The sequence below is a fragment of the Parasteatoda tepidariorum genome, chromosome 6, assembly GCF_982258835.1.
Source record: "Parasteatoda tepidariorum strain Cologne lab strain chromosome 6, Ptep-v5.0, whole genome shotgun sequence".
Classification (NCBI taxonomy): domain Eukaryota; kingdom Metazoa; phylum Arthropoda; class Arachnida; order Araneae; family Theridiidae; genus Parasteatoda; species Parasteatoda tepidariorum.
Genome location: NC_141760.1, coordinates 54,795,941 through 54,868,029, shown reverse-complemented (window position 1 = coordinate 54,868,029; position 72,089 = coordinate 54,795,941). Strand labels below are relative to the sequence as shown.

At 30.2% G+C, this 72,089-nt stretch overlaps 1 protein-coding gene across 3 annotated transcripts; it reads left to right on the top strand.

The window, feature by feature from the left end:
• The first annotated feature begins 16,760 nt into the window (after positions 1 to 16,760).
• On the top strand, positions 16,761 to 71,780 carry LOC107437562 (uncharacterized). 3 transcript variants are annotated; one of them, XM_016049617.5, is made up of 6 exons: positions 16,761 to 16,919; positions 52,046 to 52,251; positions 53,796 to 54,576; positions 57,294 to 57,499; positions 59,172 to 59,421; positions 66,595 to 71,780. In XM_016049617.5, the coding sequence occupies exons 1-6, from the start codon at positions 16,875 to 16,877 to the stop codon at positions 67,075 to 67,077; spliced, it is 1,971 nt and encodes a 656-aa protein (XP_015905103.1). In that variant the 5' UTR covers positions 16,761 to 16,874; the 3' UTR covers positions 67,078 to 71,780. The 3 variants fall into 3 exon arrangements, with proteins under 3 accessions (XP_015905103.1, XP_015905104.1, XP_071034751.1); XM_016049618.5 differs by lacking the exon at positions 16,761 to 16,919 and adding an exon at positions 34,672 to 35,172; XM_071178650.2 differs by lacking the exon at positions 16,761 to 16,919 and adding an exon at positions 46,790 to 47,862.
• The last annotated feature ends 309 nt before the right edge of the window (positions 71,781 to 72,089 follow it).

Sequence of the window (72,089 nt, the reverse complement as noted above, 5' to 3'; positions counted from 1 at the left end):
AACAACAGGAAATATACTGATAATTTCTAGATTTATTTTAGATTCATAAATAAGCATTACTTGTTAAGGATTTTCTACCTTCATGTATATGTCATCATAATGTCGATTTGAGGTAGATAATGTTAACTACAGAAAATTTCATATTTTATGAAATAAATTATCTTATACATTTTCTAAACTATTTATATGCAACATTCTATTACGACTTAATATATTTTGCTGGTATACCATAATTTATGAAATAGTGAATCTAAATTTATCATGTGTGGAATTGCTTACCATCCAAGAAATTATGTTAATACTATTAAGATCTAATTATCAATAACTATACATATGTGAAAGATCGTTCCGCGAACCGAATAATTTGATACATTTGAGTAAAATATTTAAAGTTAATTACATATTCTCTTCGTAAAATGTGACATTTTACTTTTCAGGAGAAAACAGCATGTAGAAAACACTATGTTAGCTATAACATGTCCGAAATATTAAATAACCAGAAAAAAAAAGTATTTCTATTGTTGATGTCTCTAAATTTTTTTCGACTTTTTTTTTTAAAAAAAATGCAATTTTTGTTCGATAGTACATTATTTATAAAAAAATATTTTATAATCTTTGGTGACTGCAGCGGTTTTTCTTTGGAAATATTTTATTTAAAGTGCTGATCTAACTGTGCAGGGGTCAGGGAACTGACCCTGCATCAGAAAGACTCTGGGTTCGAATCCCGGTTGAGGCATGGATCTTCTTTCATTCTCGGTACTATCTCTCCTTACTCTGGGAGCAGCTTTGTACCACCTAACATGGTGCCCCTGAAAAAGTGGCTAACAAATTTGCCCAACAGCTGCCGGTGTTGACAAAAGGTCATTCTTCAGATGGGCATTGGAAAAATTTAGGATGTTAGGGATGTTCTTTATTTTTAGTAGTTGTTAGTTTAAAATTATAACAACGATATATCGTTGCTATAATTTTAAACTAAGCTCTAAAAAGAGTCAAATTAGTTCATTTACAGGGTGAACTTGGTCTTTAACATGATTTTTTAAGCTCTTTTGCTAGGGAAAATAGAAAAGTCACAGTTTAAGTGCCTTACTCATGAACACTTGAAGCAAAGTTATAATTTAAAACTATATGTATCCCTTTGCCTTGAAGAATTATCTGGGTTTTAAAACGGACAAATAACTCAAATATATTAAAAGCTACTAAAAATTTTTAAAAACCACAATTTGGTGACATTTTTCCTCCTAAATGAAAATTATCGAAGTCACTGCTTGGTTCTCACTTTCTGCAAATTTTTATGAGCCAAAATAACGCAACATTGGAGTAAACTTCAAGACCACAAACGCTTTTCATTTTCACAATTCAAAAGTTTCTCTTTATTGAGGTTTTTGGCTATTTTTGGAATTAGCATAGAGATCGCTGGCTAAAGACAGGCTAAACTTGACCTAACAGTCATGAGTAACTGTTGCAAACTCATAACTGCATAACTGTTCAAGCATCATTTCATATGACGACGGAGCCGTCCAAAAACAGCCTTAAGTGTTGGAATTATTGAGTTGCCTGACGAAGAAAATGAATCTCTTTCACTATTGTCAAGAGGTCAACTTAACTCATGACCAGTCTATAACATTTTATGTATTAACACTGTAATCAGTACATTACAGTTACAAATCATTCATCCAGAACCTGTACCACCTGTTTGAAAAGCAAAAGCTGTATCACCTAAAGCATGCTGCGCTGCTTTCGCTATTCGAGAACGCCTTGTATTTGGATTAATTACGAGCAAGAAAGGTTTGGTGCAGAATTTGTTGACCACTGACCAAATGCATTTGACTCTAATAATAATTTTTAAAAAAAATCCTCAAAGCTGATGTTACCATCAGCATAAAATGGATTGTTTTAGAGCTTTATGAGAAACTAAGTATGAACATCAGGTAGAGGTTTTGTGAAAAAAATTCAGTTTAATTGATGTTACTTGAAGTCTAACCGCTAGAAGCAATCGAACATTTTATATATTACGATAGGTAATGTTCAACCACTATAATTAAAGAAATAAATAAATAATTTTTCGCATTTAACTGACCACACATTACTTTGCACATTATCAAGCTATTTTATGCTTTTATATAGCGCTATATGCATCTGAACTGATTCTCAAATTAAGTGGTAATACCAATATAACAGATAAAGTTATTGGACATTTATAGTTTGAAGAAAAGGCTGATATAATTATTTTCTTTTTTTAGTGAATAAGATTATTTGCTTTTATACTGGCCTTAGAAAATTTTTTCACTTAAAGTATTGTTTTTCACACAACTGAGACAAAAAAGTAAAACATATTCACTATAATTACCTTTTATTCAATTTCTTTCGAAAGTCTTAATTACTTTTATAAAAAGTATTTCTTAAATGGAACAAAATATGCAGTTTCGATTAGATTCTCTTAAGATTTAACCGATCTTTATGTTCTCCGCAATTTTAGTAGGAAAAACAGGTTTATAAACTATAAAGGAAAAAAAAATTTTTTTAGAAACTCTAACTAAATATGGCACATAAAGATTTCAATGCAGGAATATTTGCTATTCTTTTTTTTCTTATTTGGAAAACATTAACTCTCGTCTTAAGAAAAAAACTTTTTCTTACGAATGGCAAAATTTCCAGTTTCATTGACATCCCGCCAAACCAACAGATAGATATGGACAAAGACTGGGAAAAGTGAATTATTTTTCTTCCGTATACTAACCTAAGAGAAAATCTCATTTTTCTTCGCAGATGCTCCCCCGGAAAACAAGAAAAAGTTGAGTCCGCGTGCGGTCTTTGGCAAACGATCGGCGAGGGCAACTTCCACCGCCCCATCAAGAGTCGCCCTCTTCTCCGCGCCCCATCTACCCTTGGGGCGATGAAGTAGATGGTAAGGGGGGAGGGACGGAGATCGATACCCTTTTTACCCCCTCCCATCACCAGCGGCACATTTTCCTGGTCGGATCGGTCTGCCGGCGAATGGAATATATTAAAGGGGCGCAATAAAAGAGAGGGCGCAAACAAATCCCGGAGAATTCGGGAACCAAGTTGTGGGAGGTTGAGGCGAGGGGGTTTTCGATTATGTGTCGGGAAATACGCCCGCATCGGTGGGATTAAAACCCGTCTTCAAGCTTGTATTGGGGGGTCGTTGAGGTGCAGGGAGGAGGGCTGAATTTTGAAGCGGCGGCTATTAAAGCGACACAGGATGGGTAAAGAGTGCTGGCGGTGGATTAGAGGAGTAGGTTGGACAAGTGTCCGCGAAATTCTATGGAAAGGAATTAGTGCACACTTCAGGGCAACTCCGCAGACGATGCAAATGTGAAAATGTTCTGGCCAAGTTCTCAGTCGTCCGTGCGAAAATTGCTGTCCTTAATTTTTCCTTTAGATCTTAAGGGCTGAGAAGATTTAACTCGTGGAAAGTCAAAATGTATTCCAAAACATTATCCTTCGGCTTAATAGTTTGTTTTATGACGGGGAAACGAAGAGACGTCTTTTGTGGATATACTTATACATTAATGTGTTTCAATTTTGAAATGTATTTTTTAAACTACCTCAAGCGTATATTTTGCTTTAAAACATTTCAACGTTTTTTAATTTTGCTCCATTCGATGCTAATGATTCTAGGTAATTTACTCTCAATATATAAGGATTCCCCATATGTGACACGCTTATAGTGAGGTAAGCGAAGTCCAACTCAGATTATACACGACTTTAATTTCACATTAGTGAATGTAAAGTCGTGCCAAACATGTGCGCAAAACATGATAACGTCCAGTAAGTACGATAGTCAGTACCACAAGATGTGTAACGATGGATATTTATCGTTGTGGTGCAATCAACATACTGGGTTCAAGTACCGAAGTTCATGTCCTGAAGAACCTGTAAACTTCAATGTATCATCAATGTATTTTTGTAATCTTCTTCCTGAATTATAGTATTGGTCCTCGTTAAACTGTTCTACCGTAAAGTGCTCGACTTCGCGTGCAGGTCGTCAGGCTACCGAAGCAGGGGTGCCATCCCCTCTGCAGAGGATCAAAATTGTGATGGCATGTCTTTGGATCATCCTCAGGGATGTTTCCCAGACCGACGCCAATAGCCCATCGTACAGCTCTAGTGCGACGTAAATAAACTACAACTACAACATCTTCCTGAATTATAACGAACTGAACTGAATTTCAAATGAATGAAATGTATATATACCATCGTAAAACTTTGTTCTTTTCTCTCTCACGCTTTTGCTTTACGTCTGTTCTTTGGTTCTACTTGTTTGATTATAATCCTAGATGTTTTTAATTTATTTGTTAAAATGTTATTAAGGTTATGTTCAAATTTCGCATTTCTTAATTTTTATCTTTGTCGATTGACTATTCTAAAATGCAGAATTTAATACACGCAACCTACCTCGCCAAATCGTTATAGAGGTGGTTATTTATTTAAAGCACATTCTATACGACAAATGGCTGCATAAAATAGTGTAAAATTTTTCGTGAAAGACTGATATCGATATCGTATTCACTTAACGATATCTTAGGAATCAATTACCACGGTTAATGAAATGATTATAATAAACTGAAGAGTTACAATTAGAGATGTGTGTAGCACTTTATCCCAGAATCGCACACTGTCACCCAAAATCGCATACTGTTTGATTCAGGAGGTATCAACCTTTAGCGTAACTTTAAGTAATTTTTAACATTCTCAATCGAACATATTAATTCGATGTTATATGTGGTAAACTACCCTACCTTTATTACAGCCCTCAGCCCTCAGGTACTGTGGTACCCTGATGGTACTGTCATCACAAAAGTACTTCTGACATCATCGCACATGTTCACTTCTCATTTAGGCAGCTCTTACAACAACTAGGATAAAATTCTCGCTAGTAATAGAGAGAGTGGAACAAAACGTAAGGTTACAACTGTTCAGTGGTGATAAAGTCTAACAATATTCGTTTTACATTATGGAGTGGGAAAGCATAGGGCGTGCAACGAAATAGTGCTTGCTTGGATGAAATAGAGAATACAATAAAGGACAATGAATTTTTATCATTGAAAAGTTTGCAATGCATACTTAGATGAGCGTCTACCAGCTGTACAAGATTCATATCAGTGACAAAGTGAATCACGCTGAAGTTCGGCATCTCCGCAAAATGGAGTGCTTTCTAATATTGTATTAATATAGTCAAAGCAAAATATATCAATATAACAGTGTGTAGAGCATTCGAAAAATTGAAATGAAAATTAAACACATCAAGCAAAAAATATACTAAATAAAACATATCAAGCAAAAAATATACGAAATGAAACATATCAAGCAAAGAACAGAAAATAAAATGTAAGAAAAATACTGAAAATAACACAAAACGTAATTTATGAAGTGAGCAGTGAATTCAAATGAACTTTAACCTACCAGAATCTTTTAAGAATGATTCAAAACGAAAATATTTTGAATTATTCTTAAAAGAATCCGGTACAGGTAAAGTTCATTTGAATTCGCTGCTCGCTATATAGGTTACGTTTCGTGTTTTGTCCTGTATTTTTCTTACATTTTATTTCCTGTTTTTTGCTTGATTTGTTTTATTTCGTATATTTTTGCTTGATGTGATCCATGTTCGTTTCAATTTTTTGAGTGCTCACACTAGATAGATACAATAGTATAAAGCATTACTTTTGAATACTATTGTATTGATATATTTTGCTCGGGCTATATTAATACAATATAAGAAAGCACTTTTTTCGGATATAATCGTGTGAGCTGATGGCGAGGTTATTTCTTTCCCTTATTTTGTTTTTCCATTTTTTAAAAAAAAAAATTTCTTTAAAGAAAATCTTTACATCTTTTTCCACGTTTTCTGTGTTTTTTTAAAACTTATTTTATTAGTCCTATGTATTTGCAACTTATGCGCAGTAAATAGAACTTATTTTTATTTTTCTTAATTCACTTCGTTAATCTCTCTTCATATGTATAAAGCTCAGTCAATTCTTTTCAACATTTATATTCATTTTTTAAGACACTCGTTATCGTTTTCTTTTGTGAAAGCCCATTGAAAAATACCCTTATTACCTACTGGTCATCGAAAACTAATTTCTTGATAATCGTCATCTAAAAATAGTAACTATCGATATTTTGTTATTGAACAATATAGAATCAAATAACTGCCCCCACACAACAAAAGCGAGACTAGTATGTTTACTCTTGCTGTACGACACTTCAACTTTCAAATATTACTGTTGAACTTATTGACTCAGTTCGTGGAATGTGTGGATTTATACATATATCTCATTAGATAAATTTACCTCAACTTTAGTTTTTATAAAATTTCTCTAATATTTATTTATTGGTATTTATTATGCGCATGTTTGATTACCGCATAATTTCGGTACGGCTATTTCTCTACATATAAGTCTGATTAAAAGAAAATATTTATAGTTATCAAAATGTCATATTTAAGCTATATTAAGCCATCATTAAAATCAAATTTTCTTCATTTAAGAAATTTATTTTACTTGAGCTTTGTACAATATATTAATATTTCTTTAGAAAAGTATATTATATACTTATACTTAATATTTCCAAAATATTTCTTTTTGAAAAAAAAATCATAGTTTAAAAAGATTTAAACTACGAGTTGAAACGGAAAAATTCCGTTTACTTTGCTGGATTACGTATTTTATGAATTATATCAATTTAAAAAAAAAAAGGAGCAATTTTGGAGAAATTTTTTTTTTTAATATCAAACAAGGAATTTAAATAAAAATTTCGTTTTTTAGAGAGAAAGGAAAAAAAAAAAAAAAAAAAAAAAACAGAATTTGAAATCTTTGAAGGTGGAGTTCCAGTTATCGATCTGCGGAAACAATCACAACAAAAACAAAATTGTGAGATCATCGATAAAATTAAAACAGTAAATATGCTACAGTTAAAAAATAGAAATCTACAGATTATTGAGCTTATGTGAAGATAACTAGAATGCTCCGTTAAAGCGCCAACAATGTATTTCATATTACCTAGGTAATCCTATGTAATTAACACTGTATTTATTTACAGCTAAAAAAGGAAGTGAGTTATTTTCTGGATCATCTAGCTCATGTGCAGATTAACTTGAATGATCAGTTAAAATTAAAGGACCAACAAATTATTACATATTACCTAGGTAATCTGATATAATTAACACTGTGCATAGTTTACAGCTAAAAGGAAGAAAACAGTTACTCTACATATTATCTAGCTTATGTGCAGATTATTCTAGAGTGATCCGTAAAAAGGGCCAATAAATTATTCCATGTAACCTAGGTAATCCGATATAATTAACACTGTATATATTTTACAGCTAAAAAGTAGAAATCAACTAATCTACAGATTAATTATCTAGCTTTATGAGCAGATTCACTAGAGTGATCCTTTGAAGAACCAACAAATTATTTCATAGTACTTAGGTAATGTGATATAATTAACATTGTATGTATGTTAGAGCTAAAAAGTAGAAATCAGTTGTTCTACAGAATATCTAGTTTATAAGCAAATTAACTAGAGTGATCCGGCTAAGTGCAAACATAATATTTCGTATCTCATATTACCTAACTAATCTGCAAACTACCTACGTAATATACCATCTTTACCTACTAGTTCAGCTGCTTCCTATTTTTTTCGTCTATGGAACCCTAAATCACAGGCCTATTTTAGGTGGAACCCCGCTTTATTAATGAAGTATATAATGACAATTGAGAAATTATGAACCACTAAAACTTCCTTATTTTAAAAATATTTAATAAGATGAATGACTTTTTTTTTCTTCACTATTTTATCATAAATAGTCTTGAATTAAATCTGATAGTTATATTCGCAGTCCTGGAGATGTGTCTCCAGATATTGTTTAGTTATGAATTTGTTTCTGGTGTATAATCATGTACTGAAATGAATAAAATAAGCTGAATTATGGTTTTCTTTTAAATTAATGCTGCACGCGTTTAAAATGGTTTTTAGGGAAGCGTATTCTTCTATTAACGAATTTAATTATATTATTTTGATTTGAAAAGTACAAATGCAAATTTTTTTTTATAAATTCACGTTCTTTTCATAATTTATACAGTATATTATTGTCATAAATTTAAGAAAATTTTTATTTCCCTTCTTATTGGCATTTAAAGGAAATCAAAATGCTAATTAAATTATAGATTATTGATTAGATCTAAATTTAATTGAAGATTTCAAAAACCAGTTCAGATTTTAAAAAAAGTCCTTACTCTCGGAAGGTTCCGCGGCGCACCAATAAGGTAGCGCTATACTAGGCACGCGTAAAAGGTAAAACGGCAACGTTTCTGTACATTCATATTAACATAATGTTATTTATTTATTTTTTGCTTTTTAGAAAAATCAGAGTCACTACAATCAGACAATCAATACATCATTTGCTGGAATCAATCATCAATCACGTTAAAAATATAATACAAAGAATCAAATTATTTACAATATTATTACAATTAAGGAAATCAACCTAATGTCTATAAATAAGAAAATTATCATAATTTATATCTAAAGGGGGGATCAAAATTTATTTTTTATTATATAAAGTTTGTCAATAAAATCAAACAATAAACAAACTAGTTGATAGAATAAGAAAAACAAACTTTTGAAATTGAACAATTTTCAACATATTCTAAAACACGTTTTTTTTAAATTTATTTATTTTTAATTAAAAAAAAACTTTTTTATAGGTTCTTTTAAGAACTTACATACATTATTAAATATTTCACTCAAAGTTATAGCCCCTATAATTCTCATATACAACTGTATTTAAAAATTTATTATTAGTTATTACAATTGAAAAACTATTAGCCTTTATTATTACATTTAAAATTTCATAGTAAGATCCATGTAATTAGAGGTAAAAAAAAATACTATTTAGTAAAAATACATTTGTAGTATGCCTTTTCTTAATCAACTTTTTACGCCAGCATAAAAGCAAAGTTAATTTTGTTCCAAAAATCTAGAATTAATTGGTCAACTGATGGACAACAGGGACGAGGGGAAAAAAAAGTTTGTTTTTTTCCCCTCACTTATTATTCTGTCCGCAAAATCTTAATTAAAGTGAGCTGTCTAGATATTATGCAAGGACCTTTTTTTTTCTTCGCCTTAAACTTATTTTTTGTAACTCTCTGACCCGTTTATTTTGCTAAAATATTCCTTAGGCTAAAAACTTTCACGGGGGAAACTGCGACTTTATTACTAATTTGATTAATTCGGTTTTCTTTCTGCTTGACAGAATGTTGAGAACAGGATTTTTTTTTTTTCTTCTCCCTTTTCTTTTAACGTTCTCTCTCTTTTACTGTTCACGATTCACCTTTTTTTTGTATTTTCATCTTTTTCATCATCACTCTCTTTGATAAAATTCTTTTCTTGGCCCGCCAACGGCGCCAATTAAGACTGAAGGATTCCAAAGACTGTTAATTAGGTGCTCGGTGAAAAAGGAAAAAAAGGACTTGTCGCAGTAAACAGTAAGAAAGAAGAAACTAATCCTTCTATTCCCGCGCCAAAATATATATCAAACTTTTGTTTCAATGAAAAAGTGGTTCCGTTTATGCTTGTGCTGCCATCTACCTTACGAAACAAACACTTTCAATGTTTCTCTGATTTTTGATTTTTGTACATTGCTTTAATGAGTTCCTTATGTTATGCGATAAAAGATCTTTTCATATTTCATTTCACTCCTTATAAAACATATATATAAGTCTTACATTCATCATATTTTTGGAACTAATAAAGATTACTAGTAGATTCTAATAAGTACTAACTAACTAATAACTTATAAGCAATGAGATTCTTGTGGTTGGCGCAAAATTGTCAAAAGTCTTCTGCAAATTGTCTTCTTCTATTTTTCTTTTTTTTACTTTTAAAGTTGTATTTCATAAAAAGTTATGTACATAAATATGTAAGCTCACGATACCTGTGCTTAGAGAAAACTGGAATATGATAATTGATACATAGAATATGATAAGCGAAATCCTGGAATAAGTAATAATTTAAGTTTTTGCAATCGAGTAGAAATATTTACAATGATGTTTTGAAAAAAAAATAAAAAAAAATCTTACTTTTAGGTACTAAACATAATGAGATTGCCGGTAGGAAGCACTTCTTGTGGTTGATGCAAAATTGTCAAAAACTAGCTTTTAATTTATTTTTTAAAGCAAATTATATTTCTTTAAAATCATGTAATTAAATATCTATGTTCACTATACTTATGCATGGAGAAAACTGAAATATGATAATTGAAACATAGAACACGATATTTCAAATCCAGGAGTACACGATTTTGCAACAAGGTGTTTCAAAAGATGTTTTTCGTTTTTTTAAAAAAAGAAAAACATTTTGTAAAAAATTTAATAATCTATTTTTAAAAAAATAGAGTTTAATTAAATTTTCCTCATCTTTCAAACAAAATTTTAACAATAAAACAATTACTATGTCTAACAAAATATGATCATAGATCTAAAAAAATTATACGATGTCTTTTGTAAATAGCCATTTATAATGATTGAAAAATAGTTTTATCATATTTAAAAATAACGATTTTTGAGAGCTCATCAAATTTGTTTGAACAATATAATGTATAAAGAATATCAATGTTATTTAAAAAAATGATGATTAAAAAAATCACTTCTGTTCACCAAGAGATCTAAATGTTTATAATACTAATAGATAGTAATATTTGGAGGTGGGAAGTGGAGGCGCAAGAGCGTAAGTAAACAGAAATCCTTTTAGCACATAGATATTAAGTGAATATTTTTATCTTTAGTAGAAAAACTGTTTTCTGCGAAGAAAAAACAATTATTGCGAAGCATTGGGGTTGGAGAGCGGTAGTGAACAGGGGACTTTGCCCTCTAGTAGTTATATATTTTCACAGCCAACTTCACATTTAAGCCATATAATCATTATACATTTTGACAGCTGATGTAGCAACGCTTGCATGTGTAAAAGTTCGATCGATTCTAAGCAGTAGTTTTGGCAAATATAACACAAACTCAGCTAAGCAAACTAATAGTCTGCCAGAATGAAATACTAAGAAGGATAACAAAAGTCAGATGGTTTCGTAAAAAAGTACACAATACACCACGACGTCAGAATCGATGCAATAGACAAACATATAGCTAAATTAAATATCAAATTCTATGAAAATGCCACCTCTTGCTCTTCAGCAAATTTCAATGAACTATTCCTATATGAAAATTTAACTGAAGATACATCAGACCAATAGCAGCATACTATTGCGATGATGCATCATATTCCCGACAGCACTAGCACATACATAACCTCATTTTCACCATACCAGCTCGGCTCAAGTTGTACCTCATATTTTTATATTATGGTCTTATCTGCGTATAACTACACAGTCAGAACTCAATGATCCACTCCTTTACTTCATTCGTATTCCACCACCCAATCGAAGCACCACAAAGTTCAAGTTAAAGATGAATGGGAAAAGGACCACAAGCGGCCTCAAGTGCCCAGATATTTAATACAGTTCAGTTCAGAAGTAGTTTTGGTTGGTTCCCTTTCTTATATGGAAAGGGAAAAGACGAATTTAGGACATATTTTACTTCTTTACTATCGGAAAGGAAAATATACTGTTCAAGCAAAGAAAAAAAATATTCGATGTGTATGGAGAAGGTGCATTTTACAGTATTTTTTATTTATTTACTTCTAATGACAGATTGTGAGCAGTAACAGCAGAAGACATTAAAAAGAAGGAACACAGAGAACAACAAAAAATGCTGAAACAGAGTTTATTAATCTAACATATCTCTAGCCTCCCAATAACTCTCGGCGAGAAAAGTCTTGCCTAGAGCAGGACAGTGGATTAGTATTTTACAGTATTGCCAGTGCCGAAACTGGTTTGCAAAATTCCAATTCGGCAAAATTTCGAATAAGATGCATGATGATGCACCACGTCAGTTTAAGCTGATGAAGACGCAATAAAGATATTAATTGGTGCAAACCGGTTCAGTAACAACTCGTAAGCTCACTGAGTGATTAAATTAATCGAATTCGACAGTTTGAAAAGCCTAATAGTTTAATCTCAAAGCTCGACATCTCATGTTCGTCATGTTTTTACGGAAAGAAATTTAAATCGCCGCATTAGACATCTGTGATTTGCTTTTCCAACGTAAAGAAAAGTGTCCATTTTTGAAGTGCAATATCACTGGGGACAAGAAATAGGTTGTCGATTTTTTTTTATCGAACTAATATTTCACAAGATATAAAAGGAAATTTATTGCTCACCTATGTAAATGAAACACGATTTTTTTAAAAAATTTAAACTAAATTTTAAAAAAGTTTTTAAAATAAATTTCGCATGACTATTTAGATGTAGAATAATTAATCGAAACCTTTGCTATCAAGTGGATACATCTGCTAATAGTGAACTTAATTATTAATTAATTTTTATTTTAATTTACTTAAATTTTCAATAGCATTTACGAATGCAGCTTCTGTTAAACGTAGGATATTTTAAACATCTTAATACAATGGCGGTATGTTATAGAAAAAAATGTTCTAATTATCAGGAATTAATATTTCATCATGCGATACCTATAACATGATACTTGCCATGAGATACCTTAATATAGTGTTTCCCAAAGTGTGGTACGCGTACCCCCAGGAGTACGGGAACAGTTTATTGGGGGTACGCGTTCTCGTGCGAAATATCTTACACCGAACGAAAATTTCAAAAAATTTTATTTAAAAACAGAGCTAGCCATGGAAATTTACGATTACGTATTTTACTATTGGCTATTTTTTTGCATAATTAAGAGTTAATAATTAGTGGTGTCAACAGCCAGTTGTGATGCGACTTTTGTGAAATTTTTTTATAGTACAAAATGCATTCATTTTTTTATAAGTGGTACACAGAGTTACGAAAAATTTTGAAAGTGTACCCAAAAGTCATAAGTTTGGGAAACACTGCCTTAATACAATCACTTTAACTTTTTGATACTCCGTGATACATTTTATCTTATAATCAGTGTTCAACAGAAGATTCATATGACGAGTTTGCTGTTGATAATGGTACAATTGTATCTTTGCATCCTTGTAGCTTTGAACCCCCTAAGTATTAAGTAATTCCTAGATCAAGCAACAAAGAAAAGGCAAGTTTGATTTCACGAAGAAAAAAAAAATTGTAAATTTAGCGTGCATTTGCGCAACACTTAGAAAAAAAAATACGCTCTCATGGTCACCCCGAAAGTAATAGAAATGCTCGAATTTATTGAACTAACTAGTAAGTAGTAGTAATTGTACTAGTATTTAATTTTGCCACATTAGCGCTGCACAGTGAGCTATTGGCGACGGTTGGGGAAACATCCTGAGGATGATCCGAAGACATGCCATCATAATCCTCTACTGTGGGGATGGCTCCCCTGCCTTGGTAACTCTATGATCTAAGCTCGAGGTCGTGCACTTTAAGGTAGAAGGGCTTAGAGAGAATCGATAATAAAACAATGGATAGTTAAAAAGGTCATCAAAAAATTTTTTCGACACGAAACTTTCGGTTTTTTTGATCGCTCTCTATTTTTTTATTCTTGATTCTTTTTAAAATGTTGATTCTAAGTCTATCAATTGCAGTTAAAAATTAGGATTACTTTGGTAAAAAAAAGATCTGATATGTATTATGTTAAGAGACAATAAGAAAGTTTATCAAAACAATATGCATAACCCACTTTAATATGATGTATTATAGTTAGCTATTGGTTTGAAAATTTTTCTAAAAACAGCAATCAGTAATGCATTACACTTAGGTAAAAAAATTCGAATATGTAAAGATAGAATTATTATTAAAACTACAGGGTTTGGACAAAAATATGAAAGCACTTTTTTCTAACTCCTTGTGAACATTTTTTCTTTCAGAAGCAAGAGTTTTTGAAGATTTTACATGGCAAAACTATTGGTACAATTCAAACACTTTTAATTCTTTTTTCTTTTTTTTTTTTTTTTTTACTTATGTAAAATTTACATCAACTAAAATAAGAGAAGAAAGTTTAAAACTTCTTTCTTTTTTTCAACACAGCTAATGATCGCGCAAAACATTTTAATATAAATATTGTAGTCCCATAGAATGATTTCAAATTTACTGGTATTAAAATCAGAAAGAATTTAATAACTTCCTTTTCTGATTCAAATTTTGAATGGGTAAATAGGACACTTCTTCTAAAAAGGTTCAAACATTGTCTTTCAAATTGTGACAAGAATTGTGCCATGGAATTTGAAACCATGGAAACTTGAAAGAAAATTTTGATCGGGGGGGAATAAAATTTTCTATAAACGGCTGTTAATACCAAGATTTTGCTTAGATGTATGTAAACAATGGACAGTTGAAGAATTTGTAAAACAATTTGCACAGCAGTATTTTAATTTTTTTTTTTTGGATAGATGTTTTTTATTTGCTACCATCTTTAATATTGTACCTTACATTTTACTTCTGAGTAATAATAGCTTCTAAAAATGGCAATCAATATAAGGGTTACTTCATTACTTCAGTAAAAAAGTAGCCTAATATATAATAATACTTCGAATTATTAAATGGTGTAAACTGGCTCTCAATATTTGCTTTCTGAGATAGAGATCAATTATGTAATCATACAAATGTAATTGAAAAGTTAATTAAAGCAATAATTTGCTTTGTGATAACTCGCAGACACAGCCGACCCGATTCTGAGATCAATGTTCAACTACGTAGCCATGTAATTTTAAATCCAACCCAGAAGACAAGTGAACTCATTGATCAAACATTGTGAGAAACTAGATTTCGCGGAGAACTTTTTGATAGAACTAACCCGCATTTACGTTACATGGAGAGGAAAACCACGGAAACCTCCCAAGAATAGCAAGTTGGCAAGGGAACTCTAACCCCTTATCCATCTACCACTGGAGATATTTCACATCAGCACGGCGGTCGGTGCGAGCCGGGTGTAGAATTCATATCAATCAGTCATCACTGGTATTCAAACTTGAATCACTTTATTGTTAGGCGAGCGCTCTATCCCCTGAGTCACAACGGTTACTAAAATTGATCAATGAGTTTGTCTGACAAAACGAATAAAAAATATTTAAATATTAAAAAACATGCAATAAAGTGCTTTTTTTTTAAAACTTCTGACAGCTATAAGATAGCTTACATGACTGATGTTATCTTTTAAACATATGAAAAACAAAATCGTCTGGAGTTAGTTGCTGTTTTTAAAACCATTGAAAAAAATTCCATTCTCTGAACGTAAATCTCGAACGATCTCATTTAAATTTTTGAAGGATTTTTGCGATTTGTTACTAAAATTCCCTCCTTTACTCACAGTCTAAATTTCAGAACGACAGCACAAATAGTTATAAGAAAAAGACATACAGACGAACTCTTCATTTCACTCTTCGTTATAAGTAATATTCATTCTTTTCGAATAAAAAGTTCTCATACTAGATTTGCTCTTTTAGAGAGGGAAACGAACCTCGTTCCTCCGTAAATCTCTACTTTGTATCCGATATTTTTGTATTGAGTGAGCGAAATTTCGAAAATAAAATATTATATAAGTTTGAAATTCAGAAGGTGTGCAGTTAAACACTACCTACCTGCAATAGTTCTTCTCATATTTGACAAAAATTTGCCTTAAATACAAATTTCCTTCGTAATATCCAATTAAAACGTAATTTATAAAAAAGCTGAATGCCTGTTCTTGAGTTCTAGAAGAAAAAATGAGCATCAATTAATTAGTACTGAATAACACTTGAAAATTGTCCTATAACTTTAGAACAAGCGCCGCCACAAATAAAAAAAAACTAAAATAATTCCAATGTTATTTGTTTATTTGTTATTCTTTGCTGTCCTTCGTGGTCGGTGGCTTTACGTTATTAGATTAAGCAAAATACATATTTAGTAGTTCATCCCATCAAAAGATTAACTGTATTCAGTATCACTTGGCATAATGTTTCTCCTGCTTTTATATATTCGAGGAGCTGCTAAAAAACCTATCATAAAAATGTACAATATTGGTGCAGTTTTTGTGAGCTACAAATTTACTCATAAAAAATACTTTGTACCATTATAAGAGTATATTCGGTATGTATTAAAACCGCATCAATTGCCACATGCACATGATCATCAATGAAAATAGTAAAAAAATTTGAATTCCCTAGTTAATCCTAGTAGCACATTAACGGCTGCCTAGCGCAGCTTTAACAGATATGAGATATGTTAATAAATATGCTATATGCAATATGCATTAGATAAGTTACTTTAGCTGTAAAAGTCACGATTACACTGAAAATTTTTATTTCTGCAGGAAGAAAATAACAACAACACATAAAAATATTATAATAAAACTCAGAAAAACTGTTAGAAAAGCAACAGATCCATTAAAATATACAGGGAATTTCATGACAAGAAAATATAAAACAACAAATTAAAAAATTAATATAAATAAAACCTTTAAACGAATTTAGCAGTTTTATTTCATACTTTCCTACTCTTAAGACTGTAATTTTTCTAAGTCGGTTAAATAATTCTCCTCCGCTCTAGATTATTCCGTGCTGAAATATCGAATTGGCAAAGTACAGCTTTATAGCATATTTAAAATATTGAAAAATTGAGTAAACCTATGCTAATAAATGAACAATCAGGAAAGCATAAAATTATTTCTTTTAACATCCACTAGATGGCAACACCCATCTTTTCTTTTCTATCAATTTTGTCTTTCTTCAGGTATAAAGAGATTGATCAGAATTATGATGGCGTAAAAGGAAGGAAGAAAGAACACCAAGATCGGTGGTTGGAATTCTGACCGAATTCCGATAGAATATTGAGAAGAATATGGGATAAAGTAAATATGCTGAACCGATTTTTAAAACAGATTTACAATATAGCCATGAAGGTGAGTTTCTTTTATTCTATAGAATTAGATAAGTGTCAGTGATTTTTAATGAAGATATTATGATTCTTGAGAGAAGTTTGTTTATGTTGATGTTTGTAGAAAATGTTTCGCTAGCGATCATGAAAGATCAGTGAATAATACACGAGTTTTCAGAAGAGAAGTGCATTTTCGTGTATCGTAACAGAAATAATCGTAAAATGCTTAGTTAATTCGTTAATTTTATATATAAATTTTTTATTATTCCATTTCAGTTGTGTTTTGTTAAACAAAACTGTGGTTTTAAGAGCAAATGTCAGGAAGCCATTGACATGAATGCAACTTCGAATTCGCTGAAAATTGTAAAAAATATTTGTTTATTATATAAGAAATTTTAGGATATGGTTTTATTTATTTATTTGTACCATTCTGTTATTGATATAAAGTTCATCTTGCTGTTTATTTCAGCTATTTATTTACTATTTCTAAATTTTGAATACGGAATTTAAAAAAAAGTGGTTTGGTATTTAAATGAAATCTGTTTTAAAATAAATATGTTTTATTTTTTTGCTAAGCTTTTATTATATTTTTTAAAGCACGGATTTTTAACCATTGTTTTTTCATCTAACTTTAAATTTGTATAATATTTTATTCGAGATATTCAAACTAAAAGAAATAAGGAAAATAAATACTAGTTTATGACTTATGATATTTAATATAGTGATGACTGCCTGATAAATATTTAATATTATTAACAATCTAGAATACCCGTTCTTCGAACGAGGTGAAATAAATTTATGTAGTAATTGGTAGTTAGTTAATTAGTAATTAATTTTGTAATTTGATAATTATTAGTTAATTATGAAATATTGTACACAACTGCAAGTAATGTACCAGCACAGTTGATTCAGCATAAATAATTAAAACATTTTTTAAATTTTTTTGTCCATGTTGGTGGTTTTACATTATCAAATTAAGCAAACCACGTTTTAGCTGTTCAGCCCATCAAAGTGAAGATTAACTGTGTTCATCATCTTTTAGCATGATACTTTTACTCGTGGCCAACTCATGATAGTATAAATTTACCACAATTAAGCGATTTTCTTATGATACTTATTTCTTTCGAAGGCCTGTGAAAAACATCTTTTCATAGTATCTATGCTGAAACGGAAGAGTATTGATGCAGTTGGTGTCGATTATATTTGGTATTGATTAAAGTTGCACCATTTACCATAATAGCATAAGTACTTAGTATCAAAATTGCTTGAGCACCGTCTGCGTCAATAAGCACATGGCGATTTTTTATGTTCCTCCTAAATGAACTATTACCATTTCTGCAAAAACTTTGCTTTTTAGCACACAGCTGATTGTTTAATTTTAATACCTATCACCAAAATTAATTGAGCATCATTGGGTTTAATAATGATATGGTGATTTTCTACTTTTATCCTAAACGAATAAGTACCATTTCTCCATTAATTTCACTTTTAAGTACATAGTTTAATTTTTTAGTTGAATTAGTACCTACTACCAAAATTAATTAAGCATAATTTATTTTGAATAGTATGTTGATTTACTACGTTTCTCCTAGTGATTTAGTATAATTTATTATGCTCTGGTTATGCTTTATTAATTATGCTCTGTAGTAGGTAGTTTATTTTTAATTCCAATTAGCGCCTTTTATCAAAAATAATCAAGCATCTTTGGCTTCAATAATAGTATGGCAATTTCTTACTTTTTCTCCTAAACGATTTAGTACTATTTTTCCATTAATTTTGCTTCTCATTACATAACTTTTTTTAATTATGAAATACCGTTGATTTTAAATTATTTAGTTTCATATAAATACGTTTTAAAGCATAATTTAAGAAAGAAATAAAAACATGGTTTTAGATTACTTACGAAATAACAATTTGGAGACTTCTCTGGCCATAACGCTTTTAGCTGCACGTTACAGCAAAGAGGTCAAGTACTAGCTAAATTGATGAGTTTATCTTTTTCTTTTGGTATTTTTAATTAAACTCACGAAGTTCTTTGTCAGCGTCTGATTATTTGGTTTTATTTAATTATATGAATAAATTTAATTCTATGAATTGTTAATTATTTAAGGACGTCATATGTTAGTGAAGACAAAATCACATTTTGCAAAGTAAATTATGATTTGTATAAAATATTTTCTCACCTCTTCTTCTACTTACATTTTTTTTCTATATTTAATAAAATACATATTAATATCAATGACATGCACCATTACACTTTTTAAACTAAAGAATAAATTCTAAAAACCGTTATTAATGTAGGTTTATGTTTTTATTTTCTCTGTTTGTAGGAGAATTTGTTAAATGGCCCGTGGAATAAACAAAAGTAAATAGAAATATGACGAAACATTTTTAACATACTATGGAACTAAAATTTAAAATATGAGATTCGTAACTAAAAAGAAAATTTTATGTTTCTACATAAATGCACAGTATCAAATAACTTCACAGCAGTTACATAAATTCACGTAATTTTATCGTTATTCAAAATGTTTTATTGGAATGAAGAAGAAGGACAAATTTACTTTAGAACTAATCACAATAAGAGAAGTTATTCCTTCCTACAATTTATTCCTTCATGTTACATCGTTCTTCATATAATCAATCATTCAGAAATAAAGAAAAACACAACAGAGACACTTAAATATAACCGTAGAATGTCAACTATATAAGTCTACTGTATCAACTAATCGTTTCCTTTACGCGTTATGTGTGCTCATGGGAAACAGAATCGTCTGCAGTTTAATTAATATCAATCGTGCTTTCTCTAAACCAATGAGAAAATTCCATTTTATAAATGTATCTCCTGAACGATTTAATTGAAAAGTTTAAATGATTTTTAGAATCGGGGGTTACAATTGCACCTTTCACACACTGTCCAAATTTCACATCCTCATAAACGGTTCTGAAGTCATAATAGAGACAAATTCTTCATTTTATTAATAAAGATTATTTTTCGTTATTTGGTCCAATATGCTAATTAGCTCAATTTTTGACTGGAACTTTTTACCATTTTATATGAACAATTTAGTTGAATATTAATACATTCTTAAATGCATTCTCTGTATATATGACCACCAGTCGACATAGGTGTAGTCATAGCAGAGGACGCGGGGAACCTTACCTCCTTTTGGAGGTTTAAACTTTCGAAAATTTTAACTGGTAATTTGTACTAAATAAAAAAAAAGATTTAAATGTCTTTTTTTTTATATACGTGTATATATTTCTAAGAAATCAGATGAAAACTTTTCTTAAACTGTAATGAAGAAAATTTACCTCCCAAAGTTTGAGTGTTACTTTAAATGAGGAAAAAAAAACATTCGCAAGATCGTCCTCCTAGCTATAACGAATTAAAAAATAGGTACACTTTATTGTTGCTTTTATTGTAATGGTTTGAAGTAATAAAAAGCTCATCAATTAATCAATGGTAAAATATTGATAGTTTGGGGTACTAGTTTATTGTCTTTGGCAACGGTCCATAGTTTTTGAAATATTTTGCAATAATGGGAACCGAAAATTGGTAATAACTTACAAATTAGAAAAACTTGGGCGGTCTCCTGCGGAAAAAGCCCGTTACTTGTGGACTAATAATGAGTATTGACCACAAGTACAAAAGACATCTCCCGGAGGTTTAGTTCCATCAAATGGTCATTTACAAGCAGGACCTCGTTCTGCGTCCGGAACCTGAGAATCGTCTCCTGTTCCGGTTGTAACACCATTTTCCAGGCACTCCTGATCAAAGGCGTACTATTGCCCAAAGCTTTTGGGTTAACTTGGGACTCAAAGCGATCTAAGTTATTCGATATTTTTAACATGAACAATAGCGTCGCTAATCAGAAATTAAAAAACATAAATCTTAATAATTTCAATCTTGATAGTTTCAACAATTAATTTGGAAATGTATCAGCCCCATTTTGCCCATTTAGATAATAAGCTATATCGCTTTGCTTCAATGTGTTCTAAAGAACATATTACTGAAGTCAAAGGACAAGAAAGCAAACTGCAGAACACCAAATACTGTGTCTTCTTTCTTCCACTTATCGTTTTAGCACGTTCAGTGCAGTTGAACGCGGACGCTGCAAAAATTTATAAATGCGTTTTTCTTCATGTCTCCATCGAATGAAACTAAAAATGAAATTAAAGCGCTATTAGCGCTTTAGTTTAATTTTTCTTGTCAGAAATTTTCTTTCAAATCTATATTAAAGTTTTTATTTGTTAAAAACTTTAAAGCTTTAAACTTTGTTTTTTTTATTTGTTAAAAACTTTTAAAGTCAGTTTGATCATTGAGAAGAGCAGTCTTTTTCAGTGTAGAAAATGACTTCTATACAAAGTAGCAGAAAAAAAGTATTCAAGGGAAATCATTTGAAAGTTTTTAAATTCTATATCTGTAACTGTAGCTGTGAGAGTTGTATATTCCGTATAAGCCATATATAATCAGATGTAACCTCAGTTTTCTGGCTTTTAAATAATCGATTTTTAAATGATAGATTTTAAGTAATTGATTTCAAATAAGAGATTTTTAACAATAAACGTAATTATGGATGCAGTTTTACATGCTAAAATAATTAAATTTTCTAAAGTTGCAAATAGTTATCAAAATGTGAAGTAACATTTTTTTCAGTAGCTACCCATTCCAAAAGGCAACTCTAAATTAAAGTTTCAAAATGTTGAATTTTAGAAAATTGTAGTGTTTTAACTGTTTCAAAATTAAACTTTCAGAAAAGCAAGCTCATAACAAAATTCAATAGAATTTCAGTCTCAGTCCAATAATTAAACTGGTATTTTATTATTTTGTGTAAGCTTGTAATAGATTAATTATAGGTTAGGATTATATTAAAGTCTAGCTATTCGAAATAGGTCTTATTCAAGCAATGCTAATGTAGCTTAGTTTTATTAAAAAAAATATTAAAAAAAACTTTTCAAAAGGCGGGTTCATCTTGATGGAACCTTTTTTTTAGAACACTTTAGATTATCACCTTCACTGAGAAAAAAACTAAAAGTTCCAAGAGCAGTGTTGAAAGAGAATAACGAAAATATTTATCGAGAACTGCTGATTGCGTGTCTGCTACCCTTGCTAAAAAGTTTTTAAAAATTGCGACAGATTCCTTTGTTGAACGAGTTAAAAATAATTAGTAAATAAAAGAAAAGTATTTTATTAAATTACATTTTGTACAACAGTGGCTGCTGTTAACAAATATTTTTAAACTCCTTTTCAAAAATAAAATTTGAAAAATAATCCGTGTCGAAATCTGTCGATTCACTAATTGTCAGGTAACTATCGAAATCTGTCGAATCAGTAATTAAAAAGTAAGAATGAAACAGATCAAAACCAGTTTGATTGTCTGATTAATTTTGGAGTTATTTCTACTAATCAAATTTCAACTCCCTTTCGGTTCTTCCAACACTCGAAACAGACATAGATGATTTTAGTCTCTCATTGCCCAGTATTTATCCCTTATATGTATAGGAAGGGAGAAGCATGTGAGATTCGTTCGTTGCAGGCAAGATTCGAACCAAGGACCTCCTGGTTCGTAGTTACCACTCTAATCAGTAAAGTTATTTCACTAAACTGTTCATTATTAGATAATTCCACTATTAGATTTCATAATTGCAAACTTTGAAACAGTAGGGAGGGAGCAGAAGTTTTGAGACTATATGCTTTTCTTCTCTAACTTTCTCTGAAAGCACAATTTCTTAATGATGTAACTTAGTAGTTTGTAGCTTCAATCATCATACCTGGGGAGAAAATAAGTATAGATTGGAAATTTTTTTAATTTAACAAACACCAAACAAGACTTTGAAAAATTGAAATCAGAAGTTTTGAGACAGTCTAACTTAATCCATGTTTTTAATACTTAAATATGTGTAATAAAATCTCACACGACAATGCTCCTATATCTCAGTTGTTAGAGCAAGGGAATTCCACTCAAAATATGATGTGGGTTTGAATCCGGCTCCTGCCTTTCAGATAATGATTTCCTTATTTTCTTTTTACATGGAAATAGTTTTAAACTTTCGATGAATTTGAGCAGATATTCAGATAAACTTCACGCTCTCTTACATTCTTAGAATGTTCTAAAATAGACGATGTTTCCGATATAAAGCTGGGAAAACATTCAGCTGGTTAGTCGTATGCGAAACTAACTTACAGCGTCACTTTCGTCGTTGTATGCAAAACTTACTTGCATAATCCTTAACGAATTAGAATTTTATTTTCTAAGATAAAATATTGGCTATCAGCTTCAGTATAAATACAGGGAAAAACACACCTTTGGCCTCTCGTCTTTTGATTATTAAAGTTGCTAAGAAAAAGTGTCCTCTTCTGCTATCGCCATCCAAGTTTGAAATTCCAAAATCAATTGTTTGTAACATAGTAAAGAGGTAGAATGATGGAAAATAAGGAGCATGATCTTCCTATATCAGAAGTCCCCAAAACAATCACTCAACGTCAAAGCACATGAATCTGAAGATAGTCGGATGCTGACTCAGACAAGGAGAGCTAATCAAATATGCAAGATGCCCCGCACATGAGCTCATAGTGAGTAAACACACCCTAAGACGTTGTCTGAATGCAGCTAAATTGTGTGCACGGGCTTTTTTAAAAAAGCATCTCATCCGGACTAAGATTAGGAGGATGTGATTGAGATTTTGAAAGGAGCAGGAAACATGGACAACTAAAGATTGGAAGAAGGTCCATTGGAATAATGAATCAAATTATAACTTGTTTGGAAGCAATGGTTAACGTTTTATTTGTCGTTCTAAAGGCACAAGAATGGATCCCCTGTACACATCGATCAGACTATGGATCTATATGGTTATAAGAAAGATTTTAGACGCTCATATGCCACCTTATGCTCATAATAAAATGCCTCGTGGGTGAAAGTTTCAGCAGGATAATAATCTTAAGCACACCGCCATGGATGTGGCAAGTTGGTTTGCAGCTAAGAAGGTTACAACTTTGAACTGGCCGAGTCAATCACCCTAACTGAATTCAATCGAACACCTTTGGGGATTCATTGGAAGAAAAGCCGGAACTTAGAAGCATTCTTCAAAGACAGAACTCCTTCAGGATTTTCGTTCAGAATGAGCAAAAGTCCACTCTAGAAATCGTAGTTAATTCATTGCCCAGACGTTGTGCTCCGGTGGCAGAGTCAATTAAGGAGCCGTTTGCACCTCTGAATGAAGAGCTGCGGGTTGTGAGTTCAATCCAGACAGCCAATAAAACAATTGGCTTGTATATGCAGCAAGGTTCACGTTAAATCTGCTCTGGCTGAAAGTCCTGTCGTTGGTAGTGGTCTGCAAGTTTGGAGAGATGGGTACTAGCTCAGGCGCTGTCCACTTCGTCAGATCCGGGTCCAAATTACGTGGCATTCCTACTATGGCCATTAAGAGATAGAGTCCTGAAAATGGGACTAAATGGCTATGGTTGCCCAGGTGGTGTGCAGCAGTCATCAAAACAAAAAGATATTTAACGAAATGTTAAAAATTTGCTATATTTTCTTACCCTAGATGATTAATTTCAATTAAGGTTTAGAAAACCAGTATCTCATCTCAAAATTTTTTATTTCTATTTTTGCAATCAGCCTATAAAGTCTATTATCTGTTGCTCTCTATGTAGGATAAATAAAGCTACAAATTACTAATTTATATCATCTAGAAATTTGCTTACAGGAAAAGGAAGAACAGAAAAACGTTTAGTCTCAAAACCTTAGATCTTTACTGCAACTCAGGCAAAAAGAAAAAAATAAGATGTCCTAGTAATTTTTGTTAAAATAAGTCTTGGTATCAATTAATACTTACAAAAATTTTTAATAATTAAAAGCAAGGTATTACAGACGTCTCACCCACATTTTAATTTTTATAATTTTTCATGCTGTTACGGGCGTAAGAAACGTCAATAACATAAAGTTTTTGATTTTCTTTTTTAAAAATTAGTATATAAGGGTCATTCTCACAAAAACAGTCATTTTCATGTCCCCAGTATATTTTATGTTTGTGTTACAGCTTACGAAAAAAAAAAAATTCAGGGAAAGTGTCCTTCGGTATGCAAACTAACAAGAGAATAAAAATAAAATTATCAATTTTTATTTATTATTTATTTCAGGTAATTAAAATATACCAATATGTCATTCCCTCACTTGTCCCCACTGCTGATTTAAAAAAAGAAAAAAATTGTTTCTGAAACAAATTTTTTTTTTTTACAAATTCGTGTTTTTTATTTCAGAATACTGAAATATAGAATTCAGAAAATCAATTTTATATTTAATTTCTGATAAAAATATTAACACAGCACTATTTTAAACTTTGTCCCCAGTGTTTCGCGTCATTCCCTCACAGCAATGTTCTTATCACCTGCAATCTTCTTAGAATAAAAATATTTTAATAAAAACTTCAGAAGTTAACAAGTGGCATCATAGAACAAAATTGCAGTATGTTTCCATTTTCAACTTAAAGAAGCTTTGCTGTGGAATAAATTTGAATGAATCAAACCAGATAAAAAATTTTACATTTGTCATTCCCTCATGTCATTTTTTAGAGTAAAATAAAATACAACTTCATCGAGAAAGTGGATAGTTATATGTTGCTTTCTTGTATGAATATAATTGTATGTGATTGACTTCCGAAATTAATTAGGCCTAACTGTTATTTTTAAATTTCATTGAATTCGTCATTCCCTCACTAGTGTATAAAGTGAGGGAATGACGCTGAAGTGAGGGAATGATTCAAGATGAGTATATTATCAAACTTTTTTTTGTTCAATCGTGCCAGCCAATTTTATTTCCCAAACCTGTAAAAACTATTAACCATATAAGACTAAATTATAATAAATATTAGATATACTTAGTATGTTATCATTTACAAACTTTAGGTAGATGTAACTTAGATAAAAACATGTATTAAAATAAAATATCATTCCCTCACTATTAGTGTCATTACCTCACTTTCTAAATAGTGAAAATAATTAATTTACTTATTAATTATTTTGAAAAATAAATTAAAAAATTTATAAATTAATTTATTAAATTAATTAATTTATTTATTAAATTAATTAATGAATTATTAATTATTATAAATTAATTAATTATAAATTAATTATTTAAAAAATTAATTAATTTAAATATTAAGTATAATTTATAGGATATATACTTTCTTTATAATGCCATTACATATTTCTATTAATATAAAAAGTTTCAGAGATTTTTATTCACTTTACTTTTTTGGGATTTTATGAACTGAAAAATGACAGTTTTCGTGAGAATGACCCATAAATGTTTTCATACGTAATGTAAGCATAAATGACCCTAAGACTTATATTCACAAAAATTATTAGAACTCCTAAAATTATTTTAACCGAGTTATATGCTTTTAATGCCTGTAAATAAGACATTTGAAAATGGTGGAATTATTTTATATTAAAATGAACTCAACATAGGATAAGTGAAAGTATGCCTGAATCAGTCTTATTTCTTGAAATTATCTTAGAATGAATGAAAAGAAAAACTTATTTAGCTTAGTCGAAAAGGCACCTTCTTCAACCTTTTAACTTTTTTCACCTTTTCCTTTAATAGACACATTCAAACAAGAAATTCTTCGTATTCACTTGAACTTGTTGATCCAGACTTTCATGCATTCTTTTCTCCGTAAAAAAATTTAGCGGAAAACAAATTAATTCCATGTAAGGAATCACGAATATTCTTGTGGTTTTCTTCCAAGAAAGACACGAGATTTCTATAGAAAGAAAGAATTTAAGAATGTTTAAAAAGCTGGAAAACAATTATAGAAAATAAAAATAATAAATACACTAATGAGCATGTTTATTACAACCAAACCAATAAAAAATAATTTGCCAACAAAGAATTAAAATATGAAGCAAGTAAGCTGTCTTCCACCTAAAAAAGAAAAACACATCTAATATGCCCTATGAATATGCTTTTCAAATTGAAATTATACATACCAACGGTGTAAATTATTTCCATTTAGATGTTCCTCATGCTGGCAATGGAGTTCCGTTGTCTTCTGGGCTGGGCTCAAAATTATATGGATACAGAGTGGAACATTAATAGTCGTAAACTAAGAATTGCCTGACTGTTTCTACGACAGTTATAAAGTGTGATAATATAAAAACCAACAGAAGAACTTTCAGTCACAACAGAATTTGCATACACAGCCATCAAGCTCATGACTTCCAGCTCGGCACCAAAGGAGTGAGCGACCCCTCGACCGACAGCGCCACCTGGTGTGCTTTATTAATCCCCTGATACCTCATTTGCTCTCTTACTTAGCCTTTTGTCACTTATGAGAATGAGACACAATGCCCCTTATATACACGGTGACCAATAAGCTCTCTTACACTTAAAATTTTCATTATTGTAATACAAAATAAATTATGCAAAACATTTTTGCTGCAAATTAAAGTGGCAATCATCAAGTATCTTTACAATTATTACTTTGTAATAACACCACTTTTTACTTTATTAACGAGTTTAAGTCTCTTTCCAAATCCATCACATGAGTCATGTACGGCTTCCATCGGCTTTTCTTGCTATATCTTTAGAATTTCATCTTTGAATTTGATCAGATTGGTGATTTTATAGTCTTTAGGTTGGGAGAGCATGTGTGACCCAACAAAATAAGCAAACATGTTCAGATCGGGGGAGTTGGGAGGCCATTCATTCTTCCTGAAAATGTCAGCAAATTTTTCTTGCACCTCTCCTTAACGACACGTGCGGTATGAGAAGGAGCACCATCTTTTTGGAATCAGAAACATTCCATCTATGCCCACTCTGGACACTTGGAGTTAAAACTTAGTCCAAATTCTCGGTTTTATAATATTGGGCAATGATTTTTACTCCCTTTTGAATGAAAACTAACGGGAGTTTGCATCTTCTTTTTTTTTTTTTTTAAAGAAACCCTAAACCCTCACAAATGAAGTATTTCGATACCCCGGAACATAATGCTGACTTCCAGCCCAGATAAGTTATCAATAAAAATTGAGCATATTCTATCATTTTGGGGATATTCTATCATACTGTAAAACAAATAATTTCTTGTCTTAAAAGGCAAACTCATCCTCAGCGTGACATACAAGAGTTTCTTACACTCTCTGCCCCCTTTTCATCTTAGCAGATTCTAAAAGACGTGAATTTTGTTCTTTCTATTAGCTTTGCACTCAAGGTCCTTTTTTAGAACGTTTAACATTGATCCCCCCTATATTTCGAACTCTAGGGCAAGCTTTCTAGCAGATCTTTGTCCGTTTCGTCGTATCCTATCCTTGTCCTTTTTAATAATCTCTTTTGTCCAAACAGATCGCTGTCTGCCAAATCTTCTTCTGTCATCGACTGAGGACATCTCATTATACCTTCTGATAGTTTTAAAAATGAAATCTCTTTTCACCCCGGCTGCTCTCCTTTGATGAAATCACGTATCCCAATTTCTTGAAATTTCTTAATTCTACCTACAGGTAAAGAAAACTTATAAGAAGTACAATATATAAGCTTGTACCATGATGGCTCAGCGTATTGAGTGCCTTCCAATGAGTTGATCTGGGTTCGAATCCCGGTGATGGCTGGCCGATACGAATACCGCATACGGCTTGCACCGACCACAATGCTGACGCAAAATATCCTCAGTGGTAGATGGATCACGGGTTAGAGTCCCCTTATCGTCAGGTTAACCGTTAGAGGCTATCGTATTTTTCATCTCCTTGTAACGATAAAGCAGGTTAATTTCATCAAAAAATCCTCCACAAAGCAAATTTCTCCCAATTTTGATCAAAGAGTTCCCTTGTCTTCTGGATTGGGTTCAAAATTACAAGGCGACGGAGTTTAACATTAGTCGTAAACCCTAAAAATTAGGTCCACTGTTCAACGACGGTTATAAAATAAAGTATATAATCTTGCAATATATACCTTACACTAAATTGTCTGAAAGGAATTGGGTGCTACAGTAACACATATATAATCTTATAAGGTGCTTCAAAAGTTGTATGAGAACTTTTTGGTCACGGTGTATACATATTTTTCTGACACTCTAATTACAAATAAAAATATATTTCGGCATTTTTTCTTTATAAAAGTTGGTCTAATAGTTACTAAAAATATCTGTTAGAATATCGGAAAATAATGGCAAATTTAAAAAGTATACATTATCACAGAAATGACAGCAGTATCTTAATCTAATACTGACCCCGATATTGACCAAAATATTCTGAAAAAATTATCTTGATTTTTGCTCTTAAGGGAAGCCTCTGAACGTTCAAAAGCGCGAGTGTCTCAAAACAACATCATTTACCAAAAAGTAACCCCATTTTAAGTTCCCTTTTTATTTGGATAGAATGATCAGTCATTTACTTACTTATTCCCATAAAATTAATGTACTCAATACCCACGAAGACTGTACCAAAACATATGTCAAACGAATTTCAATGCTTTTTACGTTTCACTTATTCAATAATGTTCCCCCAGTGGGCAAATTTCAGTGACAATTGATGACTTTCTAAGTTATAGCGTAAATGCCAAAAGGGTTCCCATAACAACCTCCAGAGGAAATGTTAATACGTGATGTCACTGCTTACCGGAATGAAGTGCAATTAGTTGTGATTCCTTATTCGAACCTTCGTGTCGATGAGGTGGGAATGGTGCTTAAGCAGGATCGATCCAAATGCAGGAATCTCTCTGACTACTCCTATTATCGGTTGCTCTTGACATAGCATGTTTTTGCAGCAGCTCTTTAGGTAATAGTAAGAAGAACGAAAAATTTTACCATTTAAAACACATTACTTTTACAAATCATTTGGAAGTTAAGAGTTGCAAAAATAATTTATTTAATTAATGAGAGCTCTGATGTCTTTAATATTGTAAAAAAAAGGTTTCTCAAAATTGAGCAAAAATGTGTCAAAATAGTTTCAAAACAAACCTAGTCGAATTTGAAAATCGAATGTATTCAAACAGCATATGTCCCGCCGTGGACTGATCGTTAAGACACGGTTCCCAGCAGATCACCGAAGTCAAGTATCACTGGCTGCGGTCAGTGTGCGGGTGGGTGACAGCTTGGATTAGTCTGCGTAGGGACCAAGGGTGTGCTGTATTGGTCCCAGTTAAACTGCTCTAACTTAAAGTGCTCGATTTCGTGAACAGGTCTTCGGGCTACCGAAGCGGGGGTGCCATCCCCTCTGCGGAGGATCAAAATTGTGATGGCATGTCTTCGGATCATCCTCAGGGATGTTTCCCAGACCGTCACCAGTGCCCCATTGTGCAGCTCTAGTGCGACGTAAATGAACTACAACAACTTCAAACAGCATGTACTCATTTTTTAATAAAATGTATAACCTCAAAAGCGATAATGAGGAAGAAATGTGCAAGAAAGATATTTGTTGACAGCTGTTTTCAGGAATCGGACCAAGGACTTATATGTTCATAGTAAGCTACTCTAACCACCACTGTTGTACATCCCAGTGCAGAGATAGTTAAGAAGCTTTATGTAGAAGCCGCCGCAATATGACGCAGCATGATATACATTCCATTCGCTCAAATTTTTTTAAGTTCTAGCTAAATGAGCAGAAATCGAGATTCAAGTTACCGATCGTCAGACTAAGCTATTGGAACCATATTTTCCAAATTGCAACCTTTTTTTACCACTGGAATTGGATACAATGATCATGACGTATCATTGCAGTGGACACTTTCGAAAGCTTCCTTACTTTCCCTGGACTGGAGTGCACAACTATGGTGGTTAAAGCATCCGACAACGAACCCGGTGGTTTTTGGTTAGAATCCTATTGCACCCAATGAGCATATGTTTCTCACACATTTCGACCTCCACGTCACTTCTGAGACTGTGCATTTTGCTCAAAAATAAGCTCAAATATAAATATTGAAGACCCGATCTGCAAAAATTGAAGTTAATTAACCCACCAACCACATGCATTTCAATGATACATAAATGGCTTTACTTAATGGCATAACATATGCATTTACATTAAGTGAATAATTTCTTCTGTTAAGTACCACTTTAATTTAGAAAAAGAACTTTTTGTTGACTTTACATATATTAGCATTTATGTCCAGGGCTCGAAAAACAGCCCGTCCGCCCGTCCTCGACGGTCAAAAATTCTCCGCGGACAACGAATTTCTCGAATCCGACGTCCGCGCGGGCGGCCATTTTCCCGTTAATGTTCGTGATACATTTTCAATTTTTGTTATCTTACAAGAGTCTTGTAAGTTACAAGGCAGCAAAATGACCCACAATACAGCAACATACTGCGCATATATTGATGTTTTCTCTGTCTGGGAGTACTGCAGCGGTTGAAAGGGGCTTTGCATCAATAAACTTACAAAAAAAACACAATACGTACTGGTCTTAAACAAGAAACTTTAAAAGCAATTTTGAACATCTACCTAAATGGAATACCCCTTTCAGATTTTTGTTCAGAAACAGCTGTAAATTATTGGCTTGATTGTGGAACTGGCAAACGTCATATTTGATTCATTTAAAAAACGCAGTACCCTCGGATAACTTGACATTCCAGATAACTTGACCCTTGTCATTTAAATTATTTCATAAAAGAAATACTAGGTTACTATTAGTAACCTAGTATTTCTTTTATTACTGTATAATGTAATCCTAGTAACGACTAATTCATTGTGCAATTATGTTAAATGTTGTATTCATTATGCATTGTGTATAAATGTTTGTAATAAATAGGAGAAAATTATATATTTTTTTATTTAAAAGCGACGGGTTAGTTTGAACGGAGGACGGGTGCATTGTTGGACGAGCCGTCCTCGGGGACGGGTAAAATTTCTGAGTTTTTTCGAGCCCTGATTTATGTCATCAATACATCATGTTTGACAAAACTATCTTAGCTTGGCAAAATAAATGCTAATTTTGAAACAGTTTTACTACTATATTTTACTTCCTTTTTCTTTTCTTTTTTTTAAAAAAAAGGATCTGTTCTTTTACAAGAGTGCTAAGAGCACACGTGCTTGTAGCTTCTGAAAAATAACTTAAAAATTTTTAAGAAATATATTCCGATCTAAAACTTTTGAAGATATTTTAAAACTGAAATGTAAATAAAATGGAACGTTTCTAGCAGGTTTATGAAAAATTTGCTAACTAGCTTAAAACATTATCATGTATGTTTGAAAATTTAAAATTGGATACTTCGGAATCGGGCGAAATTTAAATGTAAAATAGATCTATTAGGTGCATTAAATAGTCACAGTTCCAGCAGTTAGACAAATTATAGATTAGATTAATGCCGTTGGGTTAACCTTGGGATGCTTATATGGTTCTTCCTCTCTCTCTGTAACGTTATGTAGATCACAAAATGTGCAGCTTACTTCACTGTTAGTCGGACCTCTATTTAAGGAAGTCGTTAAATCCCGATAATAAGTTCGTTATATGGAAAATTCGCTAAATAGAAAGTCACCTTTTAAAACAACACAAAACAGGTTTGAAAATCATGAACACTAGGCATAATTAAAATAGCAATCGATACACCTTTATCTTGTAAACTAGCATCTACCATTTATTTTATAAATCTTAACCATAAATGGAATCTGCATGGAAAGCAAGAATAGAGCAAAACATTATCCAATCTTACGCTATCATGCTACATACATTTTCAACTAAAAAAAAAAAAAAAAAGAAAGCCACATTTATGTATAAAATTATAGCTGCATTTATTATAAAGGTAATTTTAAACATGCATTACCACATGCATTCTTAAGTTTAATTGCTACTGATAAAATCCGTTAATTTGGACTGAGTTTTTCATTTGAAATGCAAACGGAAAGGGATTTTACTGCTTTGTGAAACATTACATAAAGCAGTGACTTCGAAAATTAATTCCAGTTCATTTCCTCCATAAAATGCGTTAACAGGCTTGAAATGTTCTGAAATATTTTAGAAAATAAGGAAAGTGGTTCTCAAAGAAAAGTTCGTTAAATAGAAAATTCACTTTGCTATATGGAAGTTATTTTACGAAGAAATTTCCAAAATGTTCTTGGTTCCTTGTTGCAAAATAGAGAAAATAGAGAGCAGTTGCAAAACTGCAAAAGTTGCAAAATAGAGAAATTCGCAAAATGGAAGTTCGTTATATAGAAGTCCGACTATATTTGGGGGGGGGGGGAGTGAATGTTCAATATTTTTTTCATAATCAGCAGGAAAAAAAGTTTTTAAAAAAAACTTCTAACATTTCTCTCAATATATAAAAGCAAAAATCTGTCGGGGTGTAATTTCTCTAACTAGTCGAAAACGGGAGCAACGAGATTTATTAAAAATGACACCGGCATTGTTGAGGATCAGCTCCCCATAAAAGTTTATTTTCTTTTGCATGTTTTCTTTCCTTCTACCGTAATATTTCGTTCTATGAACTTTTATTGCAGAGTGTTATCATTTATCATTTAATTTTATCGTATGATACAAAATAATATTTGTAGAAAACCACTTATCATTGTGAGTTTCTTTTAAAAAACACAAAAACTACTTAGAAAATTGTTGGAAGCTCTTTAAATTTTTAAGATATTCAAATCAATTTTTTTTATTAGTTACCAAATGTGATTCACTACAAAATGAGGAAAGAATTTTTTTAATTTTTTCTGCGCATTTGGAATATAAAAAAAACTAATTTAATTACTACTTATACATCGCACAGTTTTCAATGAATCTTTTTCGAATTTTAAGGTAAACATTTTGCAATCAATTTTAAATTGCTCTAAAAATTTTGTTTAATTTTAATGAAAATTTTTAAAGTTGCAGCAATACGGAAATTTTGTGTAATCATTGCATGTTGTAACCAAAATGACTGTCACAAGTTACAAATCTATTTTTGGAAAAGGGTGCTCTAAAACACTATTTTCCGTTCGTAATTTGTTGTTGGTTCCTCAAACCTCTAAAAGCTTTAAACTTCATTGATATGTATGAGAAATTGCATGATCTAAACCAGGGGTTTCCAACTTACATGAGGCTGGGGGCCACAATTAAAAACACAAATCAGATGGCGGGCCGCAACTTTGTCAAAATTTTATGTAGGACTCTTTTATGTTTGAAGGAACATTAAATATTACTGTCAGATTTTTGCCAAGTTGTACAAAACAAAAGTATTGAATTACAAATTAAAATAAGAAGTTGATTTTTAAAAATATTTAATTGTTATTAATAATATTTAAAGAAATATTAAATAGGTAATAAAAATTCGGTCTACAATAACTGTAATGTGCTTCTATGTGTTGAACAATTTATGTGCAACAGATATCTAATTATTAAGATATAAAACTTTAAAAAGGTTAGTATTAAAACTTACATAGTAGCACACAAAATGTTCAATAAGAAAATTGATGTTTGTCTGCTGCAGCCACCAGAGGATAGATATTTACATTTAAAATTTACGAATGTGCGTGTAAATATTTTCGTCCTAAGTGAGTGGTCTCAAAAACTTAAATCGGAGAATTTCTTCGAGAAAATTTCTGATACACACATGCTAAATTGTATTCACAAAATGCAAAAAAGTGAAATACAAAAAGAGCAACAAACACGATTATTTTTGTATTTGAATAAATATTTTGACAAAACCTGAGAAATAAATTTTTTTGCGCCGTTGGTGTGTTAAATTTCACAGAAACGAAGAAATTAGGTTTTTATTAACGAGAAAAGTATTTTAAACCCATATAGATTTTTTTACGAAAATGATCAGCAAAAAATGACAACTAATATATTTTAGTTCGCGGGCCACAAAAAAAAAAAGGCTCCGCTGGCCGGATGCGGCCCCCGCGCTGCCAGTTGGAAACCCCTGATCTAAACTCTTCTGATGTTATCAAATATTTCGTTAAGTATTTCTGGCGAAATAAGAACAAATGTATTATTATAGAAGTGTTTCCATTATTTTATTCACCCTCCTGTAAATACAGATTATAATTCTTACTCTAAGGATTATATAAAATCAAATTATTCTGTAAAAATTTGTTCAGGATTTACTTTTATTTGAAATCTTTATTTACGCAGCGAGGAAGGCATCCGCATTTCCTCTTTACGAGGATAAAATTATTCATTATCTATTACCATTTCCTTTATAATTTTGTGTAACACACTCAGATATTTTAGTTTTGTAAATGCTTATTGAACTGCACTCAACTCGTTCGATTTTTATTATTGTCATTCAATATATAATAACTAACAGAACAGTTCGTTCTTATCATCTAATACGTTCTTATTTTATTTTCCATCTTTAATTCTATCACGTAAGTAAATTAGTTACTTTTTTTGTAATATTGCTTTAATTTAAAATATTTCTATATATTATATTATTCAATAGTTATCATATATTTTAACAATGGATTTAAAAATATTTTACTACCCACAAACAATGTGTATTTAGTTTACATCATTTCTCATTTTATTGGAAATATATATTTACTAGCATTACTCCCGTAAAATAATACTCATTGTTACTTTGATCACAATATATATTTACAATGTGTGTTTAGTTTACGTCATTTCTTATTTTATATGAAATACACATTTACTAGCATAATTCGAGTTATAAAACAATTCTCATTGTTACTTTTATTGTAAATTATTATTCCATTTATTCACAGGCAGTACTATCAATTTTGCAAATTAAATATACATTCAAATTCTCGCAATTGCGTTCATAAAGTACTTAATACTTTTTTCTTTCACTGTTAGCCTATTTTAATAGTTTCTTTTTGTATTTTATTATAATGTATTTTTTAATTATTTCAGTTTTATCATTAAAATATTTGGTATTGAACTTTAAATTATGTATTAGCTATAGATATTTATAAAAATCAAACAAAGAACCATATTGAAATGTATTCATAAGATCTTCCCATGATATCTGTGTCTAAATTCAGCTTCCCAACGCTTTTTTTCCCATACGTTTAAAATTATTGTCTCTCCATGGGAGTGTCGGTTACCGAAACGTACAAGAACAGCACGATTATTTGACTTTATCCTTTTTGTTTGCAAAGGTATGAATCTTTAGTAAACGCCTAATAAGCTGGACTAAAAATAATTTTTGTAACTATATTGAGCAATAAGTAAAGACAGTTTAAAAAAAAAATAAGTGAATTGACCTACCGATTGATGCCGATATTTTTTGTGAATATGTACACCGAAGAGCCATAACATTATGACCACCCTGCTAATAACAAGTAGGACCACCTTTAGCCCTCAAAACTGCTAGCACCCGCCGTGGCATTGATTCCACAAGGTGCTCAGCACGAATTTGGTTTTCCAAGTAGGACCACAAATGCTCTATTGGTCAGGTGAATTTGGAGGAAAAGACATGACTTGAAAGTCAATGGAATGTTCCTCGACGATTCGACCCTTAGGACATGGTGCATTATCCTGCTGGTAAACACCATCCCCCGCAGGAAAAACTGTTGACATGAATGGGTAAACCTGGTCTGCAACTATGTTCAAGTAGCTTACAGACGTCAGGGATTGTTCTATAAGGATTATGGGTCCTAATGTGCCCCATGAAAACATTGTTCCTGAGCGAGAAATAATGAAAACCTGGGCGAGCCCATTGTTATAGATGGAGGGTGGTCATAATGTAATGGCTCTTCTGTGTATATAGTAAATTAAGCTTATCTACGCAGATGCCATGAATTAATCAACAACGCACCAATATGGTAGGTCCATCTTGACTAGCAAAGTGTAATTCATAGTTTGTCCGCTTAAAACAGATATAATTTCGACACTTTCGAGGTACAGTAAAACTTGTGTAAGTTGACCACTTGTGGTGCATTGTTTTAGTGGTCAACTTAGACAAGTGATTAACTTATAGAGGGGGTGGGTCATTGTTTACTTTTTCGTTTCCTATATCATGTTACTATATATTTAATTTTTTTTTGTTACTTGATTCAGAAAATATGCAAATGAATATCTTAAGAAATGTGTTTAAACCTGTATGAACTTCAATTTGATACATATAATTCTAATAACATTAACTAATTTTCAAAAAAAAAATTATTTCGTTAGTTATGCATGTAAAGTCTTTAATAAATATAATTTCTTAAAATATCAGAACACAAAAACATGTAATTTAAAAACTTTAACAAAATAAAATTATTTGAACACTTTAAAATTTATTTACTACACTTAAAGATCAAAGACCATAAATAAAGGATCAAAGCATATTTCAGAGCATTCACTGGAAGAGCAATTTTTCAACTAACACACCTGTTTTCAATGAACGGATGAAAGAAATGATCAAAAGCAGCCCCCTTACAGTTTCCCCTGATGGTCAACTCACAAAAGGGTTTAGATTAGTTTTTTTACACTATTTCACCAAACAAGTGAAATTTTAACATACATTGCCAAAATGACAGAAAAGTTTCTGAATTTTTTTTTTCTGGTCAACTTATGAGGGTTTTAGAATAGAATTTCATAATACTCGTAGACAAAATTGATTTATTTCAGTGGTCAACATACAAGATAGACAGGTGGTCAAGTTACAAAGGTTTTGCTGCTTTATATTATATAGGAAAAATTCCGTTCTTGATAATTGAGGTCAACTTATGCAGGTGCCCAACTTACAAGGGTGGTCAACTTAGCAGGTTTCACTGTACCCGGTCTCACCCCTTTTCCCATCTCTTACCCACTCTCCCCTACATATTATGATTAATAATTATCTGATTATGATAATGATGAGAACTCCAATTATAAATTGTCGTATTATGATTATAAGTAAATCAATTTTAATACTCATAAGATTTTTATAATGGCGATAAATATTCTAATTATAATTAATTAATTACAATAATTATAAATAATATTATAAATACGCATAACTATTCGAATTTAAATTAGTGTAAAAAATTTTATCAAAGAGTATAATATTGTAATTTTAATAAAGTCAAGTAAGAATAAATTTAAATAGTCGTATGTTATAAATATGCTGTAGAATATAATATAAATGAATTTTGAATTTTGCATAACTAAGAAACTATTACTACCAAACGAGCATTTTCCTGCTTTTAACGTGTCTTATTCTATACAATAATAAAATTTTGAAGCAGAAAGTAAGAAATCACTTGTAAAAATTAATCTATCTGTAAAATCGTTTTCTTAAAATAAATTTCTTACTGTTACATTGATTTTTCTTCTTCTTTTTAACGTGAATAAATATTCTTATGCACACAGCGAAAAATATTGTGGTAAAATTACCGTACTGAATGCAAATGACGTTTCTGGTAAAAGAATGATAATTATGATGATAAAAACCAAAATAAACCGCATTTAAATCATTCATTTGATAATTTTTCTTTCATATAATAAGGATTTACCAGAAATTCGAATTTTATTATGGAAATTCTTGTTTATTCAAAATCACAGTTCTTATTACCACAGGTTTTGTACGAAATTCAAAACTGAAAAGTAAATTTAACAAAGAAGATAGTTTACATGTCAGGCTTTAAAGTATTTCGAAAAAATTATCACATTTACCAAATTTTATCACATATTATAAAACTATATTTCATTGTTAATTTAACTAAAATCTTACCGAAACTCTTCGGAAAAAACTATCGAGCTTTGTAGTGTTTCAATAGAGCGAGAAAAACAGTAAATTTTACCATATTTTGATATTTTTTACTATACTTTTCTTCTATGTTCACGATAAAAAATTATTCACAACTCAAAATTCACACTTCAAAGTTATTCACAACTTAAAGCTCAATTTTAAGCTTTTGTTGTAAAATAATTTGCTATCAAAAAGGTGTTTGGATACGTAGTATTTCATTTAACTATAAAACTTTAAAATTGGAAATTAGAAACAATTTTTAATTCTTTTTATTTATATAATCGCTTGCATTAATAAATATTTTAATTTATGCTAATATTAACTTCGAAATATTGCACAACTTACAGCGTGATTTTAAACTGTTACCTAAAGAGCCTTACCTAAAACTTTCTAACTTAAAAATTGTTTTGACGTGTTTTATTTTATAAAATAACGAAATTGCAAAATAAATAATAAAACTATTTTAACAATGCTGCATTAAAATAGTTTTCTAATTTTCAAAAGTAGTTTGCTCAAGAAACTGTAATCTCTTTTCTTTTCACTTTAAAGAACGTTTCAAAAGGGATGATTGATTGTTTAAATGTATGCTAAAATCAGCTTCATAAATTTACACTACTTACAACGTGATCTTAAACTGTTATTGTTAAATATTTTTTGTTATCTAAAATGCGTTTTAATGTGTTTATTTTATTTAGTAAATAAATTTTAAATTTTAAATTTGGAAAATAACATTAAAGATGCTTATCACTTTTCCAAAAAATTTCTTCATTTTTTTAAAAAAACAAGGATAATGACAATTAATAAGCATTCAGAACTAAACTATCTAAAACTATATTTTTATCTTTTTTAAACGTGACCTTGACCCTCTTTTTAGAACTTAACTTGACCTCATTCAGTTGTAGTAAAATAATTACCTAAAAAGTGTCGTATAATGAGTCGTATTTCGTACAAAAGTATAAAATTAAAAAACTACTTCAAAGAATTGCTAGATATATAGTCTTGAATTGCTAGACGTTTAGTTGTTTAAAAACAAATGTTATTTTTCTCAATAGACACATTAAGACACATTGCGGGTAAAGTTTTGAGCACATTTTTTTACTTTGTAATAATTTTATTTATTAATTTTTTTACTTATTTTTTTATAGAAAAAGGAAATAAAGTTTTCCCATACTTTACCGCCAGGTGAAATATCTTCTGCTGACTAATTTTCCCAGTGAGAAAAAAAGTATAATCAAATCTACTGATTATGGTAAAATTTACCGTGTTTAAGCCTCTATGGAAACACCAAAAAAACTCTTTAATTTCGACCGAAGCGCTGTGGTAATGATGTCGGTAAAATTAACAATAAAATATGGTTTTATAATTTGCTATGAAATTTAGTATATATATTCAAATTTTGGTAATTTTAACATGATACCTTAAAGCATGACATAAAAATTTGTATGGCATTTGTAACATGATTTTATGACATTAGTACTTTTACTATAAGATCTATCATTTTGAAAACCAGAATTTTGGTAAACCATTACCATAAGAACGGTAAAATTAACAAGTGAATGGCTTAAATACCATTATATTTTGGTTTAACCAGAATTATTATTATTTTTTATTGTTATTAATTTTTTTAACCAGAAATGCTATTACTATACAATAAGATAATTTTACAGAATTGTTTTCTCCGCTGTAGAATAGCATCAAAAGAAAATAAATAGAAAGAACAAAAATTCTTTGAACTGACAAAACTAGAATTCTGTTGAAACATTATCAATTGTTCAACTCAATCGATGATATCACACATTTCTCTCCAAGTCTTTTGATTGGAAAACTTTTGCAATAGCCATCAAAACTATCTACAATCATGAGGCATATCACACTTTTTGGCTTAAGTTCGTGACATTATGTCCTTATTGAAAAGGATGATTTCAGAATATTAAAGGAGAAACTTTTTCCTTTTTATGCATTACTAAGAGTGAGGTCATTTCATGGAAAGGCCAAGGATATCGTTTAAGGCAATAACTATAAGAGAATTAGGATGACGCGTTTTATAAAATATTTTATATGATGTAAGTCCAACATATTTACACCTTCTAATGACTTAAAAACCAATGAAAATTTTCCAATGAAAACCTAATTAAAAAGTACGATTTTCAAAGCAAAAAAGCATCAAAATTGGTAGCATATTTTTTTTTTCTTGAAATATAAAATATAGAAATAAGCTAAAATATGTTATTGTGTCTGTGAGATCTGTTATCTTTAAATTTAAATGCGTCTTTATAATATTACTCATAAAAAATACAGAGTCCTAACAACTAGAAACAGAATTTTTGATGAAAGAAAGAAAACTAACTATAGAAAAAAAAATTATAGAGAAAAACTATAGAGAAAAAAATATTTCACAAAAAGGATAGTTCTGTATGCACATTTTTCTGTATGCTCATTTTTATAAAGATTATGAACATAGCTTTCAACCCTTCGACGCAGAATTTTTATTAAATATATTTTTCATACTTTTTTCTCTTTATTTTATATTAATTTAGGTCAAAATAAATGAAAAATATTGCATGTAACATTTTAATAATTTCTGGTAATGAAAGACAACATGAAACACCAGTGTTTTTCTTCTGCGTTAAAAGTAAAATCTTCCAAACAATATTTTTTTTCAAATTTGCACTTATTTGCAGTTATTTAGATCTAAGAGAAAGAGTAATTCATCATTGAAATTTCTTTAATTTATGAAACCAATTATAAATAAATTTTTAAATATGAATGAAAAGAAAATTTCAAACTACTTCTTTAGATTTTATATTTTAGTACAAATATAATTGTAATAATTTATCAGATTTTTTCAGTAAACTTAAGACTATTTTTCATAATTAAAAAAAATACCAAAATAAATTTTTGCCTGTAATTAGACTGTCAGAAAAGAAAATACACACACACTCATATATATATATATATATATATATATATATATATATATATATATATATATATATATATATACAGGGTGTCTCAGTTAAGCGTTTCAGAACTTCTAAGAGGGGTAGGGGGCATCCTGACGACTCGAAATCATATAGCAATGTGGGGTCGGAAATGCTTTCCTGAAGCGGTGACGTACGCAGAAGCACCATAAAGAAAAGAGACCGTAAGTGAAAAATCGCTATAATAATACATTGAAAAAATTATATGGTACATGGGCCAAAGTAAGTGTTCGAAGTTTCTGCCACCGGCTACAATGTACACCTCACATCTCCGGATCATGGACATTCGAACTTTCTGCAATACTCCAGGCATATCTCGCAGGCAGCTACTACGATTCTTGCAACCAGCATTATCAACAGGGGTGACATAAACCAGTGTTTTCATATGACTCCAGAAATCATGACATGATAGGTCGGGTGACCGAGGAGGCCATATAATTTTTTCAATGTATTATTATAGCGATTTTTCACTTACGGTCTCTTTTCTTTATGGTGCTTCTGTGTACGTCACCGCTTAAGGAAAGCATTTCCGACCCCACATTGCTATATGATTTCGAGTCGTCAGGATGCCCCCTACCCCTCTTAGAAGTTCTGAAACGCTTAACTGAGACACCCTGTATATATATATATATATATATATATATATATATATATATATATATATATATATATATATATATATATATATATATATATATATATATATATATATATATATATATATATATATATATATATATATATATATATATATATATATATATATAAATGGGGCACTGGTGACCATTCTGCGCCAAAGGGTTAATATAGATGCTATTTATGTTTTTGCAAAATTATCGTAAAGAAAGAATTTTGAAACTTAGCTAATATTTAAATAACAATGATTTAAAAACAAAATTTAAATTCGTTATTTATAAATTAAGGTACTAAAGAACTCTTACATTGAATTATTTTATTTTTCGAAAACAAATAAGCGAATAAAAGCTGTTGAAAATAAAATACCTTTTTAAAACAATCTTAAAATAAGATAAAAAATTTATTGTTATATTATATTTTCAATTGATGGTGATGAAAATTGTAAGAGAAACAATTATCATTCCGTGACTCACAACAGGTCTCCTAATTTATTCCTAACAAAAAATAATAAACTAAATCGACAAATAAAGTGGTATAAAATTCTGAGTTCGATTAATCGATTATAAGTAATTTTCTAAAGCTCATTCAATAGTCAAGAGGATATTTTCCTTCCAAAAGAAATTTATTGAACAGTATTCATCATATTAATCAAAAACTGATGTTTCAAGATTCGGTTAACACCCATTCGTTCGTAAATTATTACTCTATGACGTCGAAATTTCGCTCACACCCTTTATCTTTTTATGAATACGTATACTTGTAACCCTTCAAAAGATTGGATATTCATTTTTTTTTTCAGTTTCTACTTGAAATTTTTTTATGGAAGATGGTTTTAAGAAACAATTCAGTGATTTTAGGAATACACACTGTTAGAAATTTCGCAGAAAAAATGGTTAAATTACAATTTATCTAATTTTTATTTCACCATACTCAAACAAAGCAGGCAAATAACCATAAATTGAAACTACAGTCAAACCCCGCTATAGTGAACCTTCAAGGGACCGAAATTTCGGTTCACTATAACCGGGAGTGCACTATATCCGTTACGCCGGCAATTTCACTAATGGTTTCCAAATTCCTCCCTTTTATTACATTAATTCATATAATTGACTGAAAAATATTACGTAGTAGCAAAAAATGTGTTATTTTTCATCACTCTTCGTCTTGCGTACAAATAAAAATTAGTAGTCTTTAGTTGATGAGCAATCCTCAACATCAGATATGGAAACACTTCCCGACTCTCAGATAATTTTTCCTGAATATCTGTTATTCCGCTTTTTAAACCTGTCTAACCTGCCATTCGAGCACATAAAAGTAGTTTCTATAGATGGTTTTAAAAATCGGTATATGTATTTATTTTGAAGTAGAAATTTCAAAATTATTACAAAGAAAATGGGGGGGGGGAAATCAGTCGAAGACAGAAAAAAGTTCATTATATCCAACTTCCTCACTTTTTTGGTTCATTATATCCACTAAAAATAACATTATACGCGTATAGCAAGCAACGGGACCGAGCATTTCGTTCACTATATCCGGGAGTTCACTATAAGCCGTGTTCACTATAGCGGGGTTCGACTATATTTACTCTGAAAAAAAGCGTTTATTAACTGCTTTCACCTAATACGGTTAAATAGCCGAAATTTTATCGCACCAACTAGGCCCACCAAATGAAGCCACTTAGTTCCGTTCAGCTGGGTACATGTTGCAGCCGAGAAGGGTTAATCTGTCAACCTCATGACTGACAGAACTAGGGTTCGAGTCCCTGCGTTGACACCACAATATTTTTTTCCATTCTCTTCAACACATGAAGATTTCTGCACTCTCCAATTTTCCTCTCAATCATGCAGAGATATCAGCACCATAAAGCTGCTTAACACAAAAAAACTTGTATTTCTCAACTTTTACGATAGGTCAAACAAAAGATAAACAAATTAAACCACATTCCCAGATTCATTGGATTAAACACAACTCAACCACAACCTAACTCCATTACCGAATGAAAATCTTTGCTCCAGCACCCCATCAAATTTCTTTTCTATGGTTTTTAAACCATGCTAGTTGTAAATGGTTAAAATACGGTACAATTTTATATTCATGTTTTTTTTTAACTATACTACTTGCAAACGGTTTCAAAACTGTAAAGGTAAAAAATGTTCTTCACTGTAAACTTTACGGTTAATTGGATGATCAGACTGCTCCTGGTGATTTTACAGTAATTTTAGAAAGAAATTTCAAATAGTGTAGGTTTAGAAAAGTTAGCAACAGCAAGAAGCTTGTTTACTCATTTTGCTATCAAAAGCTGTTTTGTTCGATGAATAAGGAAAAAAAAAACACTTCTTACCTTTTAATAATAAGTTCTTTAGTTAAGAATTTTTAGGACTTACTGCAGAGAAATATGAATCCAATTTTTTAAGCAATTTAAAATATTTTTATGAATATTTAGAATAATAATTATCAATTTATTAGTAATATTTGTTAAGGTAATAATATTGTATAGTGCACAAAATAAAAACAGAATACCTTCATCAATTTTAATGTAGCAATCAGATTTTCTCGTATTAAGATGCAACCGTGGTTGTTCAAAGGTGTATAGCATTTTAAGAAAAATATTTTATACTTAAATTATCCTTTCTGAAGAACTGTTCTATTATTCATTCTCACATATTTTACCAGATTTAAAATTATATAGTTTAAAATGATGTTAAAATTTGTATTCATTAAAATTCAAAATTTTTGGCCATTATTATAAATAATAAAAAAATAACAGTTGTACCAAAAAATTATATTTTAAATGGAGTTATTCTCAGACAAACAAATTTTATAATTATGTAAAAACTTTCTTTTATTTGCTTAAGTATTTTCAAAGCTACGGTAAAATACGCAAAAAGTAAAATTGTATAAACGGATCAAACTTTCAATCGTTCTCCTGTCTTACCGTACTTTATTTCCCATATTGCGTTTACCCTATGACTGTTTAGAGAATCAAGAAGATAAATCCATATAAAACAAATTCAGAAAAATAACGTTTTTGTAACTTATCTTAAAATATCATCAAAGTAAAACATATTTAAGATTAGACTTTTAAACGGTTGAGACAAAATTTTAGTTCGTAGTTTAGTAAGCATAAGATCAAAAATTGTGCTGAAATTTTCTTAAGGGCCATTATTTTTAAGATTTAAAATACTTCATTTTTTTTTTCTTTTTTTTTTTTTTTGATGGAATAAATTTTGTTTGATAAGGTTTCAAATGAAACGCCGACAATATTTTTCGGGAAAATCCTGCTTTATAAAAATTTAACAATTATTTATTCAGTAATAAAAAAATGAATAACGAATGTAAATGATGATTTGAAAACAAGTGAACTCAACCAACTGTGCAAACAACTCATTTGCTTTAATTGAATGAGTAATTTGTTACTTGTCCTATTTTGGGATCATTTCTTGAAGTATGGCAGTTAGCCAATATTTAGAAGTTTCATTTTTTCGATAAGTGATATTCAATTTGTCTGGAGCACCTCATAAATTTTGAAGTGAATTGAGTCAAAACTTTTTTATTTTATTTTAAAACCGTCGATGAACAACCGACCTAATTTTTGAGTTTACGTCTACTAATGTTCTACTACGTAGCCTTGTAATTTTGAACCCAATACAGAAGACAAGGGAACTCCTGTATCAAGTTTTGGGAGAGAGTTTCCTTCGTAGAGAACTTTTTTTATAGAACTAACCCGCATTTGCGTTACATAAAGAGGAAGACCATGAGAATCTCCCACGGTTAGCCTGACGGTAAGGGGACTTTAACCCATGATCCGCCTACCACTGAGGGTATTTCCTATCAGCATTGCGGTCTGTGCGAACCGGATACGGAATTCGTATCCGCCAGCCATCACTGGGATTTGAACCCGGCTCATCTGATTGGAAGGCGAACGCTATATAAGGCGAACGCCCCCTGAGCCATCGTGGTTCTAATCAAAATTTGTATGGAATAAAGTAATCAAATCATTTGACATAATAGGAAATCTTATTTTGCCTAAATCTAGGTAGGTATCCCAGCCTGTGTAAAACACAGTTAGCTTTTTCTTTTTTTTTGTCTTATAATAACAGAACTCGGGTACAAAAGTTTTTCTCACTTGGTCATACAAAACTCTCATATGTCAACATTTTAAATGTTCTATTCTTAAATATTGTCCATGAACACTTGTAACCACATCTTACTAATTTCAATACTGGAGTTCGTTTGAAAAAAATAACCATAGCATAATTCTAAACATTTCTAGTTGCATTTGTTAATACATTCTAACAATTGATGTTCTTTTAAAATATTAATCACAGCATGCGATACGGTATATAAAACATGCAATAGATCGGTTTGTTTTACTTACTAATATTTAAATAAATATTAAAAAATTTCAAAAATAGTATTTAAAATACATATATGCTTCGCAATTCACAATTTAGTTAAGCAAAACTATCTGAAGTACGTAAAAAAACTTTTGTAAGATGTGAAGCATAATAATTTTTCTGTTGAAAATTTTGAACATTCTGACAAAGAAACTATTCTGTTTATCAAGACTCTACACTTAGTTAATAAGAATAATCCTAAGTGTGATACTTCTTTATATTTATATGATAGCCAACAGATAAAAAAAAAAGTATTTATAAACTTGTCGTAAATTGAAAAAGTGAAACAATAATTTTGCTGTTGAAAATTTCAATCATTCTTACAAGGAAATGATTCTTCTTATCAAATCTTTTAATGTGTATACGCTTAGTATATAAGAGCATACTATTCGTGATATTTCGTTGATAAATGATATATAATCGCAAAATCAAATAATAAATCAAAATGACGAAACGCATGTCTCAGATACAAATTAAATGATTAACTCAATAAGCTAACTTTTCTTTTTTTAACGAATGCAAAAGTTTCTATAATTACAGAACATAGTACAGTAATTTTAATATTAAAATATGACAAGATCCGTTCATAAGCAGAATTTACAAGGTGATAAGATAGTAAACAGCTTCATGAAATTAAGAGGTGTAACAATCAACTGGGGGAAAAATTGCCACTAAGATATGGTTCATAAAATAACCGAGCAGCATAACTTGAATAATCATCGATAATATTAAATCATACAGCACATGACATACACGGACAGTTCGAATCAAAAAAATGTCTAAACATACAAAGCTTAGAACAGCAATTTTAAGAATAAAATATGACAAGGTCCGAATCATATATCATAAGCAAAATTTACAAGGTGATAAGATAGTAAACAACTTCATGAAATTAAGCGATGTAACAATCAACTGGGGAAAAAAAATTACCACTAAGATATTACCATAAAATAACCGAGCAGCATGATTCGAACAATCATCGATAATATTAAATCATACAACACACAATATGCATGGACTGTTCGAATCAAAAAATGTCTCCATAAATAAATCAAGTGGACAAAACACGCGTCAAGTGCAAAATTCATCTCCATTCCTATAATAAGACGATCAATTGTCATGGAATCCTGCTTCTGGGGCAAAATCTCATTAAGCTCCAAGAAGGACACTCGATTTTCTCTCCTACAACAATAAACGTCATGTAACATTTGTTAAATTAAATGAAGAAACTTATCGTCCGTTTTGGACATTTGCCAGTCCAGGGCAAATTGAGTGCCGGAACGAAACACAGACGGTGTCTTCTAGATTATTAATACCTTTTCTCTGTTCTAGTCGTGTCCGGCCAATTATGTCGTTCATAATCAGGTAAGTATGCAGCTGATAATGAGCCTATTGATGCAGCTTATCTTCTAACAATGTTGCTTCTGGCGCTTATTTTATATGTGTATATTGTTGCTGTATCAGACACTTTTAGGCGAGAAGTTGAATTTTTAATGGCATCTCATAGAGAAACAATAACTTTCTATTTCTGTACTGTTATGAGAAGTGGGAAAGTTGTCTGGCCTATTCGAATGTAACGATATAAAATTTATCGTAATCGGACTTGTTATAATAGTTTGCTCATTCTTTGAGAAGGTGTTTGGGTGAAACTAATGGCTCTTATCTTAAAGCTATTTTTACTGTGCTTCGTAGGCAGTGACTAGTAATTATTTTCCGTTTATTTTGGATATTATACATGTATCTACACATGTTATATGATATTATACATGTTATATACGTCCGAAGAATCATGGTTCACTTTTGATTGTTCACTTGTCAAAAGTGTACTATAACTTAGTGGACCCACTGTACTTACAACGGTATTGTTATTATTATAGTATAACCTTGCTAATACAAATATATAAAAGAATTTGTTTCTTTTTTGACTAATGCTAAAAAGAGCATTAGGTTGAAAGTTATCTTGGAATTGATGTTGTATTCTGGTTATTCTACGGAGCACCTGCACTTCAAGTCTAACGATAATAGAATAAAAATTATTGTTATTATTTGATAGTGGGAAAGCTTGATTAGCTTCAAAAATTATTAAGTTGAAAGATTTCGACGTACATGGAGCACTTGAGATAAAGGTGCCCATTCTCAAGATACACCAAACGTAGTAAGTTCTACAACAAAAGAACTTATAGTTTAGAAGTTATAAAGGTTTTGTGTACTTATATCTATTTAAGCATCGTAAATTGTCGTCTAAACAAATGAAATAATGTTTCCAATGTATTTCTAGGCTTATCTGTGACCAAATAAGAGTGGAGAAAAATAATTATTCAGAAGTTGTATGGGTTTTTTTCGTATGAAAAGTATTGTTTTTTACTTAGAAACTATCTACTGGAGGAAATTAAAACTTATGAACACTTTTTACATCGCTATATCATAACTATATCGAATGTTCTCTTAGATAATCTTTTCACTGAATCAAATGAGACACGAGCCAATTGGATTAATAGTTTAGAAGTAATAAGGGTTTTATTAATACAAAGTATGATTCTCAGAGCAGAAAATAATTCTCACTTGTCTATATAATTTCGATATAATAGTATGAAAAGTATATAGATTTAAATGTTAAAAATTGTACTTTCTTAGGCTTATAAACTTTACAACTTCTGAATTAAGTGCTATCGATTCATGTCAACTTTCATTTGAATCAGTGTAAAAAGAGCACAGGAAACAATTTTTCCTTTACCTATAGCAGTTTATGCCTTTCTTTGAAATGTGCAATCCCTCAAGAGTCGTTTGCTCTTAAAGAAAATTCGATTTAAAAAGAACTTAAAGCATGAATATTTTAATTTTATCATTTTTTAGGTACTAACAGTTAAACGTTTCATACTTAAAAAATATAGGCATATTCTTAAGTAATCTGTGTAAAAACCAGTCATAATTTACGTAATATATTCTTGTGGTAGTGTTACTTTATTATCATTATCTTTGAAAAAATGTGATACGTCCTTTTAACCCTGATAAGTTTCCCCCCTGAACTGACACTTGGTACATAAATATCGCTGTTTCTATCTTTATGAAGAATGTACAATAAACTCTCAGTGAAACTCATTTTTGATTCAATGAAGTTGTAGGCCAGCAAAAGTCACTAGCATTAGAAAAAAAAATTGAGCGCTTTGTTCCAACAAGAATAAAATTTAGCAAACTAGTCCTTAGATACTGCCCCATATTTTAAATATAAATGAAAGTCCAGTCTTACTCCACCCCACCCAACTCTACCTTTCCCTCCTTGTCAGTATTTTGGTGTTTTATCTCTTGAAAAATATCGAATTGTTTATTTTCTGTCATATTTTGGTATGTTTCCTAAAAGAGTTACAATTGGAACATGTTAGTTGCTTTAATTTATTAATCGAACACTAAAGATAGTGTTTATTTGTATTTACTTTACTTTTTTTTCTGTCAAATTACGCTTTTTTTAGTAATTTTTCTTATCTTTTTTATCATTTTCACCAGATTTAATGTGAATTAATAGTTTTTCAAAGTTTTTACGCATTATCAGCTGATGATTAATATAAAACTATCATTCGAGGGACGAGTGAATATTTGTCTTACATTAGTTGTTCAAATAATGTGTCAGCGAATAATAGGTTGGATCATTAGAATTTTTAACTGCTCATTATCAGTGACATGCAACGAAGTTAGCTTATATTTACTTCTTAAAGGTTAACCAGTGAATATATTTTTAATTTGAACTGAATTCAGATTCTACGCCATTTTGCTGGAGCCAAGTTCGAAATCAGCGAAAGAAAATATTTTAATTAAGAAAAAGCTAGTTTTTTAATTATATTACAAAATATTTAATTAATAATTATACCAATTAGTTATAGGAAGAACTTATAAAACTTAATCCTTCAAATAATTCATGAAACTAAATAAATCAGTAAGTATAATTTTTTTTCCTTCATCCATTTTAACGAGAGTAATAATTATAGAATAGTATAAATTAGAACTAAGGAAGTTGTTTTCAGGGAAATAGTAGTAACCAGTCTAATTGTAAACGTAAATGCCCTTGCGTTATTTTTTTTTTCATTTTTATTTATTAATTTACCTATTTTATTAATTCTATTTATTCATTTTTGTGAACAAACCAGTAATTGATTTCATGAGAGATCGAACTTTTGACCATACTTCGTGTATTTATCAAGAATATTTTCGCCATTTTCAGTAAAGTGAAAGTAGATGAAATTTTTCAGAATTATTTTTGTCTTATTTTTTTTTTTCAGTTACCTTACTTTGTAAAATTTAAAAGATATCTAAGAGCAAGTTACTTTCATCAAATATTCTATGTTTTCAAGCAATGTAGAGTTGTGAATAACTTTAAATTAAAATTTCTCTAATATTTTTTATTAGTTGTTACAACTCTCAATAATTTTATATTATTAAGGTAATAATCAATAGATATTTTTTCGAGTCCGAACTGCATTTTTTTTTTATATAAATACCTTTTCTTTAAACTATTATAAATTATCTATAAAATCAGTATTTAGTACAAAAATGTAAATTTTTTTTATTATTTGTTTACCTTTTAGGTGGCTTTTTATTATTTATTTGCACTAAAACCATTTTTAGAAAGAAAATTATCACCACAATAAAGAAGAAGAAAAATACCTCGCGATCGCTTTATAGTTTCCATAAAACTGATTTGAAACAGTTGAGGCTTTGTCTCATTCTCAATTGCAATTTTCGAAGATGGCTCTAACGTAATGATAATTCTCTTGCACAATTTGAAAATCATTTGAAATAAAAACTTTTTTTTCAATGCCCACCTGGAGAATGACCTTACGTCATACAGACATCATATTAGGTTTGCCAACGTTGCTCTCACAGTAAGGACAGAGATGGAAAGAACATCCATGGATTCAAACCCAGGGATTACCATGGATTCAGCCCGGGATTCAAACCCAGAACCTTTCTGATGCAAGGTCAGTTCCCTGACATCTACACAGTTCGGTCGGCGTGTTATATCTATTACTTATAGCAAGCAATAAGAATTATCTTACTTTAATAAATGCAGTTTCTGAAATCTGGTTTGATTTATGTTATTTTCTTAAATAATAGTTGAAAATTATTTGAATTTAAAAATATTTATTAAAAAATCGTTTATTTTTGTTGCAGAAAAATAAATGAACTAACCTACAGTCGATATATCGCTGTTAAAGCATTTTCACCCTCTACCTTTATTTAGTATTCATTAGTTTTCTTTTCAAATGATATGTTAATGAGCTATAAAATTCTGTACAATTTAAATAACTTCGGCTTTGAGATAAAGACAATAAGTGGGCAATGTAGCTGTGACAAGCGACCTAAGAACGTGACATTTAGTTAACGTGAATTAACATTTTATTTGCACATTCATCTAACGAACATTTAATGAGTTCTTCTTTTTTGTGTCTTTAGCATTTAGTCTTTTTTTTATGTTATATCGTTTTGTAAAGTGGTGATCATCTTCAGTATTATTGTAAAAGGTTGTAACTGTTGTAAAAGGTTGTAACTGTTGCAGGTGACGGCTAATGTTATGCGTGTGGTGCGCATTAAATTCGCGGCCTTGATGGGCCTAACGTTTGTTGCCCTGCTGTTTTTTCACCTCTTCATTTGGTCTATGTGGTACAGGTCACCATCTCTGGAAAGCATTCAGAACATCGATGCAGACGAAGAGCAAGCTTGTCGACATCCGGATCTCGACTATGAAAATCCCATCATCCTCAAGTAAATACAATTTTTCTATGCAAATCTTGCCCTGTCAACAAAAGGATGAGAAAAGTGGATCACATTTAGCAATTTTTGTTCTTAATAAATTTAAGAGACCCTTCCTCTCCCGATCGAACGCAATTGTCGATGGGGTGGACACGGGGAAGGAAAGTTCTAAATATGCCTTATCATCCTTTTAACTTTCACAACTAAACTGATGATGAATATTTACTTTATTTGGCATTATCTTTCGATACACGTAAAATGTCACCTAATCAGAACTTGAGATATAAAGAATGCGGTAATTTAGATTTTTGGGACGAAATTATACCAACACAGTTTTGCAATCAGCATTTTTTGAAAGGTAGTTCAGAAGTATACAAGTGCCTGTTTTCAAATTTTTGATATACATCTCTGTTTTTGCGCAATATACGTTATAAGAACCATCCAAATCTATTTTTATCATTTTAAACTGTAATAAAACAGCATTTTTCTTCTTAAAAAAAACTAAAACCTGACAAACGTGTTGTATTAAATTAGTGATTCAAAACCACAGATTTTTATTGCTTTAAAATTTTAAGGAAAATCTCATAAAATGTCTAAAAATTATCAAGCTCTATTCCTCTTAATCTAATAAAGCGATCCCTTTATTTTCTAACTCTTTTGAAAGACAGTGTGCTGCCGAATGTGCTGCCAGTGTCATCAAAAGTTTGAGTAAGAAAAAACATTAAGAAAACCAAATATAAAAATTTAACCTAAAATTCAAAATGGCGTGGGTAAGGGTCTCTTAATGGTTTCTTTTAAATTTGCAATTAACTATAAAATTAATAATAATTTTTTCTTTCATTTATTTAATATTGTATCATTTATTGCAGTATTAGTGCTATGTTAATAATCTAAAACGTAGTCCACCAAATATAAAATTCATAAATTTTTACATTTTATTAAACTACTAATTGACCTCTCGCGTGATGTTAAATGTTTTTTATTCACTAGATAACCGAACGCAAATTTAAATTGGAAATTTTTCTTAATAAAGCATGCGCAGTAAGCTAAGAAGGAGAGAAAAAACTTTTACAATTTTCATTTTTATCAAAATTAATTTATCAATTGTTCCTTAAGAACATTGTTCGTTTAAACAATTGAGTAACAGCAATAAAATTAGTAGATAATTTTTATCCTTCTTTTACTATTTAGTCATCAATTATATTAGTTGTGCTATACTTTTAAAAATAGAACTTGAAAGTTTTGTGAAACTGCATTATTTTGTAACATTAAAATATTTTTCTCTTATTCGGTAAGTCCAAAAAAAAAATAAAATAATAAAATAAAATATAAAAAGTGCTTAGGATCTATATTGCCCGCACTTTTAAACACTATGCTATAAAAATGAACTTGTGCTGTTAGAAAGTGACAAATTCATATTTAATTTAATGCAATGTTGCAATACAGAAAAAAAAATATTCCTGTCAAAAAAAATATTGCTATCTGGTGTATAGTAAATATTGAAATTGTACGACTTATCTCACATAACTTATAAAACATGATTTTAATTTATTTAGACACATTCAAGACGTTGGTCAAATTGACTGCAAGAGAGAAATGGACTGGATCGACGTAGACCAAGGAACTATAAAAATCAACGCCATCATCATCAAGCGATATCGCAAAGTAGACTGCAAATTAACATTTCTAAGGAGGGTGGACGATTTCTCCTCTGTGAAAGGCAACGTAGTGCATCTGTCTTCTAAGAGAAACAAAGCCAAGTTGGAAAGTGATTTCTTCCACGCCAAGTGCAAATCGTTAGACGGAGTTGAATGGAAAAATATCATAGCGGGTGTCTACAAAAACGAAACTGTTCTAAAACGAGTGAGAGGCTTGAGTCCTCCAGAAACTGCAATGAAGCTCAATATTTTGATGTTTGGTCTCGACTCTATGTCAAGACTGCATTATATGAGAAAGCTGCCTAGGACGTATAGGTACCTCACGGAAGTTCTGAAGGCTTCCGTGATGAAAGGGTACAACATTGTGGGTGATGGGACTCCTCAAGCTCTTATACCAATATTGACTAGCTTTACAGAACAGGAGCTTCCAGAAACTAGAAAAAGAATGGATGACGCAAACTTCGTGAATGTGTATCCATTTGCGTGGAAGAATTTCAGTGCTAGTGGGTATGTAACAGCCTATGCTGAAGATTGTCCATACACTGGTATATTTACATACCGACTGAAAGGATTCGATGCAATACCAACAGATCATTACATGCGCTCGTTTTATGTTGAAGTAGATAAAGTAATGAAGGAACACTCTAGACTTTGTCTCGCAAACAAGCCTCGTCATATCGTAAGTATGAAATTTACTCTTTATTCAAAAATACGACACGATTATTTTTCTTTTCTTTTTCAAAATGCTTTTAATAATTTTTCGCAATTCAAGTGTACATTGTGAAATAATGAAACATGCATCTCTCATGATCAATTAACTATCAAATTGATGATAGTTAGTTGATCATGATCAAATTAACTATTTCTTGTATGAAAAAAATTTATATTACTACTATTTATTTTTAGTACTATTTTTTAAAACTTTTAACAAGGTTGAATTACTATTATTTAAGAAAATATATATATACACCCTGCCAATTTTAAAGTATTTAAATAACTGAACTTTCTTCGTTTCTTAATTCAGTAAAAGTACTTTGAAAGCTACAGTTTTCATAATTAAATAGTTTACTTACGATCAAATTTTATCGGTGTGTTACACATGCTACTGTAGACCTATATCACTAAAGTCGATGAAATATAGTCAAATACTGTATCCAACTAGCTTTAAATAACAGTCAAGCAGAAGAGAAACATGTTATTATCAAAATTTCATACTTTTTTTTTTTACTTAAATGTATTATAGGCCATGACTCCACATGCTTCTTTTCTCGTAATTTCATCTAAGCTAGTCCTTTTAAAAAAAATCTGCCTAGCTATTTTATTTAAGACATTTATGCCTTTTATGAAATAAATATCTGTAAATAACTATTGCTCTATAATCTGAAATTATTTTACATTCTATTAATTTATTTGATTCATAACTGGTGAATAACTATCCCAATCAAGAAGTTTATGCAGCAGGTACAAAGGGCAGAATAAAGTTCATTTTCAATTTTAAAAAAAATTCAACTGCTGAGTGCTTATGAAACTCTTGATTCTATTTAAGTTCTGACCGAGCGTTTATTCAAGAAAAGCGAATTGTATAAAAAATTTTCATTGTACAAGGTTTTGGTTGCATTATCAAAAAAATATTTATATAGATTTATGCATACATTCATATAGATGTTATTATATAATCAAATGTTTAGAGAATGAAATGTCATGATAATATACTCTACTTAACGATTTCCGCCACGCTACACTGGAAGTATTGGTTTTCTTGACAAATCTATTTCCTTTCCATGCATAAGCCAAGCTTTTAGTTATAATGCGTAAACTAATGCTGATTTACTTTTAAACATTAATTATAAAAAGTTATTGTATGTTTTGAGGAAGATGTGTAATCATCATCATCATAGTTAGCTAGACAGCCCAATGTGAGCCAATGCCTTCCTCAGTAGATTTCTCCATGATGACTTCCGATTTATCTTTGATCTCCAATTTTTTTCATTAATTGCTAGAAAATCAGACTCCACTGAGTCAGCCCATCTCAACCGCGGCCTTCCCCACTTTCTTTTTCCAGTGGGTCTAAAAAGCAGTATCTTTTTTATTGTGTTGTCGTCACTCTTCGAAAGAGTTAATAATAATAGCGAGATTTCGTACCATTCCATACGCAAACTTAGAAGTAATTGCAAGTGCTCGTGCGCCTGAGAAAAATTATCAAACTTACGTGGAAAAAAAAATTTTTTGCAAAATCCCGTAAGTTAAAAACGTCAACATAGTGGAATATCATCTTAACTTTGACGACAAAATCAAAACATACATTTAAAATGGACGTAGTGGATATTATGGAAGTTTAAAATCGTAAAACTAAATTGTATAACTAAAATAAACATATTCTATAGGTAGCGAAAAGAAAATTAATTTCTTATGGTCATCTTACTAGTAAGGAACCATAATTTTAAACTAAAACAAAGAACATTTATTTTTTATTCAATGAATCATTTATTGTAAAATGACTCTATTCCTTTTTACATATTGCAATAACGAATCCTCCATCTTTATTTTGAGTAGTGTCTTGATCTATCTGTAACATGTTCATGTTGTTAATTCATAGTTAGGCTAAAACAGAAAGTAACGCTTAACAGCTATGTATAGTGTGCTTGCAGCTTTGTAAAATCAGGCAAACAAAACGTGAAGATACATAGGATCTACAAAATACGAGAGCACATGCGCAGTTGGTTCAAATCTTGCGTACGGAATCTAACGTTAATTTGCGAAATCTCCCTAATATCTGAGGAATGTTTGATATCAAAAGTAGTTATCTTATTACAATCCTTGTTGTACAGCAGAGCTGTCCAACTGCAAAGAGCCCACGGGCCAGAATTCCGGTCACTGATCACCTGGCGGGCCGCAGTTTGAAAAAGTTGAACAATAACCTCTTACCTCTTATACAATAACAATTAATAGTTGAATTATGAATTATAAAGCAATGGAACAGAAAGGAAAACTGAGGCCGATCAGCCTGAATAAGAAGTTGGCGGGCTGCACAATATCTGTTGGGGGCGCATGCGGCCCGCGAGCTGCCAGTTGGACAGCCCTGTTATACATCTTGCTGAATAGAGCGATTGAGGTTCGTGTTATCGATAACATTGCATTCTTATGCGATGCATTTGAATAAAATAAATCAAGAAGTATATGAGAATAAAAAAAAATTTAAAATTAATTTGTTCCTTAAGCCTAACTTATTAAACTGTTCAATATTTTCAGGAGAAAAACAATTAGATCATTTTAAACTTTGAAATATAACAAAAAATCAATTTTTATTTTATCAAAAGTGAAACGAAATTTTTTTTATCTTTTTGTTATAATTTCATATTTACCTTACAGAATTATGACTATCTTTGATCTTGTTAGGTAATGCTGGACTGGTTGAGACAGTTTTATGACGTTTATTCAGACGTTCCTAAATTTGCTCTTGGCTTTCACGGAGAACTGAGTCATGATGATTACAACTTAGTAGGACATGCAGACCTAGACATAGAGAAGTTTTTGATTGGTTTAAAAGAGAGTGGAATTCTAAATAACACAATTCTTATTATGTTTAGTGATCACGGTCATAGGTAAGAGTTCACATTTTTTATTTTATTCTAAAAGTTTAAAAAAAAAGTAAATAATATTTATTTATTCAATTAACAAACAAATCTGTGCTTTGTCGAATCAATTATGTAGGTCGTAATTTAAGAAAATGTTGCCATATCTTGAAAAAGTTCCCAGGACTGTGCTTAGGGGGATGCGAAATGGGCGACCGCCCAGGGTCGCTAAAATTTAGAGGCGTCAAAAATTCTGGACTGATTAATAGTTTTATTACGAGATTTTCTTTACATTTGTTAAATCTTGGATATATTTTTACTATTCCTTGGATATATAATTCGAGTTATTATAATTCATATTTTCAAGCGTGAATTTCATTTCAGTAAATGTTTCTTTATATCAGGAATGTAATTTTTAAAATAATGACAAGAAACTATTTATCAAGTTTCATCTTTTATGTCATAGAAATTAATTGTATTAAAAATTTCAAAATTTCAAAAAATTTTTAAGTGGAGGGTAATTCCTAAGAGCTGCTGCGGAAAATGTCAAGAAAAATAAAAAGCAGGGTTGGATGGATTGAGAAATATTTAATTTAAAAATCGTTGATTTGAATCACGTGAGTATTTCTCTAAATCACAGATTTATGTAAAAAAATATTATTTATATAGTGTTCCATTAACTAATATAACTTAAGGCTCTGATAATAAATCATTGATATCAAATCTTATTGATAATGAATGTCTTATTTATAGAATACGGAAATAAGTTAATAAGTTAAGAAACAAAATGTCTCGTTTTTTTCTTTTTTTAAGAGTTTAAATTTTGATCAGAATGTAACTTTTAAATTATAATTTTTTATTATTCATTTCATACCATTTTCATATTTTAATGTGCTCATTGCAGTATGTAATATAATTTGCTGTTTGATTATCAATAAATATATTTCAATTATAACCATTTAATTTTATACCCATTTATTTCAATAAAAGTAACTTTAAATATTATTAAATATCTACTTGTAAATAAGGACTTGTTCTACCAAGAATAATTTATTTTTGAAAATGCTTTCTCATCTAAATTAACTCACTTTTCATTCGACAAGTTGGTTCTCTGTATTAGCAATTTATTATTGTTTTTAGTTTGATTAAAAAATTAATAGCTGACTTTATTCATTCAGTAATTAATTTACAATAATTAAATAATATCATTAACCTATTTATTGTAATTTATTATTACTTTACAAAGATATCGGTGAATATCTCCAAAATCAATGCTGTGTTAAATCTTTGAGTTTGAATTTTTTCGCTTCCGATGATTCTTATATTGCACGGCAGAATAATAGAAATAAAAAAATTAAAAAAATTTAAAACCAATTCATAATTTTCCGGAAATAGATGCATAAAAATTGGCCATTTTAACATGGAAGGAATGTGATATTGTATTGTAATTTAACTAATATATCGGTGAATATCCTAATCTCCAAAATCAATGTTGTGTTAAATCTCTTTACATTCTAAACATTCTTAACTGCCATATTATTCTTTTATTTTTGGAAGAATTTAATTTTGAGTCACAAAAACTGACGAGCCTTTGAGATCTAAGCAATAATAAATACTGTAAACATTACTTACTAAAATTACTTACTACAATAATAAATACTGTAAACATTACTTTACATTTTTTAACTGTAACAATTTTCAGATTCGCAGCCATTCGAGAAACTCAGCAAGGAAAGCAAGAAGAAAGATTGCCATTCTTCGCCGTGGTGACTCCACAATGGATGGAAACGAAATATCCGAAGCTTATTAGGAATTTGAGAATTAATGAGAATCGATTATCAACGCCATTCGATATTTATTCCACACTCATGACCATACTTGACTCAAATGTGCCGATACAGGGGGATTTATCACATCGCAGCATCAGTTTGTTCTCTGAGATATCACAAGATGTAAGTATCACCCATCATATAAAAGTTGTAAATTGTAAACACTGTTTATTTTTAAATAACTCTTCAAATAATACTTCTAGGTTTTCAATTATTCATGACTCCTTTATTCGAGGAATAACTTGAAGGCATTTCTTTTTCATGTATCGGGTTTTATACGACATTGCAGAGTTGTAATAAAGTCAGAATTTGAACATACATTTGTTTAACTTTTAAATGAAACAAAAGACTGTAATCATATTTAGAAATACTAAAGGCCTGATTTCTTAGGACAGGTCGGCGTTACAAAACGTCAGCTTGAAGCGAGTGCTAAACCCTGATTGGTCAATTTGTGAGTTAGACAGCATACGTCATTGAACGCTCAGCTTGAGCAACGACTGACGTCCGAATCAACTGCAGTTGCATTACAACGTAACGTTAACGACAGAAGCAATGGCGGACAGCATCCAACAGAACATTGAAATCGGCCAAGATTTTGATTTTAACATTAAACATAGCTTCTTCTTTCTCTTCTTCTTTATTTAGCTAAGCTATAATGTGCTTTTCTTGGACAAAGTCATTATTTGTTTTTTAAAGCACTGGTCGACAATAGCAAAATCAATACAAATTCAAAATAAATATTTGCTTACGTTATTAATGCATGCGCAATGCGAGATAATGTCTGCGTTAGACCGACTGCTCACGCTGAGCTAAGAAAACAGTATTTTGTTGGCGTCGGCGGTACGTTAACTTTACGCTGACGCCCAGATAAGGCGCTTGTCCTAAGAAACCAGGCCTTAATATACACTCCTCCCAGGCAAATTATTAGACGCACTATAAGATTCGATGTAAAATCTTAATTATCAGGGGATACTATACAGTTTTTTTTTTTTTTTACGCCACTGAAACCAGTTTGCACTTATTTACGTTCGTGTATCAGTTGGTTGACATTGTAATGCAATACGTTAAAAATAAATACAAATAGAAAGTATATAAAAAATCTCTTGAATTAAAACCCATTACATGTATGTTTGAATATAAAAGTATTGCATATAAACTCGTGCAAAACATGCAATTATTGAAACACTGCAGTGCGTCCAATAATTTGTTCTAATTATTATAATATAATACCTGATATAATAAATATTCTATATTTATATAATATATCGTCTTTATCCAAACGTCGAATTTGTATTATGTATAGCCTAATTCAACTGATGGACACACGAACGTGAACAAGTGCAAACCGGTTTCAGTTGCGTATAAACAATAAAGCTGTATAGTATCACCTGATTAATTAAGATTTAACATAGAATCTTATAGTGAGTCTTATAATTTGGCCAGGGACTGTATTTACAACTCGTGAATTACACGACGTATTTCAGAGGTCAGCAAATCTTACTCTCGTAACCAGCAGAGACTCTGACCAAATCTGGAAAAGAACAAATGTGCGTATTTTTATAGCTATTGACATATTGATGTCATGTCTCCTTTTGACTTCTTTCTTCCCATCAAAGGCATCCTTTTATTAAACTTTCTTATATGAAAAAGACTACAGTTAAAGTTTATAACGCGTCGTCACACTGACAAAAATAATTTTTAACTTGGAAATGGCTATTTTGTTTTAGTGACTGCTGTGAACGCTCATAGTCACTGAAATTTAGAAAATTACTACCACTGCAGATAAATATTTATTAGAAAAGTCTAAAGCTAGTTTTCTAGAATATTTCAAAGTACACGATTAATTATTACTACCTAGACATATCTCCAGTAAATAATAACTTAAATAGGGTTGGTGAAAATCAAATTTATAATCAGGATTAAATTCTCACTAAAGTCACCCTTTGAATCAGAGCAGTCGCAATGGTAAGTGATGCATTTGCCTAGGACTCCACACCGGTGTTTTTTTCCTTTTTTTTTTCTTTATTATTATAAATATTTCAATTATTTTAATTTTCTTTCAGTATTAAAACTTCAAAGACATTGTTTTCCATTTTATAATGTTATTAAAATATAAAAGAAGGAATGCAGTCTGATTATTTTTAGAGGCACCGAGAAGAAAAATTTGGCAGAAATCAAAATTATAAATTTAGAAAATAAAATTAATTTATACATTTTTGCATGATTATTCAAGTCAGTCTCTTCCTTCTGAGAGCAAGTGATGTTGTGAACATAAAATATGAAAATATAAACAGTGACATAAGAATTTGAAGAAAAAAAGTGAGGAAAACTGCTAAGTTGTTTTATTTTTAGGAATGAAGTTCGAAAAGAAAAAAAAATCAGATTTATTTTAATAATCTGGACAAAAATCTGAGCGTACAATTGCATACCTGCAAGGAACATCGCATGTAAATTGTGGCATTTGTCGATTCAGAAGCCAATTAGGTGCGACACCCATACGTGACGTCACTTACAGGCATCCTATTAAATCTGATTTAAATCACATGATTAGACATAATCACTTCACTTCTTCTCGAGTTGCAAGTAGCCAATAGGGCGTATTGCAGTAGCGTAATCGCTGATGGAGAATGTTGAAAGTTCAGCGACGGTTCTATCTATCTAACAAGGAATAAATTTGTTTAGAGTGTATTTTAATTGTATGTGTGTTGATAGTAGTAAGTCGGGGTATTGGCGATGCGGAAGTGACGTCATCATGGGAAGTCAAAGGGTGCTTATTTCTGTCCGGGTGGAAAACGAAAATATGTCTTAAGCCGAAAATTAGTTTATTTCTGCCCACTTGCTTATTTCTGCACGCCTGAGTTATAGTTTCGGTTTTTAATATAGTTTCGTTTTTTGATATTATTTTAATTTATTACCTTTTTTGAGGGTGGCAACACTTTTTAGTTTTCATCTGGAAATACGTCATTAACTGTCTATTTCTCCTCATTAGCTTATTTCTGTCCTACTGCGGTTTCAATTTTAATTTCGTTTTTTTTTATTATTACTTTTTAAATGTTTTTATTTATTATTTTCGTGTAATGGCAACACTTATTAATATTATTTTACTTGTTTAGGGTGGCAATACTTATAAACTTTGTTATTTGGGGGAGAAATCGTATATTATGAAGTAATGACGTCATCTTTTATTACATAATAAATAAATGATATCATGCACATGCTTTTACTCCAGTGGCACCATCTATGTGGGAATGTTAGAAATAAAATAACTTTAAATCTATTTCATTATTTAAATCTATTTTATTATTTATTGAATATAATTAAGGCTGAGGATCAAACTCATGCCTATCAAAAAGTATTCGTGGATCAGCAGTTGGATATCATAACCACTGACCTACAAATGCTTGGTAAGATATGTGTAAATAAGTTAAACCTTTGTATTCTGAACACGTGTATGAATGAAAGGGATTTGATACTGATATCATCTTTTAGTTTCATCGATATGTTTTCTCTTAATCCTTGACAGTTATTAAGTAATTATTTCTGCCCTCTCATGATTGTAGTATTTTGTTTTCCGGGTGGCAATGGTAGTGCTTTACTTTATCGTAAGTTGTTACTTTGCTTATCGTGTAGTTACTTTGATGTCACTACCTATGTGTGAACTAGAATAAATTGATAGCCATAAAATTAGTTTATATTTAATATAAATAAATGTAATACAGATAGTTTTAATACTATTATCCATATTATTTAATAATATATTTGAATAAATTAAAAAAATTAGTAAAAATAAATTAATTAAATTTATATTGAAAATTAATTTGTATTATTATTATTATAAAAAAAGAATGCTGTGTATATTCAAATGAATTAATAAATGATTTAAGAAAGCATCATATATAAAAAAAGTCTAATATTTAAAAAAACAAAAGTAATTGATTTCATATATTTAATTAATAGAAATTAAAGAATATTATGCGTTTAACAATGTATATTATTTAAAAATAATAATAGATGTTTATTAAAGAATTAGTTTAATCTATATAATTCTTGAATGATTATAAAATAAATAATAATAATGAGTAGGTAAAAATTAATTTTGTAATTATTATTTTAAAAATTTAATTAAATAAAAGCTTTTTTATAGAAAAAATAATTTTCTTATGAAAAAAAAAATTTATAAATAATAATAATATTTCTACAGCATTCATTCATAATTTTATTTAAATAAATATCGTTATAAATTTATTCCTCTTTTAAAGTTCTTAATGCTATCAACTATAATAAATTAATTACTATATTAAAATATAAATGTACTTAATTTTAATCATATGGATAGAAAAATATTTGAATTAATTTTATTTTCTGTTGGAAAATAAATAATTTTGTATTTTGAAAAATAAATAGATAATTGATAAATTAATATAAATATATACATTTTCTTACCAAAAATAAAATTAATTAAAATATTTCCATTTTCATAAAATTAAAAAATAAATACATTTATATTTTAAGCAATAATAAATTTTTTATATTTGATAAAGTTTAAAGGAGGAATAAGCTTATTAGTGTTTTAAAATTATGATTGAATAAACACTTTAGATATATAAGTTAGTTTTCAAATTAGAAAAAAAATATTTTTCCAGAAGAAAAAAATTAATTTCTTAAATATCTATATTAATACGTGTTGAAGGTTTTTCAAAATAGCTGCTAACTAAATATTTGGCGTAACCAAGGACTTAGCAGATTAATAAAATCATTAATTGATTAATTGCGGAAAAATTACGTTTTATATCAATTGAATATTAAATTAGTAAATTACGTAATAAATTATTTACGTAATAGTTTCCTTCATTAAAAGCAGATGACGTAAAACTGTTTTCCTATCCTAACACGAATAATAAACTAATGTGTGTTGTTTCTATTATTTATAACATCATTATTTTCTAATATTTACTTGAATATATCTAACACACATTACTTCGGTTCATTATGTTAAAAGACTTTCAGGAAAATATTTTATAATTTATAATATTTCAATATTATATTTTTAAGGTAAATATTATTTCGCACTTGTTGTTCTAACTCAAGTTTAAATTTCTTAATTTTGAAAACGTTGGAATATTTTTTCATCACTTTTAAACAAAACAATTTTCTGTTTTCCCGTTTTTCCCTTAATGCACAAAAATTTTTTTGTTGATATTTAATGTGTTGTTTATGTTTATATTTCATTTTTATGCCATTATTTTTTTAAATGGGGTGAAAACATTTTTTAAAATAATTAAACATTTATAATCGTATCTTAGACTCAAAGTCTACATTAATCTTACACGTAATAGTAGAGATTTATGTCTAAAACTTATACTTTTCTAGACTATCTTTGATGTTTTAATATCTTCGATGTTTTTGATCAGAAAGGAAATAATTTGACGTTATCCGTTGAGATTAATTGCTGAAAACAATAAACTTCATTATTTCTCATGATGTAAACTTGAATTATAAAGAGATTTAAAACTACAATTCATTCGGTTTGGGATTATTTTTAATTCAGTTAATATTCAAATGTATTCTTTGTTTCTACAATCTAGTAGCTTTTTGTAGAATCACCTATTTTAACCACACAGATTTCAACTCTATATTTTAAAATGATTTGTTTCAGGATCTTCTAACTTTGAATGATTCAGAAAAACAGAAACCGTGACTAAAACTCAGGCGGACAGAAATAAGCAAGTGGGCGGAAATAAACTGACTTCCGGTTTAAGAAATATTTTCGCTTTCCACCGGACAGAAATATGCACCCTTTGACTTCCCATGATAGCGTAACTTCCGTTCCTCCAATACCCCGGCTTACTACTTTGGATTTTCGTAACATTTTTGTAATTTTAAAAACAAACGTAAAACGTCAAGATATTTTGAAAACATTTACAATATAGTTTATATGTTAGGAATTCAAAATTTTTCTCAGATAATTTATAATGAGCTAAAAAAATTTGTTAAACATTTTATGCATACCATTATTGATTTTTATATAATATAGACCAAGCCTAAATACTGCTAAAAAAGTTAAGGTTCCAACAATCATTTTTTAAAGTTTTATCACGATAGATTTTATAATGCAGAAAATTAAACATAATTATTGCTGTGTGTCTTAATGCGGTAAAAAGATCACTGAATAATAAATATTAAATATTTATGCTCGTATGAAAGTTTAAATACTCAAATGCGCAATTACGGATGCAACGGTATTATTAATATCATATTTAAAAAACCGAGATTTTAAAACAAAGTATATGAAAATTTCAGAGATAGAAGTTAGACAACTAGCTGAAATAACTGATAAAAAAGGGATTAAAAAAATGATTTTGATTTATGATGGCATAGTCATGAATTGAGAGCGTCGAAAACAGAAAATGGTCGGAAAATAACGTAGATGAACGATGGGGTAGTCGCAAATTAAGTGCGTCAAAAGCAGATTACTCAAATTTGAAATTTGTGTATCGAAATATCGCATAAGAAAATCTGTAAAAGAAAAGTTTAATTATGTTGATACAGCCATGTTGAAACTGCCGAAAAAACGATAAATAACTCAAAATAATAATAATAATAATAACGATCGAAAAATGACTTGGATTTACGATGAAATCATCGCAAATTGAGTACATCAAAAATTATTACTCAAATCTCAAATTCGCGTGACGTAATAACATTGTATGAAAAATATAGGAATTTGGATAACCATGTAAAAATACCGTAAAAACGTAAAACAGCTGAAATAACTGCAGAGAAAACGATCAGAAAATAACATGGATTAACGACGGAATAATAATCATGCGCTTCAAAAAGTGATTACTCGAATTCGAGCTTCAGGTGTCACAATATTATATTAAAAATACTAAAGTTTGAAAAATCTTGTGGAGATCGCCGAAAAAACGATAAATAACTATTGGAAAACGATGAGGTTTAACGATAGAATCCTCGTTAATGAAGAGCGTCAAGAAGTGATAATTCTAACTCGTAATAAAATCGTACTTAAAATATCGGAATTTAAAAAATTACGTGAAAGAGACGAAAAGAAGATCGAAATCCAAGCCATTAGATGTCACTAGCAATTTCTGCTACCGCGTTTTTCTGTAATTAGCATTTGGTTTTTGCTAATTGGATTTGGTTTGGTTTTGGTTGATTAGCTAGTTGACAAAATCACATAATAACATGGAATACTCAAATATAATAGCAGCAATAACTATTGTTTATTCTCTTCTATGAATCTCTTATTAATCGTTTGACTTTATTTTATTTTAGAGAACTTGCTCAATGGCTTCAATTGAACCTCACTGGTGCGCCTGTTTGTCATGGACAAAAATGTCTCCGGGATATCCCGTGGCCACAAATGTTGGCCAAGCTGTGATAGATTTTATAAATAAACTTACTGAGGTTCAACGAAACGTTTGCGAAATACTTAAACTGAAAGAAGTTACGCGCATTGAGAAACTTCTACCAAATAAAGCACTTTTAAAGTTTAAGAAAAATGCCGATAGAGACGGCTTCATCGGAGAATTCTCTGACAATACAGAAGTCACAGAACTCATCTACCAAGTACAATTAAGAGCTTCGCCTAGTGATGGCATATACGAAGCATCAGTGAAACACATCACGAGTAGTAACCAATTTCTGGTTAAAGAGTTTGAACTCAGTCGTGTAAACATGTATGCCAATCAAGAACACTGTATCCATGATACTTATCCAAATCTTAGAAAATATTGTTATTGTAAAAATCAATTGTAAATTTTGTATATCCTTTGATGGAATACTTATGATCATATGTTTGATGTAGAACTCAGATTCATTCTTCATTGATCACGATGATGTTATCTACAGTTATATGGTAAGAAATTGTAGTAGATCAGAGATTCTTAAACTTTTTACCACTGAGAACGTAACTTTGTTGGAAAATTTTCCCACAACCCTCTAATAGACATGTAGTAATAAATGTAAACGAAAATTATAGAGGCGATTGAAATGGGCTGCAGGTGGCGTAGAGCAGAACTCTCTAACTATGGCAACACTTAACGTGCTTTCACCATTATCGTGTGAAGAGTCATAGAAGAAGGAAGTACGTTAGTTGATTTTTAAATAGATAAAAATCTTTTAAGTTAGGAAACTATATGGGACTGAAAATTTCATGATACATAGTTTTGAAATAAAGCGTCATGGAAGTTTTAAAAAATATTTTTAACAATTCAATACGAAAAATATTAAGATAAGTAAAAATATCGTAATATAGTTTGTCTAAAGTAAGGACTCCCCTAGCCATTTGTCTGGACCCGTGGTGGTGACTATGGCAACGAGGTATAACTATTCCAAGTAGGGGTGTGGGATAATTGTTTAGGGGTTATTACTAGGGTCAGCAAGAGAAAGGGAATCTTTTTCTCCAGTCTACTGTGTTAGCCCTAGAGTGAAGAGAAGCTACCCTCCCTAAAATGCACTGTTCTTGTTTCCATAGCAGCAAACGGCCTCAGACTTTGTGGCGGGGGAGTTCTTACCGTAGACAAACTATACATTCCTATGCAACTGAAAAGAAGAGGAGTGGGAAGGGGGAAGGGCCAAATGCATGGAACCGATCTTCTACCCAGATGGCGTAATCGAGCGTTGCGATCGCCTATATTAATAACGGGGATTATGCAAATCTAAAAAAATTATTTGTCTTTTCTAGTAGTTTACAAAATTGTTTTCAATTTGCACTTTTTTCCTTAGAATTTTCTCAGTTTAATGTACCACAGGGTATAAATGCTGCTTCGAAATTTAGACCAAATATTGTAAAACTTTCAAGAAACATTCTTTTTTGAAAAACTATAAGATTTATAAGAAACAAGAAAATCTTATTGATTAAATTGTAACAACTATTCTGTATCAGTAAAACAATTAATACTTCAAATAAAAACATCTCAATTATTAGTGAAACTGAAAGTCTATTTTTAAAAGTGAAATTTCTAAGTTAAATTTCGCTACCATTTTGCGAAGAAACGGAAAGCTAATGCGAACGAACAGAGCTAAGCTACCGGAAACCATTTCTTTCTTTCCCCACATTTGTTTTCATTGCTTCCCCCCTCCTCTATCTCTACCAATAGAATTTGATACTTCTCAAAATTACCATTGTAACTAAGCTAGCCGTAGTTTACAAAGCTCTCTGCTCTAGAATTTTATTGCAAAATATGTTTTGTGTGTTCACCAACGTAAAAAATTTAGTCTATACAAATTTTTAAAGTACAAGTAAGCGTTTGATAATGGTAAAAATACTTTTAAAAGGAGGCATTAATGGAATGAAGTAATTTTTAACTATAAAAGTATCTTCTTAGCCACAAATTTATTTTAAAACGGAAGTCCTGCAAACGATATCAAAAATGCATCATTTATGCATCAGAAAACTTTGCTCAAAAAATTTTATTTATTTTTCTAGGTTTAAAGCATTATTTTTATATAAGAAAAAATAAGCGCATGAAGACACTTTTGAATTACTAAAATGTATGTTGAAATACATATTGTACTGTGCAGAACCTATAAGCATAGTTTAAAGTATTTCTATTCAAATATACAGAAGATAGAGCTTTTTAATGAACTTAAATACTATGGAAAAAATTATTTTCATTTGCTGTTTTTATACAGTTTAAATAATTATAAACTCTGTTTGCAGAATTTTAGACCAATCTATTTTTAAATTAAAAGAAAGCATTAGTTAGAACAGAACTCTAGTGTTTCGTGGAAGGCTTACAGAGTTTCCAATAAGAATATTTATTATTTTTATATCCAAACATTTCCATCATTTATTTCATATTTTGGTTATTTTTATTAAAATTATTTAAGTAAAATATCAATAAAAAAAAGAACTCATTTCAAAAAATATTACTTTCAATGATGAAATATTAAAAAATTTATGAAAAGATTATGTATTTATAAAAAAAAAAGAAATTACTAGATGATAACTCATCGAACCTTTCAATTTAAAATAAAATGACCAAATCCTAGAATTAAGAATTATGTTGCTCACATAACCATTCTCAGTGTTTATAAGTTCTTTTTTATTGTTGTTATTTCTAATGCCATTGCCAATATCAGCAAGCCCATTTGGTGAAGCCAAGCGAATTTTAAGGCAGAGGGTGCGTTTCTTGTCTTTCAGTGGCGCCATCTCTGGCCAAGAATATGATTTCAGCCACACGCACCTTACAATCCGTTAATAAGGCATTCATACATCCATTCATTCATCCACAGATCACAAATTTTAACCTGAACCAGAGAACAATCAATCTCCAATTCCGTACCCTCAAAGGTATAATTTGTATTGGAAACATGGAGGACTTTGTAACCCGAGGGATTTAACGTGCACCAGTAACCATTTACTGAACGGGGAGTCTTTGTTATGGGCCCGACGCCCTACCAACCAATCTATTCCGGCCTACATCTTGTTTTGAAAACTATAATTTAGTATTCTTTACCCTTGATGACTCAGGAGATAGAGCGTTCGACATTCCAATCAGCTGAACCCAGTGACGGCTGGTCGATACGAATTACACATCCGCCTTGCATCAACCACAGTGCTGATGTAAAATATCCTCAGTGGCAGACGGATCATGAGTTAGAGTCTCCTTGCCGTCAGGTTAACAGTGGGAGGTTATCGTGGCTTTCCTCTCCATATAATGCAAATGCTGGTTAGTTCCATCAAAAAGTCTTCCACGAAGGCCAGAAGGCTATATTGGGTTCAAAATTACAAGGCTACGGAGTTGAACATTCATGGTCGTAAACCCAAAACGTTGGGTCGGCTGTTCAACGAAGGTTATAAAATAAAATTTTGTGTTCTTCATTCATTTTTAGCTTACGCAGTCACCGAAATAAAATTCATAACTTAACTAAATTTCACTCCAAGCTTTCGAATTCAACTGTTCGATATAAAACCTATAATTTTAGAACTAAATTCGATTATTGAAAAACATTTAATTCTTTACATTAAATATTATCAAAATAATTAGTCTTTCTTTGGTTCTCATAATCACAATTACTAATTTTATTTATAAGCATGAGGCTCCGCCAAAAGAATCTCAATCACTTAAGGTTTCATAGTAAAAAAAATTTCTTCATAGTCGAACTGCCGAGTTAGAAGATCATTTTTCAGTATTTATAAAAAAGTTGAGTTATGAGACATTTTTAGTTATCTTCTAATATTGGGCATTTCTGACTGAGTCATATTTTAAATTCATAAAAAAAAAGTATCATTAGCTGCTGTACATAATTTTTAATAAAATGTTGTGGAAACTGTCTGTATATTGTATATAGATGATTGTTGGTGTGTTATCGTTGTATTTGCTGTTACTGTGTAAACTGTTTGTAGAATAATTTAAAAGTTATTAATAGATGCTTTAGAAATTGCATCATTGTAATTTTTAATTTTAGCTTGATTTTGGTTTTCAAAACAATATTATTTTAATAAGCCCTAACTAGCGTTTTCAAATTATTAATTTTTTTATGCTATCTTAAATGTTAATTGACTTAATCTCAACACTTTTTTTCTTTTAGTTTATGCAACGCAACAAAAAAAAAAGGTTTTGAAGTTCAAAAAATCCTTTTTTTAATTGTTATAATCAAGTTTTCAAATAAATGCGTAAAAGATGTCACAAATACTCTGAATAAGCAAAATTTAAAACATAATTTTGCTTTAAAACTTAAAATTAGTTTAATAATTATAAATAGTTTTATATATAATAAACAGTGGGTGTAAATTTAATATTAAGTCAGCTTTTTATGTAATTTTCATAAGAAAATTTGGAATTCGAAAAACTGAGAGCAACTTAACATTGTTTATATTTTTGAACTGAAGGAATTTTTTATCATTAGTTCGGAAAAATTATAAATATGTTATAAGTTGATTTTGTTTTAATCATAAGCGAAATTTTATTAAGTACGTATTACACACCGTATGTCATTAATAAATTTTCACATTGTTATATAAAGCATTAAAAAAAAATTTATATAATTTTTTTAACTAAAGATTCAGTGTGTTTCCTTCAGTTACACGTTTTTAAGAGGCCAATTATAATCAAATTAAATACTGCAAAAATGTTTTCAATTTTACTGTTTTATTTTATTTTTTTTTTATTTATTGAAAATCATTTTAATAAAAAAATTTATTATATTGTTTGTGGTCATTTGAAAAACTGTTGTAAAAATAATGTCTTTATATTTCTGATGATATTTTTTATTATTTTTTTTACATAATCTGCTCACATGACTTTTAGCGGTATTTACTATGTAAACTGTGCAAGCAAAATTTATCTATTGAAAATGTGATTTTCTTTCCTGTTTAAAAAGTATGCTCTTGACTTTGAAACCTTGCTATTAACCGATGATCTTTGATAAATATAAGTGATTTACCTATTTATTTCTGCTTAGAAATAAATTTTTAAAGAATCACATTTTTGATTAAAAATCTGAATTTGAAATTTGATTGATTATTATTTTATTAAGAATATTTTTCAAGGGATACAAAACACTATAAATATTAAATTTCTATCCATCTTAGCTTTTTATTTAGAACATTTTACGATTCGAGACATCTATATGCTTATGGAAAATATTAATTTATATGTGAAACAAAGCTTTCTTCTTTTAACAAAAATTAATAACTAATGTCAGATGTAGAACCATCCTCATCAAGCTTGATATCATAACTAAACAGATTGATATATAATATGAAATTTTGCATTTAATTAACACTCATGATTATTAGCTTATTTTTTGATGAAATTATT

What these genes read in the sequence shown, in the direction of transcription:
- LOC107437562 (XM_016049617.5), top strand. Translation starts at nt 16,875, where the DNA reads ATGCTGAACCGATTTTTAAAACAGATTTACAATATAGCCATGAAG. An exon ending in GAAAATCCCATCATCCTCAA is followed by an intron (nt 52,252 to 53,795) that starts GTAAATACAATT and finishes TAATTTATTTAG; the next exon opens with ACACATTCAAGACGTTGGTC. An exon ending in TCTCTGAGATATCACAAGAT is followed by an intron (nt 59,422 to 66,594) that starts GTAAGTATCACC and finishes ATTTTATTTTAG; the next exon opens with AGAACTTGCTCAATGGCTTC.